Here is a 72,089-nt window from a genome sequence, read left to right as displayed (position 1 = left end):
TTTTAAGGATGTTAACAGTCCTAAAGTTCATGTAGTAGAGCGCATTGGCCCACACTCCAAGCATTTTTCGACATTGTGTTTGGATGATAATATAGAAATAGAGTCATCCGAGCCAATTGAGGAGTCAAGGAATGAGGAACAAGTACACTCTAGAATTCTTTTTGCCGGAAAGTCAGGATTACACGTCTCATCTAAAGGCCAAGAAGTGCAGAATACTACATTGTTTCCTTAGGCCAACTTGATTAGCTCGAGGTGGACGCAAAAAGTGATTCGCGTCGTGCCGTGACGTGCTTGTTGGGAGGCAACCCAACTTAATTGCTTTCTTTTATTTTTTTTATTTTTTATTATTATTATTATTATTATATTATTCTTTAAGTGTCATTTTTTATTTCTCTAGGAGCATAGGAAGCGAGGCTATTGGAAGGAAGCAAAAGCAAGTGAGATGGTTAGAGTTAAGTGCGGGGTGCCCGCACAAAGAACCAAGTTTGGGAGAACTCTGAGTACCCCATGAGCTGCTAATGCTTAGGCCATTGGCCTACCAGGGAGTTTCTTTTACCCTCTTGTATTTATGGGTGTGTATTGGGGATAATGCATAATTTTAAGTGTGGGGTGAAGAGACTGTTTGGGTGTTCCTGTGCTATTTTAGTTGTGTTATTGTATGTGTGTTGAAAAAAAATAAAAAAATAATTAGGTAGTAATAATCCCTCTTGGTTTTTCTTATGGCCACGGTTCTTTTCCAAGGGATGACTCTTTGAACCGGATAGTAATTTTTTTTTTGTAGGTAAAATATTCATAAAAGTTTTGTACTTTTCCCGACGATGGATTTCTTAGACAGTTTTCTTGAGGGAGTAAAGTCTAAAGAAAAAAAATGCAAAAAGATTTTTCTTTTTATTTCTTTTGTAGAACTAATAATGGAATGGAAGAACTAGAGTATCTACACTTTTTGACATGTTTTGTGCCGGGACTTAGAGTTGTAATATTTGAATTAATTATCTTCTTCGTGTTCTATGTGCCCACATGCCTTGAGAATATATGTGACTTTCCTTTGACGCTTAAGTTCATTTATTGACTCCTGTGATTACTTCCCATGTGTTGAGTTAATATGATGACTATGCTTAGTTGTTTAACTTGAGTGTCGGGTCTGAACCGTCCGGAGTGAATCATGTGCATTGTATGATGTGAGATCTTGATTACATTCTGTGTTATCCTGTGTTAGTTTAGAACTTACTTCGTGTGTTAGTCGAAGCGAAATAAGTAAGCTTTGTGAGTCTAGGAGATGATGTAGGCGTTTCTTTGATTGTCCATTGAGCTACTGTGCCACCATAAATAAAATTATCCTTAGATAGCCTATTTGAGCCTATAAACCTTTTCTTTGGCACCCACTTTATAGCATGTTCCCTTTTTGTTCTTAACTAGATCTTTTTGAACCTTTATCTCCGAAAACACTTAAGTCGCTAGAAGAGTAAGGTCAGAGTTGGGGTAGCATGGCCGAGCAACCCAAGTTTCGAGAGAGTTAGAAGGAAAAAAAACAAAAAAAGATCAAAGAAAATACAAAAAGAAAAATGAAAAAAATAGAAAATACACTTCCTATTCCTCTTATCCGAGCTTGTGAATGCATAGTTGTGCTTACAGAAGAAGGGCAAAATTTTATATAATTTTATGGCATTGCTTAAATTGGTCATGAAGAGTATGTATGTGAAAGTACGTGTAGTATATTCAAGTACTTAAGAGGGTTAGTCACTATACCCAAAAATATCCTACCCACCCCTTAGCCTACATTACAACCTGGAAAGACCTAATTGATCCTAGACTTCGCAAGCTTAAATTAGTAGAGACATACACTACGGGCAATCCTATGGTATGACCTCACGATGAACATGAATTTCTTTGTGAGAGTGAGTGAATTCTTTCGATGTGTAAGTCTTTAAATTGTACTTGAATGCATATTTGAGTGTGTGGACTAATTTCTCTCTTTAATTGTGGTGAGAGCACATGATTTACAAAGGATTGGTAAAGTCCAAGCATTTTGAGTTGACACAAGAAGTGAGTCATAGTAAGGAATGTATTGGAGTCATCTTTTGAGGTTAGGATGTTAGAAGAATTCGCACAAATATTTTAAATAGTCTTGGCATGGGTCTACTTTTGAAGAAGATGTCAATAGTTCTTATATTGAGTTCTAAGTGTTGGCATAAGCCATTGTCATTGGTACGATGCTTGAGTATATTTGAAAATGCGTTTCTTTCCATTGTGCTTAATTTTGAAAGTTGCTCGAGGACGAGCAAGAGTTTAAGTGTGGGGTGTTGATAAACGGTAACTTGTGTAGTTACGGTAGGTTACATGAGTTTTTGTAGTGAATTATGCTCATCACGTGCATTCTTATGTGTAGGAGCAAGTTGGACGAAAAATGAGCAAAAGAAGTTGATTCGGGACCAAAAGACAAAAGAATGACTTTGCTCGTTCACTCTCGCGTGCACACGAGAGAGTGAATGAGCTAGCTGAGGAAAAGCTTGAGAAAAAAACAGCAGATTATGACAAAAAGGCATGGAAGTGCACGAGAGACCTAGAAGGAAAAAAAGAGAGAAGAACTTCGCTCGTTCACTCTCGCGTGCGCACGGGAGTGTGAACGAGCTAACCTAACAAGGCTGTTTCGAAGTGGGCTTGTATTATTTCGCCCTATGCTAACCCTATCCCATATAAATAGTCTTTAAACTCACTTTTGATGAGGGAGTGGAGATTGGACAGGGATTTGACCTAAGGAGGCAAGAACACACTAGGAGCAAGGCGGAAAATTTTTCTACGGGTTTTTCACTTCCTTCTTCCTATTTTCATTATTGGTTATGAATTCTAGTATTGTAGTTTTGCATACTATTATGAATAGCTAATTTGTTATCTAGAGTTTTGATGGAAACTTTTGTAGGATGAATTCTTATTATATTTTTATATAATTGAGCCGTTGGACTTCTCTACTTGTTAAACTACGTGTTTATTGTCGTTGATTGAATGACCATCAATTAACTGTGCCTATTTATTGTGTATATTGCTCGAGAGAGAGTACGCATTTAGGTAGTTATTGAACAACATCACTCCTAATATATGTGAGAGGTCAATACAGAGGGTTTAAAGGCAGGATTAGAGATAACGAAACCTTGGTGTGGTTGTAGTGAGTGGTGAATTAGTGTCAGCTAGCGTAGTTCGAGAGAATATGTCTAGTAAATTGTGGTAGTTGCTCGAGAGAGAGCTACGACACCCAAAGTACTCATGATCAGTAGAGAATACTTAGGTGAAATTATAGAAGACGTAGCGGGAAGGATTCTGACAATTGGGGAAATCATAACTCTAGATCTCCTTAATCTTGTCTCCACCCCTTAGTATCTTTAGTTATTAGTTCACTCCTTTAATTTGTTAGTTAATTAGTTTAACATAAGAATCTTTATATTTATAACTTAGGAATTGTTTGAGCTTGTCTTCTTAGTGATAGTTAATAGTTGTAGTTAAACCTTAGTTCTTTATGGGATTCGACTCTGGACTTTTAGACCGGATTATATTTGCAGCGACCGCTTATCCTTTTTAGGACTAGAGTTGGGCATGATCATTCACCATTGGCTTGCTTATCGACGACGTTGGGCACCATCACGTTCTATAGTGGATTTTGGATCGTGACAGCTTGGTATCAGAGCACTAGGTTCACTTAGGTCTCACGAGACATGAGCAAGTCTAGTAGAGTCTTGCGGATCGATACAAAGACGTCTGTACTTATTTTCAAGAGGCTAAAGGGCTGTTAGGAGCACTTCCTTTCTTGATTCCTCATCGTGCGATTTGATTCTATTGAAGCTTATACCTTTATTTCCTTCCTACTTATTCTTGTACGATGAGCGCTTGTTATCAATTGGGCATCGAGGAGTTGTAATGGTACTACAAATGTAGTGCAGGATGTTTATCCCTACACGTTCTAGTGGGCTATTAACGTCGCCTTATGGAGGGGTGTTTTGTAATTTCAGCTTAGTGTTGGTATTGCCTACGTCCGAGATTTGATATTTTTGAATTTGGTGGAATTCTTGTTAATATTATGGTGTCGCCATCCTTGATTGAACACTGAGGCTCATTGGCATGTTGGTCTTCATTTCTTTGCCTCTGGGCACAGTGTTTTGAGATGGAGTCTAAGAGGAAGTTGTCAGAGATGGTTGTGTGTTGTGACTACAAGATCGAATCAACGTTTCCAGTGTTGATGGTTCGAGGGAGATGATCTCTGAGGTGGTTTCTATGCTTAGGAATTTCAAATATGATTAGGAGGGCTTGATGGGAAGGTAGGAAAAAGTGAAGTATTGGATCATTGTCTTAAATGCAATACGACTTCGAGCTTCAAACACATTGTTGGACCTTCGGGTGATGTTAATGAATAAAGGGATTCTTACAGCTGTCGGATTAGTGTGGACCCAAGGAGGTTAGTTGATTTCATGATAGAGGTAACTATAGCAATGACGTTGGAGGAGGTCGATATGAGGTTACACAAGTGGGCTATCTCCCGTGAGCAGGTTAGCGGTTGCGTGGTTTTGATGAGGTTCCCACGAATAGTTCTACTTTCTGCCCAGTATGGTATGCATGTACTGCGATGTGAGCTCGAATCGCTTGAAGAAGATGGTACGACTGTTAGGAGGTCGAGTGTGCGATTGTGGCTGGTAATTCGGGATGTGTTATGATTAGTTCAACAAGAACTGGTGAGAAATTTATTTGAGCAACAGTGTGGGATCATGGTAACCGGGAATAAAAGGTCGTTATGGGGTCTGGATCTATATGGTTGTGGCGTAAAGCTAAGTGGGGGAGCCCACCGTCTATGATTGAGTCATGTGGTTGGGTTCCTGTGTAATTTCTGGTTATCGATGCATTGGTGGATTAGTTATGACCAAGAGTAGAAAAACATCAAGGGTATTTTGGGCAAGGAATTTGACGTATATGTGCTACATTTTCACCTTATCGACTCATGTACGGATGTTGGGGATGACTCAGAATTTACGCTTCTTGTGGATATGATGTGCAAGGAAAAGAATTCATCCGGTTGCTTATTTGGAAGTGTTCATGTGATAGCAGAGTACTAGAGTTTGGTTACATATGCGGGACCAGGTCAGAGTGGGTGACTCTCAACAATGGTTCTAGTGGGTTCAAGGACTGGGTTCGTTAAAGTGCGTTAAAGTGCGGTGTTTAAAGATTTTGGGTTCATTATGCGGCTGGGGACTAGGTTTTGCAGCAGAGTATGGATAATACTTAGGGAATTTCTATGTTATCATCGGGTTTACGATGCAGTGTTAGAGAAATTGGAGAAACAACTTCGGATTCGCATGTCTTTCAGAACGGGTGTATCAGTTGGAGATACTATTGAGTGCATAAGGAGGGTATGAGATGACTGATGGGTATTGAGACATGTGGCCTCGTGATTTGGGTCAATCAGGATGAGTGTTGCTTGAGGTCCATTATGTGTTTGAATAGAACTATTATTTCAGAGGCCAATCAAGAGTAAGTTGGAAGAAGTTGAGTCAGTTCGTAATGGTTTGAATCAGCATAGTTATGGAAATGATCAGTTCCTCCGGTGTCTTAAGGCTATACATGTGATTCGTGGTTGTGCGCGCGGGCATGACAACCACCGTAATTTGATTGATTTGGATGTATTTGATTATGATGGATTGTTATATATAAATGGATTCCAGAAGAGTTATGGTGGTTTAGACCACAACTTGAGGTTTGATTTTCCGCGGTTATGGGAATTTGGTTGCGTGTTGCAATTGTTCTTCTGAAATAAGTTGAGTGAAAGGGGTTATAGTTGATGAAGTGTTTATTCTACTTGTGGTTTAGGGGTTATGATGAAATTCTTGGACTCTCGCATAGCGGCATGATAGGTGCAGTGAGCAGTGTGGAAATTGGAAGTTGAGGATCAAGGTTGCGGTTCGGTTTTGATAAGAATGTCACGAGCTCGGAGTAGCAGGGGGAAGATTTCAGATGTTCAGAGTATGCTGGCATTATCTTCGAGAAGCCTGAGGATGGTCTATTTTGTAGAAGAAGTGTTGAGTATTGAAATGCGGATGCTTGACTAGCACTAAGATAATAGCATGGTCGATGGCCATCAATGTTCAGATTTTACTACATGGTACGGAAGGTTGTGGGAGTATACCCCACGGTAAGATCGTATAAGTGTGACGTGTTAGTTATTTAATTGCTAGAGATTGAAATCAGGTATGGGGTTTTTGGTACTGTCGCCAATTGGAGATGTTATGACTAAGAGGCGCTCTATTCCTTTGGTTATGGGCTGTGGGAGTTTATTCTGGATTTGACGACTGCTCTCATGTGTCATGAATAGGGTCATTGTGGATCCTTGAAAGGTTATTAGCCCAGTATGGGATGATCGGAATCGTCTTGAGGTCCGTTAGTAGATCTAATGTGATTGTATGCTCTACATCAGGTCGAATGTGTTCATTTAGCATAGCATTACATATGGAGGAGTCTTCGGGCGTTGGATGTTATTCATGTCATCAGTTATTCTATGTAATACTCTATTATGCCACGTGGGTTGTGAGACAACTTGATTTATTCGCACTGTGTTGTAATCCCATGTAGCTTGTGGTGTTATATGAGCAAGATGGCTCTCTAGATGCAGGTTGTTTATTACACCTTAGTCGTGCTTGAGTTTTGTTGCGCATGGCGCTATCTGTCTCCCCAAGGATGTATTTATGCACTTAATGTGCTTGTGGTCGCTATTCGTGCATTTCGTGGGTATGAGCATTATGACTCGATGGGTATTTTCCTTATTGATTGTTATGTGTGGATCGGGTGGCACGCTGCCATGTGTATCATGTATGGATCAGTTTGCACGCCGCAACAATGAGATGTTGAGTACAGTTCCCTATGCTTATTTTTTGTGTGTCTTGTTTCTCATCTTTGAGAAAGGTTCATAGCATCTGATGGCCGTTTTATTCGTTACGTAGGCCGGGTAGTTCTTTGCCAGAGTTTGTTCTTACTTATGTGTCATATTCGAGTTGTAGCTTGTTGGTACACTAATGACATCATATGAGATTTTAGTCAGTGCTTGAGGTGGCTTATTGCCTGAGCCACTTGTACTGGGTGAGACGAGATTATTAGACCTGAGATTAGTGCGATCGGATTCATGTAAGGTATATTAAATAGAAAATGTCACTATTTAGTTTTGAATGAGGTAATAGTTCTTGTCAAGCAGGGAACTCCATGAGTTATTGATTGATGGGTGGTTATGAGTTCCTGCACATCTCTTTCATCATTATAGTATTGTGAGGGTTGAGACCGGGCTTATATGTGTTATGAGGTATACTACGGGCATCTGGTTCGTGAATTTACAGCTATTGTAGTCAGAGGATGAAATTATGGACGTACAAATTGTGCGGTGCATTGTGTGATCTCAGCATGGGTGCATGATCGTATTTGGTACAATGGGTTGAGATTGTTACGGTGTTCGTATGTTGGAATCAGGTCTCGTGGAGAATTTTGGATGTTGGAATCTGGTCATAAGGCTTGTTGGCTAAGGTAAAAGGGTGGATCTTCAGTCTGGCTCGAGCTAATGTGCTCACGTGGGTTGTACTGACACGGGTAGGTGCACAAAGTGATAAATAGTGATTTGGTCAGCTCCCGAATGGTTCTTGGCACATTCGAGGACAGACGTATATTTTAAGTGGGGGAGAATGTAATGACCCGACCGGTCATCTTAAGCTCTAGCGCGTCATTCGGTGGATTGAGTCCTTGAGTAGCTTCACTTCATGTATTATGACTTGCACGTGTAGTCAGATTATATTTTTGGGAAGATCGGAGTTGGTTTGGAAGAATAATACTCAATTCAGAAGCTTTAAGTTTGAGGAGTTGACCATGGTTTGACTTTTGGGTAAACGACCTCAGATCGGAATTTGATGGTTCTGTTAGGTCCGGATGATGATTTTGGACTTAGGTGTATTTCCGGATTTGGATTTGGAAGTCTGTAGGCTGGTTTTATGCTTTTTGGCAAAAGTTGCAAGATTGAAGGTTTAGAAGGTTGATAGGTTTGACCGAGAGTTGACTTCCTTGATATCAGATTCGGAGTATGGTTTCAGGAATTGGTATAGGTCCTTTGTGTCCTTTGGGACTTGCATGCAAAATTTGAGGTCATTCTAGGTTGATTTGGTATGGTTCGACATGAGTTTTAGAAGTTTAAAACTTTATTAGTTCATTAGGCTTGAATTGATGTGCGAATCATGGTTTTGATGTTGTTTGACGTGATTTAAGGCTTCAACTAAGTTCATACTATGTTTTAGGACGTGTTGGTATGTTTGGATGGGGTCTCGGGGGCATCGGGGTTGATTCGGATTGAAATCGGAGGGAGAATTGGACTTATGCAATTTCTGGTGGCTATAGATCTGGTGTAACCGCACCTGCGAGGATTTGGCCGCAAGTGCGGAGTCGCAGAAGCGGCCAAGGGATTCGCAGAAGCGGTTCTAGAAGAGCTGGGCAACGGTCGTAGGTGCGAGATTCTTTTTCGTATCTGCGGGCTCGCATATGCGTATTTTGTTCCGCGGAAGCGGGAATGAACTGGATGGGCGGGAGTCGCAAAAGCGGAAGCGCTCCGCCGGTGCGCAGGCGCGAGGTTTTGACCGCATAAGCGATTCGCATGAGGGAGCTGTGAGTCGTAGGTGTGCTTGGTCGAAGTTTTATGAACTTCCGCACCTGCAATGGTTTGTCCGCAGGTACGACACTTTGGTTCGTAGATGCGATGAATGCTGGGCATACCCTATTTATTCGAGGGTTGAGTATTTCAATCATATTTTTGAGCTGTGGAGCTCGGATTTGGGGCGACTTTGGAGTGCCATTTTCGTCATCTCACACGAGGTAAGTGATTCCCACTTATTACATGTTAAATACATAGTTTATATATGGAATTAAACATGAAAATTTATGAAAATTGTGATTTTATGTCACGACCCCAATTTCACTCCATAGGATGTCGTGATGGCACCTAGTATCTAAGACTAGGTAATCCTAACAATTTGCGGAATAACTGAATATAAACTGAACTCAAACCTCAACACATGAAATATAAATGAGAATTGTGATTCAAATAATTACAACTCCCCAAACCCGGTAGAAATAAGTCACAAGATCTAAAGATAAAATGTTAAGTGTCTATGTACATCAAAGTATAGTAAAATAAAGAAAGCAACATAAAAAGGATAGAGGGAGACTCCAAGGTCTGCGGACGCTGAAAGATATACCTTGAAGTCTCCACGTACGGTCTAGCTCACGGGTATCTGGCCTGGTAGGAAGAACCTGGATATGCACAAAACAATGTGCAGAAGTGTAGTATGAGTATACCACAACGGTACCCAGTAAGTGCCAAGCCTAACCTCGGTAGAGTAGTGATAAGGTCAAGTCAGGGCCCTACTGGAATAAAAAGAAACAAGGCAGAAGATATAATAATTATAATATAATGAAATGACTGAGAATTTAACAATGAGAAATTTTAAAAAGGTAACAACACAACAAATAGAGGTAAACAGCAAGGGCACTCCCGAGGTACCGCCTCGTAGTCCCGAATGTAAATACACAACAGGGGGAGCTCCCGAGGTACCGCCCCGTAGTCCCAAAAGTAAATATGCAACAGGTACCGCATCATAGTCCCAAAAGTAAATATGCAATAGGGGGATCTCCCGAGGTACCGCCTTGTAGTCCCAAAATAAATATGCAATATGGGGATCTCCCGAGGTACCGCCTCGTAGTCCTAAAAGTAAATACACAACTCATAACCTATGGAATAATGAATTTACAGCAAGGAATCATACAACGTAGTCCTAAAAGTAAATACACAACTCATAACCTATGGAATAATGTTAAGACACGTAGGCATGCGACATTAGGCTAAACATGATGACTACACAGGCCAGAGCAACTCAGTTAAGGAATTTAAAAGAAAACTACTAAGCAAGAACTGAATCTTTCAACATATAACCCGAGTATGCACTCATTATCTTGCGTACACGGCCTTCACATATTGCAAATATCATAATAATATCAAAACCTAAGGGGAGGTTCCCCTCCCCCCTCCACAAGGTTAGACAAGTCACTTACCTCAAATCTCATTCAATCAATTGATAAGAATGCCTTTCCCTCGATTTTCCGACTCTGAACGGCCCAAATCTAGCCAAAAGCAATTACATACTATAAATACAACTACAAGAAACTAATTTAAATAATAAATTTATGACTTTATCAAAGAATCAAAAAATTGCCCCAAAAGTCGACCCAGGCCCACGTCTCAGAATCGGGTAAATATCACAAAATACGAATGTCACGACCCAACTGGAGGGTCATGACTAGCACCCGGGCCATACTTGCCGAGCACCAACGTACATTTTATCTAACCTTCCTTATTATCTTTAAGGGCCGACAAGATCAATATAAATGGTAGACATGGATCATGAACATCCAACAATGAAAGATAATGTCATGAACATACATAACATGGGACGACAAGACTGTCAAGAAACTATATATAAGGTACGAGCTACCATGAGTCGACACCTGTCTATGAGCCTCTAAAAGAACATAAGTGCTACAACATTGCCGGAACAGGGCCCCGACATACCCATAAGGTCTATAACAAAAATGCATACCAAGACCACGGCAAGTCCGGAGAAAGGATCTTGCCAATAACGCTGAACCGGATAGCCTACTGTGATGGGGGAGCTGCGTCTACCCGTCTATCAGGACCTGCAGCACGACATGCAGCGTCCACAAATAAAAAGGACGTCAGTACGAATAAAGTACTGAGTATGTAAGGCAGAATAGCATAAGTAAGAACAATAATGTAAACAGTGATAGGGAATATACAACCTGTGACATCTGGGTACCTCTGAGGGCTACTGACATGAAATACATGATACATACATATATATATATATATATACATAAACGTTTAAAACATATGCCTTTGTGGGCATCATCATCATCATATCGTACCCGGCCATAATAGGCTCGGTAAAACGTACCCGGCCATCATAGGGCTCGGTAGAATCGTACCCGGCCACGTGGAGCTCGGTAAAACCCAACTGATCAGTGGTTGCACAATAGGTGCCATACCCGGCCGACTATAGCGCGGCTCGGTAGAGTAAAATAGATACATATATATGATGCATGCTGGACTCGTTGGAATCATAATTTGAACCTTTCGGAGTGACGTAAGGTCGGTATCCTTCGTACACGTTATTAGGATTAACTCTTCATCAAGAAACTTATAAGAATCAGGAACTACCAACAACATTGATAATATAAGAATAAGAGAAGTAACATCAATATCAATCGTTTCATAAGAAGGGCAGCAATGTAAGTACTGCTAGCTTCTAAGAGTAGAGTAACTTTGGGAGCTCGTTCATTACATTATGTACAATCGGAGTCGTGCAAAAGAATAAAGGGGATAGCCTCACATACCTTGTATATACTGCCCAACCTCAAGCTATGCAAATATCACGACTCCTTAGTCTACAATAAGACAAATGACACTATCATTATCGTTTAAGCGTCGTAACTATTATGTATCGACCACAACCTATTTTACGATGAAACGGACAGCACCTCCCCTATTTATATGACTTCCCACAAGTCAATACAATCACCAAACAGCCCAAACAACATCATTAATAATCATATTGAGCCTCCAAAACAGTCCACCAACCAACAACATTACTACCAAGCTTTTCGATATATATTTCACAAGTTCTAGCTTCAACGACTTAGCTGCAACTTGGATAATCTTAAATATATATAGAGTAAGAGGTTCCTTACCTTTAAACAGAAAGAACAACTCCAATTTGACCTTAATTTTCCACGAAATATCCCTTCAATTCTGCCACAAGAACAAGGAAGCGAAACTAGCAATTAATTCGGGTTTTTCGGCACTAGAATTACTTTAGAAGACTTGAAATCACCTAGGGTTGATATTAAAAACTTGAAGGTGTATTTACAGGACATAAAACACTTAAAACAACCTCCCACACGAGCTGGAACAACACAAAAATCAGCAACAACAAGAAGAACAAGAAACTTACTAGCGCCACGGGATTCCCGACATTTGATTTGTGTTGTTTGCCCTTTGTTTGGGTCTTGGATCATGAGAGAACCTTGAGAGAATGTTTTTAGGGTTATAAGGTCTGAATATACTGAAAAATAATGACTTAAAACGGGGTTGAGTTATCTTATATATGTCCAAATGTCTTAAACCGCCTTTGTGGGCCCCATAGAGAGCAGCTTGGCGCATTCTCGCGAAAACGCGAATATCTCTCTATTCCGAGATCGTATCAACGAACGGTTTAATGCGTTGGAAACTAGACTCATAGATCTTCAATTTGATAGGTAGATCACCCCATAATTCCAAGCACATTGGGAGAAAAATGCAGTAACATTTGACCTAAAGTTTAAGTAAAATTATAAACCTAAGTTGCGACAACTTTTATTGACTTTTGTTTCATAACTCGCTTGACTTCAAGACTTATGATGCGGATATTATATGATTCAAATACATTAAAACAAGACCTCTTGGGACAGTTAATCACCTCTAGTGTTATCCGAAAATACAGGTTACAACATCCTTGATTAGCTTAACTTCAAATACTTGTTAACCACTCTTATACACCCTTGTATCGTTTAACACCAATAGGATTAACTTATTATCATCTCAAAGATAATCTCTTCTTGGATTTACGTCGACTACCTTACGGCGTGATCTATGATATGCGAATTTGGGTTGTAACATCCTCTCCCCCTTAGGAACATTCGTCCTCGAATGTAAGGGTTTATGGGGTGTCTAACTCATCGTGGATTCCGACGGAGATTTCCGGCTGAGTTTCCCTTATAAAATGGACACTAGCCAAACTTGCAAGCAGTTAAACCCAACCTATGGCCATACAAGACTATACAAAGCATTATGGATATGTACATTATCTGCATATCACCATTTTGTATTAAAAAAAGAGTATTCACAAGCTATTGCTTATCTCATAGAGCCGTTTCACCTTATAATGCGTCCTTCTTTCCCCCGGCATCCTCGTTATCTTCACTCTGGAATAGGTAAGGGTATTTAGACTTCATCTCCTCTTCTGCTTCCCATGTCATTTCTTCTATATTCTTGTTCCTCCATAATACTTTCACGAAAGCTACATCCTTTGTTCTCAGCTTGCGGACTTGTCGATCTAATATAGCCACTGGCACTTCATCATATGATAGATCCTTTGTAACTTGTACATCTTTGATAGGGATGACCCGAGAAGGGTCTCCAATACATTTCCTCAACATAGATACATGGAATACCGGGTGGACAAATTCCAATTCAGATGGCAATTCTAACTCGTAAGCAACCTGTCCAATTCGTCGAAGAATTTTGTACGGCCCAATATACCGCGGACTCAACTTACCCTTCTTCCCAAAACGTATAACACCCTTCATCGGCGAGATCTTCAGGAAAACCCAATCACCAACCTTAAATTCCAGATCACGACGTCGGACGTCGGAATAAGACTTTTGCCTGCTTTGTGCCGTCCTCAGTCGCTCTTGTATCACTTTCACCTTCTCAATGGCTTGGTGAATCAAATCTGGCCCATATAATTCTGTCTCACCGACTTCGAACCATCCAACTGGTGATCTACATCTCCTCCCATACAGTGCCTCATACGGGGCCATTTTAATACTGAAATGGTAGCTATTATTGTAGGCAAATTCTATAAGTGCCAGATGGTCATCCCAATTCCCCTTGAAATCTAGAACACATGCTCATAGCATATCTTCAAGCGTCTGGATGGTACGTTCAGCCTGTCCGTCAGTCTGCGGATGGAATGTAGTGTTGAGATTTACTTGTATGCCTAAACCTTTTTGAAAAGACCTCCAAAAGTTAGACGTAAATTGAGCTCCTCGGTCTGATATAATAGATACCGGCACACCATGAAGCCTAACAATCTCCTTGATATACAACTTCGCATAATCTTCAGCCGTGTAAGTTGTCTTAACTGGTAGAAAATGGGCAGATTTTGTAAGTCGATCAACTATCACCCAGATGGAGTCAAACTTATGATAAGAGCGAGGTAATCCAATAATGAAGTCCATATTAATCACCTCCCATTTCCAGGTCGGAATCTCTATATTCTGAATCAATCCACTAGGTTTCTGATGCTCGATCTTTACTTGTTGACAATTAGGACACTGGGCTACAAATTCTGCAATAGACTTCTTCATGTTATCCCACCAATATTGCTCCTTAACGTCATGATACATCTTTGTCGAGCCAGGATGGATAGAATATCGGGACTGGTGAATCTCAATCATAATCTTCTCTCGCAACCCTGCCACACTAGGTACACATAATCGGCCCTGGTATCTCAGTGTCCCATCTCCTCCGATCTTGAAAGCTGTAATCTTACACTGCTGAATTCCCTCTCTCAATCTTACTAAGGTAGGATCTTCATATTGCCGTGCTTTTACCTCGGCTACCAAAGATGATTCTGCTGTATTCTGTACAGTAACACCTCTGTCATCAGAGTCCAACAATCTGATTCTCATATTGGCCAGCTGGTGAAGCTCTTTGGTCAACCCTTGTCTACCTGCCTCAATATGTATTAAGCTTCCCATTGACTTACGGCTGAGAGCGTCTGCCATAACATTGGCTTTACCGGGATGGTACAATATCTCGACGTCGTAGTTTTTCAGTAATTCAAGCCACCTACGCTGCCTCAAATTCAACTCCTTCTGCTTGAAGATGTATTGTAAACTCTTGTGATCTGTGTAGATGTCAACATGGACGCCGTATAAGTAGTGTCATCATATCTTCAAAGCATATATTACTGCAGCCAATTCCAAATCATGAGTCGGGTAATTCTTTTCATGCTTCTTCAATTGTCTTGATGCATAAGCAATCACCTTCCCACGTTGCATCAATACGCACCCCAAACCTATACCTGAGGCATCACAATATACCACATAACCTTCTGTTCCTTCTGGGAGAGTGAGCATTGGCGCGGATGTCAATCGATTCTTTAGCTCCTGAAAACTATGTTCACAAGCATCAGACCACTGGAACTTAGTTTTCTGTGTTAACTTAGTCAATGGTGCTGATATAGAGGAAAACCCTTCTACAAACCGCCTATAATATCCTGCTAGCCCCAGGAAGCTGCGAACTTCTGACGGTGTTGTAGGTCTCGGCCAATTCTTCACTGCATCGATCTTTTGAGTGTTGACACTAATACCCTCATCAGATATCACATGGCCAAGGAATGCTACTGAGTTCAGCAAGAATTCACATTTAGAGAGCTTAGCATATAACTTATGATCCTGAAGGGTCTGGGCATAAGCCTGAATACGGGAAATATCCATGCCCTCTACCAAGGAGGCTGTTGTACACTCATTTATCAGATGTGGTCCCAACCCGTTCACGAACAGGTGCACCCTATCACTCATCTCGGCCACCATATGGGGAGTATACCTTGCTAAAGAATCAAACTGTATACTATACTCTCGTACATTCATATTACCCTGTCGAAGGTTCAAGAACTTATCAGCTCTAGCTCGTCGTATCTCAGCTGGCAAGTAGTGACGAAGAAAGGCCTCAGAAAATTCCTTCCACACGGCTGGAGGAGCATTCAGACCCCTAGATCTCTCCCAACTATCATACCATAAAATCGCTAAATCCTGTAACCGATAAGAAGCCAACTCTACTGCCTCCGTATCACTAGCATGCATAACCCGCAATGTACAATGAACCTGATCAATAAATGTTTGCGGGTCCTCCTTGGGGTCTGATCCGGTAAACACTGGAGGGTCTAGATTAATAAAATCACGAACTCTCGCACTAACCGGTTTATCAGCAGCACTGGTATTCTGCCTCTGAGCCTGAGCAGCTACCAAGCTAGTCAACAACTGCACCGCACTGCATATATCGTGGTCTGTAGTGCGAGACGGAGGAACTGGATGTACTGGGTGCCTCCTAATATCCTCTGGAGGAGACAGAGAGGTATGAGACGGCATCTCACTCTGAGGCTCACTTTGGCCTGCTATAGCTGGAGGCACCTGAATGTTACCCTCTCCCACAGCTGTATCAAGCCGTTTAATAATCGCTTGCTCCTAGTCGAAGGCATCGCTAAAAGAAAACAAGGTGAATATTAGATATGAACACATACGACTCAACTCTACGCACGATCTAGATTCAGGAAAAAGGTAACAACCCTAGATGTCACGTAGCCTCCTGATTATAAATGTGGCGCGCTACACATCCATAATCAAAACTCTACTAGACACGGCTCATAGACAACCCCTAGGACAGACTTGCTCTGATACCAAGTTTGTCACGACCCAACTGGAGGGTCATGACTAGCACCCGGGCCATACTTGCCGAGCACCAACGTACATTTTATCTAACCTTCCTTATTATCTTTAAGGGCCGACAAGATCAATATAAATGGTAGACATGGATCATGAACATCCAACAATGAAAGATAATGTCATGAACATACATAACATGGGACGACAAGACTGTCAAGAAACTATATATAAGGTACGAGCTACCATGAGTCGACACCTGTCTATGAGCCTCTAAAAGAACATAAGTGCTACAACATTGCCGGAACAGGGCCCCGACATACCCATAAGGTCTATAACAAAAATGCATACCAAGACCACGGCAAGTCCGGAGAAAGGATCTTGCCAATAACGCTGAACCGGATAGCCTACTGTGATGGGGGAGCTGCGTCTACCCGTCTATCAGGACCTGCAGCACGACATGCAGCGTCCACAAATAAAAAGGATGTCAGTACGAATAAAGTACTGAGTATGTAAGGCAGAATAGCATAAGTAAGAACAATAATGTAAACAGTGATAGGGAATATACAACCTGTGACATCTGGGTACCTCTGAGGGCTACTGACATGAAATACATGATACATACATATATATATACATAAACATTTAAAACATATGCCTTTGTGGGCATCATCATCATCATATCGTACCCGGCCATAATAGGCTCGGTAAAACGTACCCGGCCATCATAGGGCTCGGTAGAATCGTACCCGGCCACGTGGAGCTCGGTAAAACCCAACTGATCAGTGGTTGCACAATAGGTGCCATACCCGGCCGACTATAGCGCGGCTCGGTAGAGTAAAATAGATACATATATATGATGCATGCTGGACTCGTTGGAATCATAATTTGAACCTTTCGGAGTGACGTAAGGTCGGTATCCTTCATACACGTTATTAGGATTAACTCTTCATCAAGAAACTTATAAGAATCAGGAACTACCAACAACATTGATAATATAAGAATAAGAGAAGTAACATCAATATCAATCGTTTCATAAGAAGGGCAGCAATGTAAGTACTGCTAGCTTCTAAGAGTAGAGTAACTTTGGGAGCTCGTTCATTACATTATGTACAATCGGAGTCGTGCAAAAGAATGAAGGGGATAGCCTCACATACCTTATATATACTGCCCAACCTCAAGCTATGCAAATATCACGACTCCTTAGTCTACAATAAGACAAATGACACTATCATTATCGTTTAAGCGTCGTAACTATTATGTATCGACCACAACCTATTTTACGATGAAACGGACAGCACCTCCCCTATTTATATGACTTCCCACAAGTCAATACAATCACCAAACAGCCCAAACAACATCATTAATAATCATATTGAGCCTCCAAAACAGTCCACCAACCAACAACATTACTACCAAGCTTTTCGATATATATTTCACAAGTTCTAGCTTCAACGACTTAGCTGCAACTTGGATAATCTTAAATATATATAGAGTAAGAGGTTCTTTACCTTTAAACAGAAAGAACAACTCCAATTTGACCTTAATTTTCCACGAAATATCCCTTCAATTCTGCCACAAGAACAAGGAAGCGAAACTAGCAATTAATTCGGGTTTTTCGGCACTAGAATTACTTTAGAAGACTTGAAATCACCTAGGGTTGATATTAAAAACTTGAAGGTGTATTTACAGGACATAAAACACTTAAAACAACCTCCCACACGAGCTGGAACAACACAAAAATCAGCAACAACAAGAAGAACAAGAAACTTACTAGCGCCACGGGATTCCCGACATTTGATTTGTGTTGTTTGCCCTTTGTTTGGGTCTTGGATCATGAGAGAACCTTGAGAGAATGTTTTTAGGGTTATAAGGTCTGAATATACTGAAAAATAATGACTTAAAACGGGGTTGAGTTGTCTTATATATGTCCAAATGTCTTAAACCGCCTTTGTGGGCCCCATAGAGAGCAGCTTGGCGCATTCTCGCGAAAATGCGAATATCTCTCTATTCCGAGATCGTATTAACGAACGGTTTAATGCGTTGGAAACTAGACTTATAGATCTTCAATTTGATAGGTAGATCACCCCATAATTCCAAGCACATTGGGAGAAAAATGCAGTAACATTTGACCTAAAGTTTAAGTAAAATTATAAACCTAAGTTGCGACAACTTTTATTGACTTTTGTTTCATAACTCGCTTGACTTCAAGACTTATGATGCGGATATTATATGATTCAAATACATTAAAACAAGACCTCTTGGGACAGTTAATCACCTCTAGTGTTATCCGAAAATACAGGTTACAACATCCTTGATTAGCTTAACTTCAAATACTTGTTAACCACTCTTATACACCCTTGTATCGTTTAAGACCAATAGGATTAACTTATTATCATCTCAAAGATAATCTCTTCTTGGATTTACGTCGACTACCTTACGGCGTGATCTATGATATGCGAATTTGGGTTGTAACAACGAACACCCATTTTGTATCGATTCCAACCATACCAAATTTACCAAAATCCGAAACCAAATCGCCACTCAGATCCCCAAATTAAACTCTCCAAATCCCTAGCCTCAAACTCCCAAATTCCAACTTAAATACACACAAACTAGGTGGGAAATTCAATGAGAAAACAAGATTATTGAATAAAAATGTCCACAAGAGACTTACCTCAAGAAACACCTCAAAAATCCTCTCAAGAATCGCCAAAACCCGAGCTCAAAATGTTTAAAATGAAGCATAATCACGAACCCTTGTATTTAAGTGTTCTGTCGAGCACTTCCGCTTCTGCGGAAACTTAGCCGCATCTGCAGCGTCGCAGAAGCGATAACATACCCACTTCTGTGGCTTCCCTTGCTCATGCGGTCCCTTCATCCACTCCTACGGACTAGCTTCTGCGAGCCTCCAAGTCGATTCTGCGGAACCCAGCCCCTACCCAATTCCACTTATGCGGTTATTCCTCCGGAGAAGCGACCATAGGACATTTCCTCCAGCCCCGCTTCTGCGCCTAAATGCCCGCTTATGCGCCCAAATGCTCGCTTCTGCGAGCTCGCACCTGCAGTCAATCTTGCGCAGTGCGATTGCACCAGAACCTGTGCACTTTAGCCATTCTTACAAGTCTAATTTAATCCGTTAACCATCAGAAATCAACCCGAGGCCCACGGGACCTCAACCAAACATACCAACTAGTCCTAAAACATTATACCAACTTAGTCGAGCCTTTAAATCACATCAAACAACGCTAAAACACGAATCACGCATCGATTCAAGCCTAATGAACTTTAAAACTTTACACTTCTACATCTGACGCCGAAACCTACCAAATCGAGTCCGATTGACCTCAAATTTTGCACACAAGTCATAATTGACATTATAGACCTACTCCAACTTCCAGAATTAAAATCGGTATCCGACCCCGATATCAAAAAGTCCACTCCCAAAAATTATCCAATTTTTTAACTTTTGCCAATTGACGCTAAAATGACCTACGAGCCTCCAATTCAACATCCAAACACGCTCCTAAGACCAAAATTGTCCTACGGAGCTATTGGAACCGTCAAAACTCCATTCTAGAGTCGTCTTCACACAAATCAAACTACTGTCAATTCCTAGAACTTAAACTCCCAATTTAGGGACTATGTGTAACATTTCACTCTGAAACCAAAAACCAATTCTCCCGGCAAGTCGCGTAACCACAAAATAAGATTGAGGGAGCAAAAATTAGGGGTTCGGGGCTATTAATCTCAAAAAGACCGTTATATTTTAAGAGAAAACCAAGAAATTGGTATTTTTGGATTTTGACCACGAATTTGGACATGGAATTAGTAATAAATTATATATTTGAATTCGTTGTGTTATGGGTAATGTTTATATTCAAAAGTTTTTGGAATCCGGGCACATGAGCTTGGGGGTTGACTTTGTTGACTTTTCGAGCGGAGTTGGGAGTTATTATAAATTGATTAATTACGAGTGTTGGAGTATATTTTTATTGGTTTTCATGATTGTTTGTCTAGTTCTGGATCGCTAGGCATTGGTTTGAGGTACTAGAGAGGCGTTGGAGCCGGTTATGGGACTTCGGAGCAAGGTAAGTCTCTTGTCTAACTTTGTGAGGGAGAATTTACCCCATTGGTATTATATCTATTATGTGATACATGTTGTGGGAGCTATGCACGTATGAGGTGACGAGTGTCCGTGCATATTCTAGAATTCCTGATTATGTTCCGATAGACTTAGACTCACGCCATGCCTTAGTTATACTATTTGAGTTCTTCTTGTTTGTTTAATGCTTTAATTCGCATTATGACCTGAGACTAGACTCGCGTAGAGCAATGGACTTACTATATTAGAAATTTGACGATCTACTTGATTAAACGTGGAAATTGTGCTTCCCTTGTGAATTTCTTTCGCGTTGTGCGTATTTATCAAAAAAAGATTCCTTAAATTTCATAACTCACACGTATATTCGTGAGTGGGGTCAAGGACTCGTTAAAGCTTTTTATTCTAATGGGATCGGGTCGTTCGCCTCGGCAGAATTATTGTAACACACTCTTATGGGATCAGGTCGTTCGCCTCGACAAGATTATTGTAACACACTCTTATGGGCTCGGGTCATTCGCCTCGGCAGTACCATGTATCATATTCTTATGGGATCGGGCTGTTCACCTCAGTATTTCTATAAACCACTCTTATGGTATCGGGCCGCTTGCTTCGGCAGAATCGTGCGAAACACTTGATATGAAGTCTGCGTACTCTTGAATTTTCCAATGTTGAGATTTGACCGTTGATTTGGTGTTGACGATTACGTACTCCATACGAGAGGTATCCAGTATTGGAGTACCTTGTGTTCACTGTTTAGCTGTAAACCGTATTATTTGCCTATATTTGTACTCACTGTTTACTTACAATGTTTCATATTTGTCTACTTATTTATATTTAATTTTATGGACCACTAGTAAGTATCAATGTCGACCCCTCGTCACTACCTCTTCGGGGGTTAGGCTAGATACTTATTGGATACGCGTTGATTTACGTACTCATGCTGTAATTTTACACTAAATGTGCAGGATCTGACAGGTTCATTGGTGGTCATTTGGGCGTGTAGGTGTAGTTGCCGAGGGAATTTTATGGTGAGCTGCATTCCATGCTACAATTCATAGCACACAGAGTCTCTATCATAATTATTTAGTTTATCCTGTCTATCTTGTATTCCATACAGATGTATTATTATTGTACTTTCTTGTAGATGCTCATGCACTCGTGACACCGGGTTTTGGGGGTCCCTAGAGGAGGATCATTATTGTAGTCCACGTATTATTATCATTTCACGTTACAATTTATTTACATTCGGAATTTGGTAACGAAAAGCACGGGGGCCTATGAATGCCATGTTTTATTCTATTTATTTAATGTAATTCCTGATAATAAAAAATAATTATTTTATATCATGTGCAATTAGATTTTCTTTCTCTTTTAGTTTCAGGATACAAATTTAACTTTTATTTTCATTACTAAATTACCTACATGAGACATTTATTTTGTATTTTTGAAATTTTAATTTGTTATATAATTGTTACTTTTATTTATCTAGTAAAACTTTAATTTTGTATTCCTATCCATAGTTTGAGCATTTTTACCATACTTTTAATATAATCTCAAGTTCAAATCATCTTTCCCTTCTATTTCTAATATTAAATGTCTTTTAATTTTTAATTATTGCTATTATGTTACCTAATATATATATATATATATATATATATATATATATATATATATATATATATATATATATTTCATTAAACCTATATTGAAAAATTAACTTTCCTCTTTATTTAATATTATTCTCTAATTATATACTTTAATATAATATAGATCAATGTGTGATTTTTTAATCTTGATATAAATATTTATATTATTTTAAATTAACACTCAAAATTGTTAAATTGTTTACATTTATTAAAAAAACTGAAGTATTATATAGTAAAATTTCTAATATTTTAATTTAGTTATTTATTATTAATTAATTGAAAAATAAGTTATATGTGGATTATTTTGGTTATTCCATATGGCTGAATTAGTTAATAGGTAATAGTTAATTAGTTAACTTTGAATTAGTCTAAAATATTAATGCAAAAGCGTAACGACCCGACCGATCGTTTTAAGGATTAGCGTCCCGTTCGGTGGCTTCACGTCTTGAGCAGCTTGTATTTTGTTCTAAGATGTGCGTGCGTGGCCAAGTTCGATTTTCGGATGATTAAGGATCAATTTGGAAGAAGGATTCTTGTTTTAGAAGCTTAAGCGGTAAGAGTTGACCGGAGTTTTGAATTTTATGTAGATGACTCTGAAATGGCATTTTGATGATTTCAATAACTTCGTATGGTGATTTTGGACTTAGGCGTGCATCCAGATTTGGATTTAGAGGTCCATAGATTAATTTGAAGCATTTCGGCGAAAATTAGAAAGTAAATTAGAAAGTTGAAGTTTTTGGAAGGTTGAGAGGTTTGGCCGAGAGTTGACTTTGGTGATAACGGGGTCATATTTCGATTTCGAGAGTTGGATTAGCTCTGTTATGTCATTTGGGACTTGCATGCAAAATTTGACGGTTTTTCGGGTTGATTTGATATGTTTCGGCGCGAGTTTTAGAAGTTGGAAGATTTGAAAGTTCATAAGTTCGATTTGTGGTGCGTTTCGTAGTTTCAATATTTTTTTATATGATTTGAGACCTCGAACGGGTCCGTGGTATGTTATAAAACTTATTGGTATGTTTCGAGGGGGTCCCGGGGACCCCGGGCATATTTCGGATGGGCCACATGCCATTTTCTTATGTTTTGGAATGCTGTATTTCTGGTGTCTAGCGTCCTTCTCTGCGATCGCGTAGGTAAAGCCACGATTGTGAAGGTTGTTTGGTGGGCTGGTCCTTTTTCCTCTTCATGTTCGTATGATGTGGCCCGCGCTCGCGTACGTGTGTATCTTCCTTCTTCACGTTCGTGCTCGTAGTTTTGCGTTCGCGTAGCACACCCTTAGCAGCTCGTATTTTTCTTCTCCTTAGCGATCGCATGTACTCGTTCACGATCGCATAGTACACTTCTTGGGGCAGCAGTTATTCCCTTCTTCGCGATCGCATGCATTTGTTCGCGATCGCATAGTGCATTTTTGTGGCAGTCATTATTTCTTCTTCGCGATCGCATGTGTTTCTCCGTGATTGCGATGTGCAAATACCTGGGCAGCAGAATATATTTTCCAAAATCGAGGGTTTTGCCATTTTTATCTTATCTTGAGTATTAGACCTCAGATTTGAGCAATATTTCGTGGGTTTTTCAAGCAAATCATTGGGGTAAATGTTCTTCACCCGAAATTTATTATATTTCGTGATTCAATCTTTATTTTTATCTTTTAATTAGTGGTTTGAGTTGGGAAAAATGAGGATTTTGAGAAAAACTTTCAAAAATGTAAAATGACGATTTGAACGATGAAATAATATCGAAAGTTTGTAATTCTTGTATGGTTGAACTCGTATCGGAATGTGTATTCGGGTTTTGTAAATTTAATCGAGTTTCGAGGCGCGAGCCCGAGGGTTGACTTTTTAGTTCTTGTTAAAGATGGAAGCTTTATTATCCAGAATTGTTTCCTATGAGTTTTATTTATGATTTGAATTTATTTTGGCTAGATTTGATCCGTCCGGAGGTTGTTTCACTCTAGAAGGTCATTTTAGTGTAACGGTTTAGCTTCCTTGAGGTATGTATCTTGCCTAACTTTGTGGGGAGATGGGGGGAGGGGAGGAACTACCCCTTAGGATTTGAGTCGTTGGTGCTAATTGTGTCAGGTAAAGGCCGTGTACGCGAGGTGACGAGTACATGCTCGAGATTATTTGTGAAAATTTAACCGTTTAGAGCTCTTAGGTACTTATGTCCATTAAATATGAAGTTGTTTTGTGATGTTAAATTCCTTATTTACTAAATTCACCCTTACGTGTCTTATTTGAAATTAATTGCTTCATGTTTTACCCTTATTGCCTATTAAACTCTTGTGTGCCTTAACTGAAGTTGTTGCCTCTCTTATTGCCATGCTATCCTTTCCGTAATTATTTATCCTTGATTAAAGTTATTATTATCTTTTTTGTAATTGCCTATCATCAGTTGAAGTTGTTATTATAGTTTCCATAATCTGCCATCCTTAGTTGAATTTGTCACATCTCTTCCGTAATTGCTCAACACTAAATGAAGTTTTGTCATCCCTTATCATTGTTGACTTGTCCTTATTTGGAATCATTGATTCATGTTATCTCTCTTATCGTTGAATTGTACTCTTGTGGAATCATTGCTACACATTACCTCTTCTTTGTTGAGCTATTCTTGTTGAGACCATTATTCCCTATTGTGTCTTTTTTTTGTGAGCTCATTCTTCCGTTTCTTTGTGTTTTGAAGTTCCTGAGTTGATTTACTTGTTGTATTCTCGTATTATTGTCGTTGTTGTTGTTGTTATTGTTGTTGTTATTGTTGTTGTTGTTGTTGTTGTATTCAGTGTTGTTGAGCCGATGGCTATGCGTGGTTGTGGTATTGAAACTGTTTTGAGAAAATGTTGTGGCATGTGGGCACATATTGTGAAAGACATTTATTTGAGTTGTTATGTTTTGACATACGTGTTATTGTTGAGACAATTGTTATGTTATTTGCACGAGGTTTCTGTCGTGCCATTGTTATTGTGTTGCACGAGGTTTCTGCCGTGACGTTGTTATTATTGATACGCATGCGGTGATATAAGGTCTGAGTGTTGGAACGTAGGCGTTGAGATAAGGTGAGCTTGAAACACGTGGCTAGTAGAGGAACTACTAGAATTCATGCGGTGTGATAAGGTGGGCTAAAACGCGGGATGTTATTTCGAGAAGAATGATTTTCAAAAACTAAATATTAAAGATCCCGCAATGATATAAGGAAAGTTTGTGATTCATTTTATGATTTGAGACTACGAGGCGGTACCTCGATGTCACGATCCAAAATCCAACTAGTCGCGATGGCACCTAACCTAACCCGCTAGGTAAGCCAATTGACAATAAACAAATTCCAATGAAATTTAATGAGGCAAATAAATACAAGAAGATATCAGAATCTTATACATTTTCCAATGACTGATAGTACAAATCATGAGTTTCTAAGATTAGAATTTACAAAGCTGGCATGAAATAAATAAATACATCATCTGTTCGAAATGTACATAAACATATTTTATAAATCTAAGGCTACCATAAACAAGAGGCAGCTACCACCGAAATGCGGTACATCTTCAAATCCATCTCCCGCCGATAACAACAACATCAACATCCAACATCTATGACTGGAACGCAGGTACATCTTCAGATCCAGCTCCCGTCGTACGCAACAATATCAACATCAGAAATCTGCACGCAAGGTACAGAAGTGTAGTATGAGTACAATCGACCCCACGTACTCAATAAGTGACAAATCTAACCTTAGGTTAAAAGTAGTGACGAGCTAGGATAAGGGTCAGGGTCCAATTTCAATAACCAGCAACAGTTCATAGCAATATGATAAAGATGGTACATGAAATAATTCAGCTAGTTTAGAGTTACAGAAAAATAGGCATACTTTTCAAGTATATCAATGAAAACCCAAATCTTTTACCGAAATCACCAAAATATGAGTACATTTGTAAAATTGAGATTTTCCCCAAAACTTTCAACAGGTAAATGTTTTATTTTCAATTAGCATGAGGAAAGTACATCTTTATGCCTACATGTCAATGTGCATGTGAAGTCATGAATGACGCAATGTCGTACATCATGAGAAAAATGCATCTCTATGCATGTATGTCAAGTGTGCATGTCGAATGCAATGCAACTCAGTGATAAAACCATATGCATACTCTCAGAGTATCAATTCACTCAGTCCTCCCAGTCACTCAGTCCTCACAGTCACTCAATCCTCCCAACCGCTCGGCATTCACACTTGGCACTCGCACTCAGTAGGTACATATGCTCACTGGAGGTGTGTACAGTCTCCGGAGGGCTCCTTCAGCTCAAGCGCTATAACAAGCCAATCATGGCATAAATCAATACAATATGCTGCGAAGTGCAGCCCGATCCCATCATAAATCCTCACCATCAGGCTCTCGGCCTCACTTAGTTATCAATCTCTCCAGTCTCTCAAGCTTACAATGTCATGAAAATCAATCCAACATGATGATGTGATGTATCAATAAATGATAACAGAGACTGAGATATGATATGCAAATGAATGCGTATGACTGAGTATGTAATTGCAATGTAAGCAAATAACTCAACAACATAAATGACCTCAATGGGTCCCAACAGGATAAGCATATAGCCTAGACATTGTTTCTAACATGGATCACAGCTCAATTTCTCTAGCATGTAGATATTTCATAAATACAAACAAGATTAGGTAACTACACAGTATCACAGATTTAACCGAGTCACAATTCACACGGTGCACGCCCACACGCCCGTCACCTAGCATGTGTGTCACCTCGACACTAAACACATAACACGTATAATCATGGTTCATACCCTCAGTTCCAAGTTTAGAAGTGTTACTTAACTCGAACAAGCCAAATCCAATACCGAGAAAGCCAAACGATGCTCCAAAATTCCATCCCGTGCGTACTGACCTCCGAACAGCTCGAAACTAGCCAAAAACAACTCAAATACATCAAATAATGCCAAAGGGAACAAACCCAATCAATAAAGGTTGAATCTTTAATCAAAATCCCGAAATCGAACAAAAAGTCAAAGCAGGGCCCGTGCCTTGGAACCCGATGAAACTTACAAAATCCGACAACCCATTCAAGTACGAGTCCAATCATACTAGTTTCACTCAAATCTGACTCCGAACCGATGTTCAAAACTTAAAAACTCACTCTATGAAACTTTAGGCTAAAATCCCCAATTTTCTCTTTATAATTCATAATCCAATTACCAAAAACGAAGATAGAAATACGAAATATAATCAAAACCGAGTAGAGAACACTTACTCCAATTCATATGATGAAAATCACCTCAAATATTGCCCAAATCTAAGCTCCCCAACTAAAAATATGACCAAATGAACAAACCCTCGATATTAAATATTTTTTGTCCAGATATTCTACCTCGTTTCATATGACAAATGACCCCAAAACTCACTTTTGATACCTCCAATGGATTCCTTGTGAAATTTCAATCAACTTAAGCTTTTGAATCACCTAATTTAGCCTTAAAATGAGGGAGATATGATATTTTGAAGTTTTAAATAAAGTCTGAAAATTTAAAGGATAAAAAATGATATTTTCGTAATTATTTTACACCAGAAAATCAGCAACGAAAGAAGTTTCGTTTTAGCACCCAAAACTCATTCGGAGCCTCTCGGACACAAACCATATATGAGTTTCAATCATAAAATATGCTACGAACATGCTCACGCACTCAAAACACTGAAAAGAGGTCATCTTGACCCGATATTGACCATAGTCAAACTCTAAATCATTAACTTAACTAATTTCTCAATCAATGATCCAAAACACACCTGAGCCCCTCGGGACCCCATTCAATCATACCAAAAAGTCTTAAATCACGATACGAACTTATTCGAAACTTTAAATCATATCAAACAACATAAAACCAAGAATCTTACCTCAAATCAAACTTAATAAACTTTTGAACTTTCAACTTACAAAACTCGTGCCGAACTATATCAAATCAACTCGGAAGGACCTCAAATTTTGCACACAAGTTTCAAATGACATAACGAACCTATACTAATTTCCGGAACCACAATCTGAACCAGATATTATCAAAGTCAACTCCCGGTCAAACTTATGAATATCCCAAACCTTCAAATTTCCAACTTTCGTGAATTAGTTCCGAAACCTTCTAAAAATATCCAAATGCAAATCCGGGCATATGCCCAAGTCCATATTCACCAACCGGACCTAACAGAACCATCAAAGCTCCGATCCGAGGTCAAATACTCAAAAGTCAAACGTGGTCAACTCTTACACCTTAAAGCTTTCTAGTTGAGAATCTTTCTCTCAAATCAATTTCGATTAACTTGAAAATCAAAACCGACGATTCACACAAGTCATAATATATCATACGAAGCTACTCAATACTTCAAATAGCTGAACGGAGTGCAATTGCTCAAAACGACCGTTCAAGTCGTTACATTCTCCTCCTCTTAAACATACGTTCGTCCTCGGACGTGCCAAGAGTTATTCCTAAGCCGTCAATTCACTGTGTAACCTTACCATCACATGCCCGGGGGTGATCCCACATCACCCCAATCCATGTAAGCTTGACAACACAACGTAACTAAAGATCATTACTTAAACCTTAGTCCGTAAACCTTATAACCCAATTTCCAACATTTGGAATTTCTTACAAGACCCGAATCTCGCATCTACACGCTATATAAGTCTGAACAAGTTTTATCAAGCCATAACCATAACCCAAGATGTAATCACATGATATACCATATAATTCACATACTCGTAGCAATAATTTTCGATCACAGTAGCTGCTAAAAAACAAACTCGGTACAGGTAATAGACCTCATATCAAGTAAAATCTCGTTCAAAACTTCGTATGCCGCCGATGATGATGAAAGAAACACACACAAAATCATAACTACCCATCAGAACAACAAGTCATGTAGCTCTCTCACTCGTCCGACAGAACCAAAGTCAAATTCTAAGCCGACTTCCGATATTATTCTTCCAAACATACGTAATCAAATTTGATAGCACCCATACTAGGTCCAATGACCTCATCTCATCAACCACAGTTATTCTACTAACATGTCACACCAATACAACCTAAAGTCATAGACCGTGCAATCAATGCACCAATAAGCAATGATTCAAATGTGCTCAAACTTGGAAAATGACTCAAATGAGAGAACTGTCCTGCAAGCTCAACAAGTACCACTACAACTTAATTGCTACGAACCTATCACACATAGTAGAACCAAAACACATGAATCTATCACAAAGGATCATATCATAACGTAACTCCGCTACAATGCGTGACCCATCCAAGCACCGGTCCATATGAAATACCTCAAGTCACAATGCTCAAAATCAACAACCATACGCAATTCGACAACAAGTACTGGACGTGCATGACCATAACCATGAAGGAGAGAATAACACAATATATAACAACCCGGAAAGACCATAACCAAGGCGCAATCAACCATTCAACAGCCCAATAACCATTTCGCTCGAATTCCGCTACAAGGCCCAAACAAAACCGCATCGGGTGTGAATATAACCAACCCATCACAGTCCCTCGTAGCATAGAAGAGTAACACATAGAACACATCATAACACAAACAAGCTCAACTCTAACCGAATGGCACACCTTTCAGCAATAACAGTGTTGATTCAACAAATCCGACCCGGTATAGAATACACATCCTTATTGGGCCTACTAATGGGCCCCCAAATCAAATTCGGTCATCCCTAAATGGATAAATGGCCCTCCAAAAGTCCAGAATAACATAACCATAGCACGTACTACCATCTAGCTAACTTTGACTATATATCCACAGTCCGCAACCCCGAAACAATCTGCTTCTGAGAACTCCAAGTCTCCAAATCCATAGAACACATTAATCACCATAGTCGATCCCAACTCTACCACTCGAATGACTAACACATCTCTCATACATAATCATCCCCACAATAAATACTTCTATAATTCTTCCATGCCACATAGCAAAATCTGAACATCAATAGTCTATCAACCAGACGAGTACCGCAATAACAATGAAGCATCTATAAGTCAAAACATGATGCGTCTTCTGAAATACGCACCCTTCTCAGGCAACACCAAGTAGCAACAACATTCATCTAGTCATCTGAAACAGTCCATGTTATCTAAGAATTCACGATCTTCCCTCTATAACTGAACCGCCTCCTTGTACATGCAAATCTCAATCCCACAGGACGCAGTGCATTTATCATGCCATCATGTGAAAAGCACGAGAATCTCATTATCAACTCCGAGTCACAAGCAGAATACATACACGATCAGTCAAAAACCTTCCACTTGATCCCATCCAGGAGAAAATTACATCACGCAACATACCCCTCATACTTGTAGATAATATATATCTCAAATTGTGGCTGAAATCATCGAGAACACTTTGAAACCCATTTTCACATAACTAAGCCATTAGAACCAAATCCATCTAACTCAACCAAGCCACATAGATCACCAAACCCAAGAGTATTGCCACAAAACACCTGTAGAGAATCATCATATCATAAGTACCCAAAAGAACTGATTATATCTATTACCGTGCTGATCCAACCTACTACCAAGCTGTCATATTTCTCCGAGTTCCTTCCGAATTACCCTCAAGTAGATACTTCTCCTTGCCAGTAGACTACGATCCTTACCCAAAGTTCAACACAAGAAATCCTAGCATAAAACCACACCGCCCTAAGGACCATAAGATGTTGTATTCCTCTTAAGCACCACAAAAGTACCACAACCGAGACACCCATTCTAAAGAGACCTTCTGTGAATCTAAAGCTATTTCCTTCACCTTCCTGAAACTGAAATGTAGAATCCATAATGAGATAGAAATACTGCGAGTCTTGACACCATCCAATGTAAATCTTAGATTCTAACTTTATACAAATCCGAAATATTATCAATTTCTACATATAAATCTTGAATCCATTAGAACCTTCTCGAGAGTCATCCACTCTGCTCAAATTTCAATTGCACTGCGCAAATGGGCCAAACGACCTATGCCCCATTAGCATGACAACACCCAAAGAAGTAATCAACACCTCTAAGCAATTGAGTGAATCCTTTTCTTGGTACATTACATCCATCACGAACAGCAACCCTAAACCATTCCCAAGACTTCCATATATCCATAAGGGGTAATACATCATGCATCCAGAAATTCCTTACTCCAGTCATCCTCAAAACCAACCTCTATGAGTCATAACCGACCCACAAGTATGCCTCAGACCGAAATCAATATAACACATAACCATGCAATCAAATTGTCGATAGCAAACTCCCCCACTTGGATCAAAGCCATAGAATAAAATATTCAATAACTCCCAATACCCACACTCTATTACTGCCATAATCCCGCAGTGAAATTCAACTAAATTCTTCACAAGCTCCTACAACACAACCCATCAAATACTTAAAACCATCCGCTAAGCCAGCATGCATCCTCGTGGTAGTCAGGTCAACTTTTTCAACAAATCCAAACTCAAATCACAACACATAGAACCACTGGTAGAAAAGAAACCCTCCACACAACATCACAAGGACCACACATCCGTAGATTACCCCGCAGGTGACAATCCACCTGCTTAGCCTCAAACTGACATTTCTCTATACCCTTTCACAGTCACAACTACTATGAAATCACTTAATCTTCCTGAGTCCGAACTCATCAACAAGACATGAAAATCTACTTCGTTACACAAGTGAAATAACATGAAAGAATCTCTTAAAAACCTTCATAACTCAAGACTGTATCACACATCCATAGAAATCGAGCATCTAATAGTCCTTTTCAAATCTCAAGCAAACTTTTCCCATCACATTCAAACCATATGAACACATCCCACAATCACATCCTACTCATCATATAGCTATCCAACCAATCACTAAGCCATCAGTCCCACTCATAGGGACACCGGTGGACATAGAAGTCTAAAAGCACATGCTCACACAACTGAAACTACCGAGCTTGAGCTGTGGTTAAAACCGGGCCTTAACTCCTACAGACTGGCCCATCACCAAAACGCAAAACATATCTCATACCTCATCCATAGAACCACAAGTCGTTGATGCATAACTGATACCGAGCGCTCGTATGCACATATGAGTGAGTGGAAGTAAATTCAAAGTGATATGCTTCAAGCTGAATCAATGTTGCACGATAAGGAAAGAAAGATGGGAAGTTTATCCTAAATGCCATGTAGCCTCTCGAAGATAGGTGTAGACGTCATCATACCGATATGCAAGACTCTACTAGACACTTGCTCATGACTCGTAGAACCTATGAACCTAGAGCTCTGATACTAACATGTCACGACCCCAAGATCCAATTAGTCGTGATGGCACCTAACCCAACCCGCTAGGTAAGCCAATTAGCAACAATCCTACTCAAATGAGATCTACTGAGAGAAATAATGATAATATAACTGAACTTTTATACAAGGAATCTCCAAGGACTGGTAATACAAATCATGAGCTTCTAAGATTTAGAGTTTACAAAGCTAGTATGAAATAAATACATCATCTGTTTGAAATGTACATAAACATATTTTTATAAATCTAAAGCTACCATGAACGAAAGGCAGCTACAACCGGAACACAGGTTCATCTTCAAAGATAGCTCCCGCCATACACAACAATATCAGCTCCAAAATCTACACGCAAGGTGGAGAAGCGTAGTATGATTGCAATCGACCATATGTACTCAATAAGTAACAAATATAACTTTAGGTTGAAAGCAGTGACGAGCTTGGACAACGGTTAGAGTCCAACACCAATAGCCAAGAACAACTTGTAACAATATAATAAAAGCAGCACAAGAAACAACTCAATGATATGATGCTCAGCTCGTTCACAGTTACGAAAAAATAGGCATGTTTTTCAAATATAACAGCAAAATCCAAATCTTTCACCGAAATCACCAAAATATGAGTAAGTCAGAAATTTGTGATTTCCCCCCAAAACTTTCAACAACAGATAAGGTGTTTCAATCTTAGATAGCATGAGGAAAGTACATCTCTATGCCTACATGTCAATGTGCATGTGAAGTCATAAATGTTGCAAAATAGTGTAACATGAGGAAATGCATTTATATGCATGTATGTCAAGTATGCATGTCAAATGCAATGCATCACAGTGATGAACTCATGTACTCACACTCTCAGAGTACTCAATATCAATGTCTCACACTCCCACTCATCACGCTCAATCACTCAGCTCACTCAGTCACTCAGTATTGTACGGTTCCTGCTGCGGCGTGCAGCCCTATCCCATCATGAATCAATAAATACTGTGCTTACTGCTGGTATGTCAGACTCCGGAGGGGAGAATCCTGCACAAGCGCCAATATAAGTCATCATGGCCTGCTGCGGCTTGCAGCCCGTTCCCATCAATAATATATATAAAGCCCATAGGGCCTGCTGCGACGTGCAGCCCGATCATATAATAATAATAATACATATAAGGCCAATGTGGCATGTTGTGGTATGCAGCCCGATCCCATCAAATAATATATATAAAGCCCATAGGGCCTGTTGCGGCGTGCATCCCGATCCCCTCAATATCACTCACAATCCGGCACTCAACCCCAACTTAGTCATCAATCTCTCCAGTCTCTCGGGCTCACAAATCTCATGCCAATCAGCCCAACAATGATAACATGATGTGACAACAAATGATAACAGAGACTGAAGTATGATATGTAAATGAATGAATATGAATGGGTATGTAAATGTGATTTAAGCAAAGAACTCAACAACATAAATGACCTCAATGGGTCCCAACATGATAAGCATATAGCCTAAACATAGTTTCTAAGATGGATCACAGCTCAATTACGCTAGCACGTAGAAATTTCATGGATACAAATAAGATTAAGTCACTACACGGTACCACAGAGTCAACCGAGTCATAATTTACACAGTGCACGCCTACACGCCTGTCATCTAGCATTAAGGGTGGGCATAGTTTGGCAAACCCGAAATCCAAAAGGAAAACTGATTTTTTGGGATTTTTGGTTTGGATTTTCGGATTACAGATTGGATTTTAGATTTAATTTTTAAAATTTATGGATTTCGAATTGGATATTGGATTTGGTACTTCGAATTTTTAGATATTCAAAAATACGAAATTCTTATACCTTATATTTAGTCCATTATCTATGTGTCAATAGTAATAGGTTCAATACCCTACCCATTAGATATTATCTTATATATTCAATATTAATTACTAAGTTACTATGAGAATACTTTATATTTGAACATGGTTTTACTATTTCTACTTCTTATCGGCCGTATTAATGTCTCTATTGTATTTTTTTTATAATAATTTCATTTCTTGAATGCTTCATTTGGATAATTGCGGTGAGAATGAGGAACCTTTCAGGTAATTTAACATGAGTACTCATTTGGATTTTCATTTTTGTAAAAAGAATAAACTTCTTAACTTATAAGCTCAAAACAGAAAATCCAAAATATCCAAACCGATTAATCCGAATCCGAACTTAAAAAATCCGATCCAATCCGAACTTATTTGGATTGGATTTGGATTGTGATTTCTTCAATCCGAAAACCGAAATCTTCATATGCAATCTGAACTGCCCGAATGCCCACCCCTACCTAGCAGGTGCGTCATCTCAACACCAAATACATAACACGTATATTCAGGACTTCATACCCTTAGCACTAAGTTAAGAAGTATTACTTACCTCGAACAAGCCGAATCCAATACCGAGCAAGCCAAACATTACTCCAAAAATGCCACCCCACGCGTATCGACACCTGAACGACTACAAACTACCCAAAAGAACCTCAAAAAATCAAATAATGGCAAAGGAAATAAACCCAATCGATAAAGGTAGAATCTTTAATCAAAAGCCCAAAGTCAACCAAAAAGTCAAATCTGGGCTCGCACCTCAAAATCTTACGAAACTCACTAAATCCGATAACCCATTCAATTACGAGTCCAAACATACTAGTTTCACTCAAATATGACTCCGAATCGATATTCAAAACTTAAAAACTCACTTTATGAAATTTTAGACAAAACCCCCCAAATTTCACTTTGAAATCATCAATCAAATGCCAAAAACGAAGATGGGTTCATGAAATAACCAAAACCGAGAATAGAACACTTACCCCAATCCATATGGTGAAAATCGCCTCCGAAATTGCCCAAATCCGAGCTTGCCCAATCCATATGGTGAAAATCGCCTCCAAAATCGCCCAAATATGACCAAATGAACAAACTCTCGATATTATATATTTCTGCCAAGTTTGATTGCCTCATTACTCATGCCAAACAATCCCGATAGTTGCTTTTGATACCTCCAATGGATTCCTGGTAAAATTTTAGTTATGTTAGGCTTTTGAATCACTCCATTTGACCTTATAATGAAGGATATATGTTGGTTTCAATATTTGAAAATAGTGCAGATTTTTAAATACGAATCCAGTGGCAATGCCGTAATTAACCTGGGAAAAAAATCTAGCAACCCAATTCTTAGTAAAATGACCACAAATTCCTCATACAATGCCGAAACTTGATGATTTCAGTTGCTATGGTTCCAAAATTACGATATGGATATAATGCTTCAATCAAAACAGAAATTGGAGCTCATTTGCTTAATGTGGTACCATTTATACTTGAAGTAACGACGTCAAAACATAAAAAACGAGCGCAACACAATTCAAATCGATCCGAAACTCACCCGAGCCCCTCGGGACCCCATCTGAACATACCAAAAAGTATCATAACATAACACGGACTTACTCGAAGCCTCAAATCATGCATAACAACATCAAAACCACGAATTGCACCTCAAATAGAACTTAATGAACTTTTGAACTTTAAACTTACAAAACTCGTGCCGAACCATATCAAATCAACTCGGAATGACCTCAAATTTTGCACACAAGTCTTAAATGACATAACAAACTTATCCTAATTTCTGGAAATATAATCTGAATCCAATGATATCAAAGTTAACTCCCGATCAAACTCATGAACATCCCAAACCTTAAAAATTCTAACTTTCGCCAATTAGTGTCGAAATGTAATGACTCGGCCGGTCATTTTGAGTATTTTAGCCCTGATCCCCTAAATTATTCTTCCTCTATGCTATATTGTGGTTATGTAACTTGCCGGGGTGGTTGGTTTTGGTTTCGGGTGAGTTTCAGAGTGAAAGGGGATACATAGTCCCTAAGTTGGAAATTTTTATCGTAGGAGTTGACCGTAGTTTGACCTGTGTGAAGATGACTCCATAATGGAGTTTCGTCAATTCCAATAACTCTGTAGGGTGATTTTGGTCGTAGGAGCATGTCAGGATGTCGATTTGAAGGTCCGTAGGACGTCTCTGCGTGAATTGGCAAAAGTTGGAAGATTTTGGAAAGTTTGACCGGGAGTGAAATTTATTGATATCAAGATCAGATCCCAATTTCGGAAGTTTTAATAAGTATGTAATGTCATTTATGACTTATTTGCAAAATTTAAAATTCAATCGGAGTTGTTGGTATGAATCGACATCAGTTTCGGAATTTGGAAGTTCATAATTTCTTAGGCTTGAATTTGGGTTGTGATTCATAGAATTTGTGTTGTTTGATATAATTTTTAGCCTCTAGTAGGTACGTTATGTGTTTTGTGACTAGTTGGTATATTAGGACGGAGTCCCGGGGGCCCCGGGTGGGATTCGGATCGAATCCGGAACAATTTAGACTTGATGCATTTTTGCTGAAGGTTGGCAGTTCTGGTGTCTTTGCACCTGTGGAGGGATTGGCCGCAGGTGCGGGTTGGTCATAGATGCGGAGCTGGGCATGTCCAGCTGGGGGTGCAAAAGTGGCTTCACTTCTGCGATGGGGAGAATCACAAGGGTGACAGTGGTCGCATGTGCGACACTTTTCGTCGCAGGCACGCAAGCGGAGGTGCGACTCTTTTCTCGCAGAAGTGGAGAGTGAGGAACAAGTTATGACCGCACCTGCGGTAGAAATTCCGCAGGTTTGGAGCCGTAGATGCGGCAGTAAGGTCGCAGGTGCGATTTAACTAGCAGAAAAAGGGGAAATTCAAGGATTTGATCCATAATTCATTTTGGGACTTAGGGAGCTAGGTTTGAGGCAAAATTTTGAGAGATTTTCAGAGAGAACCTTGGGGTAAGGAATTCTAACTCATTTTTGATTAATTCACATGTATCTATTGATAATTTCATCATTTAATTGGTGCTTTGGAGTTAGAAATTGGAAAAAATTGGTAGAAACTCCTTAGGCTAATTTCTTGAGTTTTGAAAGGCGAAATGAGGTCGGATTTGAATAATTATTTTATGATTGGACTCGATATCGAATGGGTATTTGATTTTTTTAATTTTGGTCGGGTTTCGAGGTGCGGGCCCGGGGTGACTTCTTGGGTCAATTTTTCAATTCTTTGCAAAGATTGTAATTTCATTGTTTAAATTTGTTTCCTATAGTTATATTTATAGTATAAACTTATTTTGGCTAGATTCGAGCTGTTTGGAGTTGAAAAATCGAGAGAAAGCTTTCTAGTTTATTAATTTAGCATGGTTTGAGGTAAGTGACTTGTATAACCTTGTGTGGGGAAAATTCCCCTTAAGATTTTGTAACGACCCGACTTGTCATTTTAAGAATTAACACCACGTTCATTGACTTAAGGTCTCGAGAAGCTTCTCAATATGTATTATGACCGGCGGGTGTGGTCGAGTTTGATTTTCGGAAGATTCGGAATTAAATTAAAAGAACAATTCTTATTTAGAAATTTAGATGGAAAGAGTTGACCGAAGAGTTGACTTTTGAGCAAACGACCCCGGAATGGAATTTCGATGATGTCAATGGATTCGTATGATAATTTCAGACTTTGGCATATGTTCGGATTTGAATTTGGAAGTCCGTAGGACAATTCGGCGCATTTTGGCGAAAGTTGGAAAATAGAAGATTTTTTGGAAAAGTCCGACCGAAGGTTGAAATTTTGATAACGAGGTCGGATTTCGATTCCAGAAATTGGGATAGCTCCATTACGTCATTTATGACTTGTGTGCAAAATTTGAAGTCATTCCGTATTAATTTGATACGTTTCGGCGCAAAGATATAAAAGTTGAAAGATTTGAAAACTCATAATTCGATTCGATGCGCGATTCATAATTTCGGCATTGTTTGACGTGGTTTGAAGCCTCGACTATGTTCGTATTATATTTTGGGACGTGTTGGTATAATTGGTTAAGGTCCCCAGGGCCTCAGATGGATTTTGGAAGGTTAACAGAGCAATCTGGACTTGAAGAAATCTGCTGGAAAATGGCAGGAATTGTTGGAATCACACCTGCGGAACTATGGGAGCATGTGCGACCATCGCAGAAGCAAGATAAAGCTCGCAGAAGCGAGATTGGGAAGGCTGGCAACTCATCGCAAAAGTGGACATGTTTGCGCACCTGCGATGTCGCAGGTACGATCACTGGAATGCAGAAGTGGCAAGGTCCGCAAATGCGCCTTAGGCCATTGCTTCTGCGATTGCGCAGATGCGAAATTCTTTCCACATAAGCGGTTCTGGGTAGAAACTTTAAGGACCAAAATTGGTCATTTTGCCATTTTCGATTGGGATTTTGGAGCTCGGTTTTTGGGCGATTTTGGAGGAGTTCTTCACGACTTTGACTTGGGTAAGTGTTCTCTATCCTAAAGTGTTTATATTTCATGAATCTATGGTTATATTCATCATTTATTTCGGATTTAAATGGAAGAAATCAAGATTTTTGCAAAATCTTCCAAAAACGAAAATTTAAGATTTGGAGGTCGAGTTGTTATCGAAATTTGATAAAATTGGTATGGTTGAACTCGTATCGGAATGGGTATTCGGATTTCATGAAAATTATTTTGGGTTCTGAGAGGCGAGTCCCACATTGACTTTTGTTGACGTTTTTGAAATAAATTTTTAAGTCGACGTATTATTATCCGGAATGATTTCCGATGAATTTTAATGAAGTTATACAATTAATTTGGGTAGATTTGAGTGGTCCGGAGGTCAATTCAAGCACGAAGGCGATTTTGGAATATCGGCATAACTTCAAAAAGGTAAGTGTCTTGCCTAACCTCGAGTGGGGGAATTACCACTTAGGCATCGAGTCTTATGTGCCATTTGTGAAATGTAAAAAGCCGTGTACGTGAGGTGACGAGTACGTACTCGGGGATATATGTGCAAATTTTATTGGGTTAAAGTCTTAGGTATTATTGTGTAGTAAATTGGATAATCATTGGCATTTGTTAAATCATCTATTTGTCATGCCTAAATCCTTGTTTGTTGAATTTATTTTTATATGACAATTTGATGTGATTGTTATTTGAATATTTATATAGTTCCGTAAGTTTGTTGGTTTGATATTTCTTGGAATTTAATCTCATTATGGATTTTTCTCTGCAAATAATTAATTAAATGAGCTTAACAAGAGGTGTTTATATAATTATTGAGAATGTGGATTAATGAAGGCGTTGCCCTATACTGAGTAATTTCTATCTATGTTGATTGTTTTTGAGGTCTTATACACATTTTGTGGAGCCTTCGGCTATTTATTTTGAAATTAATTGATTTGTTGTATCTTTGGAATTGGTTGTGGCCATTGGGCAAATTGTGATATGAATTGATTTTGTTATGTTGTCGTGATAATTTTTCGAGTAAATGGTTGTGTTGTGTGAGTTATTATTTTGAGGATATAAGGGTGGCATTCCACTGTTGATATTATGTGGGTATAAGGTTGGCATTTTACTGTTGTTATGTGTGTTGGGATATTGTCTGAGCGGAGTTATAAGGGTGGATATAGGAGCGATAAGGGTGGCTATAGGAGCGATAAGGGTGGCTATTGATATTGTTAGGGCAGAGGGATAATGGAGGCTATTATAGGAGTGATAAGGGTGGCTATTGTCAGGGATGATATGTGATGATGTGGAATTATTGTGTTGGTGATTTTCATGTGATGTTATGATTTTCCTTGTGTTTGTTTTATACCTTGTGCAATTTGTCTTATTGTTGGTAAATTGATAACAATCTGATTTATGTTGAAATTGGGAGCTCGTGGCTATTGCCAGGCGGATTGTAAAATAAAATGTGGGCACGAGGTGCCGTGAGTAAATAATGAGGATAGTGACACGTGAATTGTCCGTGCAGTTGTGATATGAAATGTGGGCACGAGGTGCTGTGGTTAAATGATAATGATATTTGGCACGTGAGTTGTCCGTGCGGTTGTGATAGAGAAATTGGCACGAGGTGCCGTGGAATATGAAATTGGGCTGAGACCCGTACTTTATAATTTTTGAAATAAGGTGTCACAAGGTGACTTTTATTCGAAAGATATTTATTTGAAAGAATTTTATTCGAAAGATATATATATATATATCTTTGAAGAAATTTTATTTGAAAGATATTTATTGAAGGAATTATATTTGAAAAAGATTTATTTGCAAGAATTATATTTGAAAGGTATTTATTTGAAGGGAGTATATTCGAGATATATTTATTAAATGATATTATATTCTGAAAGGTATTATTTGAGAAGCATATAGGCGAAAGATTTATATTTGAAAGACTTGAATTAATTGGGTATACTTGTATTTATTATTTATTGAGCAATATTAATGGTGTTCTTGTTGCCCTATTGTGCAGATTACTGGTTGATTAGTGTTGTCATTATTGTTATTTATTTCTTATTATTTTGTATACTATATTGCACAGGTTAATAGACTAGTGAGTGTCTTGACTGTACCCCATCACTACTCCACTGAGGTTAGTCTTGATACTTACTGGGTACCAACTGTGGTGTACCCATACTACACTTCTGCATATTTTTGTGCAGAGCCAGGTATTGGAGATATCGGACTTGGACAGAGTTAAAGCGGGATCATAAGGATTCAAGGTAGAGTTGCTTGGTCGTCGCAGTCACTTGGAGTCTTTTTATTTTATTGTACTGTTAATTTTTAATCAAACAGTATTGAGTATTCGATCCTTGAGATCATTCCATGTATTCAGTTAGTGTTCGTGACTCAGTATTACCAGTCTTAGGAGATTTTCATATTTGTTTTCGCTGTTAGTTTTGATTACTTAAAAACAAATGGCTTGAAATATAATTGAAATTGGCTTACCTAGTCTTAAAGATTAGGTGCCATCACGACGCATATTTTGGATCGTGACAGATTTGGTATTGTTGTGATAATTGTGATATGTGAAAGCCGTGTACGCAAGGTGATGAGTGCGTAGATGGGCTAAACGTGAAATTTCTAGTTTTTAGCTATGTAGTTTCCTTTCATGCTTTAATTGAGTTACTTTAACATGTCGTAGTCCTCATAATTAGTCTAATTTCACATGTCTACTTGTTTTACCTCTTATTTGCAAATTGTATTAACTGTCTTGATTCCGTGCTGTTAACTTTTCATAAATTTCTTATTATTTCATTTTCATTATCATTATCATTTTATCGTTATATCTTTCGTCTTGTTTCATATTATCTCCAGTAAGGCCTTGACCTGACCTCGTCACTACTCTACCGAGGTTAGGATTGGCACTTACTAAGTACCGTTGTGGTGTACTCATACCATATTTCTGCACATCTTTTTGTATAGATCCAGGTACTTCCTATCAGTCCCAGCATTAGTGAGCTGAGGTTGCTTTGGAGATTTTAAAGTATACATGCCCGCGTCCGCAGACCTCGGAGTCCCCTGTTATCCTGTTTTTCCTTATTTTATTACACTATCTTAGACAATGATGTATATGATTGTTCAGTATTGTTACTAAAGTTTGTGACTTATACTTCACCAGGTTTTGGGAGTTGTACATTTTGAGTTACAAATTTTATTTATGCAGTTGTCGAAGTTTTGAGATTTTAACTTGTTATTTCATATTATTCTGTATGTTGATAGGCTCACCTAGTTTTAGAGACTAGGTGTCGTCATGACTTCCTACGGAGGGAATTTGGGGCCGTGACACGAAACCTTCTAAAAATATTCAAATGCAAATTCGGGCATATGCCCAAGTCCAAAATCACTATCTGGACCTAACAGAACCATCAAAACTCCGATCCGAGGTCAAATACTCAAAAGTCAAATTTGATTAACTCTTCCAACTTAAAGCTTTCCTAGTTGAGAATCTTTCTCCCAAATCAATTCCGATTAACCTGAAAGCCAAAACCGATGATTCACACAAGTCATAATATATCATACGAAGCTACTCAAGATTTCAAATAGTTGTACGGAGTGCAACTGCTCAAAATGATCGGTCGGGTCGTTACATATTTATTATAGAATTGAGTGGGTGTTACTTATTTATGCTCAAATTAATTACCAAATACTATTTGAAATGAGATAAGGTGTCACCGTCCACATCTCGAGGGCCGACTAGCACTTAACGACCTTCCATTCTTAAAGTGAATCAAAATTCATCTTGACTGAGCATAATTTAAACTTGTTGAGATACTAATTAAATACAATGATGCAAAAAAATTAAAAAATAAACTAGCATATCTTACCCTATACTAGGAATATTTCAATAATCCATCAGCCAATCATATCCAACCACAAGTAATACCCACAAATTCCTTAACAACAAAGTAAAATGCAAAACAACAAAACTTCAAAGCAACAAAATCTCATAAGTCTAGCTACGAAGCATCTAAGTGAATATCTAAAAACATAAGATAGTCGGGTCTAAGCTATACTACAAGTATAACTGAAAAATAAAGGATAGCATATAGCCTCCAGGCAGGGTAGGTATCGGTCGGTTCAGTTTTTTCGATTTTTGATTTGAGATTTTAATAACCAAATTCGAACCAAAGTATTTTTTGTGCGGTTAGATTTTTTTTGCGGTCTGATGCGGTTATTTTCGATTTGATTTTTTGATTTTAGGCTTGTCAAATTGGACAATAGTATTGGCACGCAGTTTCGCTTTCTGTTGGTATTAGGATTTTATGACTAACCGTTGTTTATTTCATTGTTGATCACTTTACTATCTGGTTGTTTTTATTCTGTTTTCATATGACTTCTTAGTACTGTCCCTTCTTGTCTATATTTTTATTAATGTGGTGCTTATACTTTCCTAAGCCGAGAGTCTATTGGAAACAACCTCTCTATCCTCACAAGGTAGGGGTAAGGTCTGCGTACACACTACCCTCCTCAATCCCCATGATGTGGGATATTACTGGGTATGTTATTATTGTTGTTGTAGGCTTGTCAAATTGGACTTCTTTTTAAGCAATAAGTGAGCCTCAGAATTAAATTCATGCCAAGTTTTTGAGGCTCATGTGCTTAGCAAATTGTCCTACTGTAATATGCTATAACATGAAATTTAACTAGAAAATAATAAAATATGCACTAAGAATAGATGCTTATTGTATTTGCTAAGAGTCCGTAGTAATGAGTAATTTTTTATTGTTGAATTTGCAACTCAATATATTCTTAGTAATATCAGTTATAATTAGCACATTAACTGAAAGTAACATAAGAGATTTGTGTTATCATTGGGAAACCAACGAATATAATAATTTATTGAATAATGATCATGTTGGTTATTAATTTTTGGGTAACGTGACTATGGTGTTGGATGAGTTTCTTAAAAGTGTGGCATTTTGGAGTTTGTGCTTCAACATTCATTAACAATTAATAAATGACCATATTTAACATATTACACTTAAGAGTTAATAAGTCCAGAGGCTATAGGAGCCATACTTAAAAAAAAATCGATTTTCCGGTTAACAAAAAAACTAAAATAATAAAACCGAACACCGAACCAAACACCAAACTTTTAACAAATATAAACTGCAAACCGATCAAAAAATCGAACAAATCAAACCGAATAAATCAAAATTATCAGATCAATCGATTTTTTCGATTCGGTCAATATTATTCCCACCCCTACCTCCGGGTATATAGAGAATGGCCCACATCAACTAAACTGTGAGAGGCAATGTATGGTCAAGTGTCAACTAGAACGTCAGTTAAAGTATCTTCAGGAAAAATAGTAAGGTGTGAGTCATAAATGACTCAGCAAGATCACTGTTTCACCTATTATAATACCTGTTGACAAAATTTTTAGAAATGCATAAATGCACATTTTATGCATGCTCACACAATGACAAACAATATCAGATGAACCCACCATATAAAAATAACCTAATTTTCGAAGACATCTTTTTTAAAAATAATCACTCAAAGGTTAAAGTCTCCCTTACATGGATCCAATATCAAAATAAGTTGCTCATATCTGATACCACGCTCCTAAGGCATCAGACAAGTTCAATCTACAGAAAAATCATAATCAACAAGGAGAAGGCCATGTAGGATCCACTATCAAATTTTAGATTTAGGTCAAATTCAAAAAAAAAATCTTGATCAATGGGATTGAATGATGACAACCAACACTAGAAAGCTCAAGAAAATTGAGTATGAATTACTAGGTCTTGCAAGGATACCATGAAATTAAAATTTAAAAATAATAAATAATATAAGGATTAGAAATTAGAGTTGGAAAATGACAGTAACATAACTATGAACTAGTTAAACCCCTGAAATCACAACAATAATTAATAATCAAGAAAAAAAATCAAAATAAGTAAAAGAATACAACTAATAAACCTCAAGCAAGCAATTAAACTAATATAAATCAAATCACGCTCAATTATAAAATAATTAAAGGGATGAACTCATTCCCTAAAGCAATCCATAAAAGGCCATATATTAGAGAACTGGTAAATCTTTAAGCTCACAAGGGCATTGATCAACTCATCATTCAAAGACTAAGGAAATGATCCTAAAAATTGCTATTTACAGTAGTTAACACTAACTATAAATATGACCACAATAGCTAATATCAGTTACAAATGTGGCCAATCAGTCTATAGTTAATTTCGCAAAATATAGTCTTCAGTTGACTAACTTCTACACTTGATCTTTGATCTTTTAAAGCACTCTGAATATTTAATTATTCATTAGAAAGATCTCCATATTATACGTTAGTCTGGTCGTTATTATCCAATTATTTTTTAAAGAAATTTATCATCGCATTTGAACTTTACAAATCTAAGAAAGGGGCAAACATAGAGCCCGTTCAGATTAGCCGAATCCCGGCCCCGACCTCCTAACCCCACAAAACTTCTATCCGATCCCGACCCCCGATCCGGCCCTCCTACCATGAATCTTGGGCCCCCCACTACTCGATCCCCCACCATCCATCATGAACTCTAAACCTTACCCCAACCCTCGAGTCCTTGACCCCCCACTATCCACCTTGAACCCTAAAACTGGCCCACAATCTAATCTCCTCGACCCCGAACATGAGTATCGACCCTCGACCCTTGAACCCTAAACCCCGTCCCTCAACCCAATGCATCCCCCTAAGGTTTGCATAGATTATATAAATGCTTTTGAGATAATATTTTCTGCTTAGTAACCAAGTACTAAAATTGAAGTAAGAAAATCACTTAATATTTTTAAGAAAAATATTTTCATTCACACGAAACAGACCCATTGTGTCTATTGGTATTGAGCTCTCTTAAAAATCTTAATTACTCATATCTCTAACCGCTCTATATGTTAACAACTATGTATCATGAGTTCAAAATTTGTGACATTATCTCATTCTAATATATCTAGTGTATTTTTCACCCTATATGATATCTATCGTGCTCCCATTCATAATGAATGAGGATCCAACCCCTTTCTCATCCTTCTTTGTTATTTTCTCTATATTTTGTGCATTATGTGTGTGTTGATTTCATGTTATCTGACCTCACTCGAGCTCATCTTGAGCGATAATAGAGGTCAAAGAGAGATAAAGCATATGAGAGTGAATTAGGAAAAATGAACAGTGATCTATTATTGATGCCCGTAGAGTGTATATATACAAATTCCTAACTAACTAACTAACTTCATTAACTGAATATACAAAATGGACACTTTATAATCGACTATCCACTTTACAATTATCTAGCCATGTTACATAATTAAGTAATCTCAACACACACACACACACACACACCCCTCAAGTTGGTGGTGTGGAAAATACTGCCAACTAGTACAGGACTACTAAGTGTTTGTCTCCTGCCAAGGCATTTTTTAGAACATCTTCAAGTTGATATGTGGTTGCCACATTATGTAGTGAAATCATCCCTTCATGTAGTTTGTTCTTCACAAAGCGGTAGTCAACCTCTATATATTTGGTTCTTTCATGGAATACAGACCGTAATATGCTTGGGGAAAGGGACTGTGATTTCTTCAAACAACCTACTTAGCCATACTAGCTCTCCTACTACCTTTCTCAAATCTCTGTATTCTGCTTCTGCAGACGATAGTGGAATGGTATCTTACTTCTTAGACTTCCAGCTAATAGGACTGGTGCCCAACAACACTAGATAGCCATTGACAGATTTTCTGAAATCTGGGCATGCTGCCCAATCAGAGTCACAGTTGGCTTTAATTGTGCAGTCTGTGTCATGGGATATGAATAATCCCAAAGTAGGATCACCTTTTAAATACCTGAGCAGATGGAAAACTGCTCTCAAATGGGCTTCTCCGAGATCATCCATGAATTGGCTTAGGTGTTGCATATTGTAGGCTATATCTAACCTAGTGTTAGTGAGGAAGTTGAGCTTTCCAACCAGGTTTCTATAGTAAATGGGTTCTTTCAATGCTTCTCCTTCTTTAGCTTTGAGCTTCACTGTTGGATCTAGTGGATATGTAAGACTGCTATAATCCATGCATTGATAATCCTTTAACAAGTCAAGTGCAAACTTCCTTTGAGATATTATGACACCATCATCTTTATTGAGAACTTCTAACCCTAGGAAGTAGTGTAGCCTTCCCAAGTCTTTTATCTTGAAACTACTATTTAGAAATGCCTTCAACTCTTCAATTTCCATGGTGTCAGTCCTTGTGACCACTATATCATCCACATATACTGCTACATACCCAAATGAGGTTTCAATTTTCTTGTAAAATAGAGAATAGTCATATATGGAGTATGCATAGCCCCTTGAGCATAGGGCCTTATTCAGTTTGGCATACCGCTGCCTACTGGCATGCTTCAGCCCATAAAGAGATTTGTTAAGTTTACAAACCAAGCCTGAATTCTCCACTGCTAGATCCTGTGGGACTTATCCCATGTAGGAATGCATTATTTAAATCCAACTGGGATATGTGCCACCCCTTCTTTACAACAACAACTATCAAAGATCTCACATTTTTCATCTTGATTACATGGGAGAATGTCTCTGTATAATCAATGCCTGGCTGTTGTGTGCACCCTTTGAAAACTAATCTAGCTTTGAGCCTTTTTATACTACCATCTGATTTATATTTTATTTTGTACACCCACTTACACCTTATAGGTTTCTTTTCAATAGGTAAGGATACCAAGTCCCAGGTTTGGTTGGCATGTAAGGTTTCAAATTCTTGATTCATTGTTGCTTGCCAAGCAGGGTTCATAGTTGCCTCCTTATATGATGAGAATCCATCATCATTGCAAATGTCTCTCCCAAGACTTTGGCTCACATGACTTAGAACATCGGGGGAGACATGATAGTTTTTAGAATTGTTGTGAGCAATAGGTGGTGGTGATTTTATCCTTGGAAGTGAATGTAAATAATCTTGGACATATAGAGGTGGTTTGTAAGGTCTTTGTGATTTTTTTGGTTCAGTGGGTGTGTGAACTGGTTGATGGACAATTAGTGATATAGTTTTACTTGAGGAATGTGGCGTGCTAGATTGTGATGATGATGCACTAATAGGAGATTGTGTGAGACTGGAGGATCTCACATTGGGTGAGTGAGCATTGTGAATAGTGTGCAAGGGGCTGATTCTGGGTAATATTTGCTCCATTCTCACTATCATAGCGTTGTTCGGTACCTTCAAGTGTGTGATAAATAAAAAGGGACAAAATTAAGGACAGAGAGAAAGGAAACATTTTCAGGTGAAATAGCAAAACGGAACACACTTTCAATGAAGATAACATCCGTGGAGATATGTATCCTTTTAGTGGAAAGACATAAGACCTTGTACCCCTTGACATCATAGGGATAACCAATGAATATATGTGGAGATGTTCTGGGCTCAAATTTGTCTCTATGGACTTTTGGTATAGTGGCATAGCAAATGCATCCAAAACTTATCATGTGGGAATATGTTGGGTTTTTTTTTTGTAGAGCAATTCAAATGGAGACTTAGGTTAATAGTGGGAGGAAGATAATCTATTTATGATGTAAGTGGCACACAAAATGCACTCACCCTAATATTTTACAGGTAGTTTAGATTGAAATAAAAGTGCTCTAGTAGTCTCTAATAGGTATCTGTGCTTTCTTTTTACCACACTGTTTTGTTGTAATGTGTAAGGGCAAGTCTTTTGGTAAATGATGCCTTTGTATTGGAAGAATATACTTGCCTCTGTACTGGTGAATTCTAATTCATTGTTTGATCTGATGGTTTTGACTTTAGTGTTGAATTGGGTTTCAATCATGGAGACAAATGTTTTGATAACTTGTAGGACATTACATTTGCGGGTCAAGAGATTAGTCCTAGTGTACCTACTGTAATCATCTACCACTATGAGAAAATACTTGTAGTTGTCATGTGTTGCCACATGATAAGGTACCCATATGTCTATGTGTAATATTTGAAAGATTTAGTAGAGGAATTGGTTTTTGGGGGGAAAAGGTAGTCTCAATTGTCTTGCCATTGGGCAGATGGAACAAAGTAAATGTTGTTTAGATCGGAAAGGAATAAGTATAGAGGAAATCCCTCTCATTTTGACAAAGGGCACATGTCTAAGTCTATTATTCCATAAAATATTCACAACATTTCCAGGAGACAAATAAGAATTCAGACTAAGACTCTGATTTTTATTACTTTAATTTTAAGTATTTACAGATGGAGGAAACACATACTTATTTGTAGACAGTAAAGTATATATAGTTGAATGATCATCACAGAGTGAGTTGTGTGTGCAGTAAGTGTTATTAACAAGACATGAAGTTGAATCATTAACTACAGAACCTAAGTGTTTGCTCCTCAAACACTTTGGACAAAAAGGTACAAGTCATCATAGGCCTTACTAATCTCCAGAAGCCTCTTCATTGAAGGGGCCAGTAGAATACAAAGGTTATCAGTAAAGGAAAACTATGCTTTTAGGATTGGAACTGGCCAGACAGTAAATGGAAACTAGGTTATACTTGAAAGAAATTACAAACATCACTTTGTGCAAAGTAACCTCAGGTACAAGTGTTACACTACCAATATCTGTTACTTTTACTTTGTATCCATTTAGAAGGACAACTAGGAGGGGATAAGGTAATGTCACAATGTTGGTCAGCAAGGATTTATCAAAAGTCATATGAATGGAAGATACATTCATATACATGCAAAGTTCACAACTCCATTGATGGGGTTGATAGAACTTGCACTCTCTCCTTCATTCCCAGCTTGGAAATCTTGTTGTAGACTCATGATCTGTTCATATTGCTCTTTGGAGAGGCTGACATTTTGATCCTCATTCGGGTCACTCGACTCTTCTCCTTTATTGGATAACATGACAGAGTGAGGACCATGTACATTGGACACAACTCTCTTCCCCCTGTGGAAACTCTTATGCCGATTGAAGCCTTGATTCTGGTTGCTTCATTGATTAGGATTTTGGTTTTGGTTGCGAGGATATCTAGAACTCTCAAGGTACACATGCAATTTATAGCACATGTCTTTAGTGTGCCCTGGTTTCTTGCAGTAGTAACACATAGGCCATCCCTTCTCATTTCCACTGTAATTGTTATTGTTGGGCGAATAGTTGGTTCTATAGGTGTTAGACCTAGAGCTAGTGACATTTAGTGAGGTGGATTCAACAAATAGTTGGTTATGTGGTTTAATTTCCATTTGTTTTTCATCTTGGACTAGCAAAGAGAAAGCTTGACCGAAGGTTGGCAATGGATTCATCATCTCCCTCGAACCACAGTGTAGAATTCGTTTAACCCCATGAGAAATTGTATCAACCACCTATCCTGCTCAGCTTTATAGATGCTTTCCTTCGCACCACAGGTACAGTGACAGTTGCACTGAGATTTTTTGCTCAAAGTGCTCAACCCTTCGAGAGCTTCTTGAGCTTAGTATAGTAACTGGTGATATCAAGAGTTCCCTACGATATATCGTTTATTTTCTTTTAGATTTGATAAAATCTGGCCCTATTTGTTTGTTCATATTGATCTTCCAACTCAGTCCATAGTTCCATAACATCAGTTGTTATTCAAAATTGCATGTGATGTCCTTTGAAAGGGAATTAAGGATCTATGAGGTCACCATATCATCGCATCGCTCCCACTGACGGAATGTGTGTGAATGAGCGTCTGGTCGCTTGCATTCATTATTTATAAACCCTAATTCATTCTTAACTGATAAACCTCGCAATACACCGCATCTCCATGATCGATAACCAACTCCATTAAAGGGAACAGAGACAAGCATAGCACTAGGATTATCCGACAGGTGAAAATAGAGGGGATAGCTTGGATCGATTTCGGAATTTCCGGGAACCCTAATATTCACCTTTGTACTAGCTACCTCGCTCAAATCATCCACAACCATGAATGATATCAACTTGTTACAAGAATAACAATGCACAAGCAGGAATTGGAAGAAAACCCCCACTATATACAATCGAATTAGGGCAAAACGAGATCAAATAGAAAAATCAATCGAACTAGGGCCAAGGTAAAAAAACGATAGACAAAACCAAGGAAATAGCTGATTAGGAGATGATGAATAGGAGCAACCGAGCTCTGATGCGATGTTGATTTCATATAGTCTGACCTCACTCGGGCTCAGCTTGAGCGACAATAGAGGTCGAAGAGAGATAGAGCATATGAGACTGAATTGGGAAAAATGAACATTGATCTATTATTGATGCCTGTATAGTGTATATATACAAATTCCTAACTAACTAACTCATTAGCTGAATAGAAAAAATAGCCACTTTATAACCGACTAACCACTTTACAATTATCTAGCCATGTTACATAATTAAGTAATCTCAACATTGTGTATATATTATATACCAAAAGTCATCTCATCTAAGTATATGATATTGTTTTGTCTCTTTCTTTATCTCAATTTCTATTAAAATCTCATGTTTACAGTTTCTCTTTATACCTTTGCATGTTTGCTAAGAAGAGTCCCCTTCGTGCGAGAAATATAGCTTTTTAAACAGTTTAGCTTTTTAAACAGTTTAAATTGTCTTCTCTACGGCGAATTTTGGCAGTCCTCCTACAATTATGCTATTATGTATATATCCTCTCTCTCTCTCTCTCTCTCTCTCTCTCTCTCTCTCTCTCTCTCTCTCTCTCTCTCTCTCTCTCTCTCTCTCTCTCTCTCAAGGTAATTAGCATTTATACTCTAATTTATCTTGTGATGATAGATTGCTGATTGACATTTATAAGAAAGAAGAAAATAAACACAATATCATCAAATGGAATCCATGTAGTTATGGTGATTAGTATGTGTTCCCATTGTTGTATTGATGAATTCTAATTGCAAAATAATGCTCTTTATTGACAATATGGGGATCACTCCTTAATTTCTATTGGACTTTTTACTCTAGTCCAGTTAATTCCTAATCGAATGCCCTTTGACTATATTCTGCTAGCATCTAATGGATCTATATGTATGAAATGATAATCAAATGTTATATTAACAGTGTAATTTTGATATGTTGCAGACCAAATATTGTAATAATTAAAGTTCAAAATAATATTAGTTTGCTTATGGGGAAAACCAAAGGCTTCATAATCAAATATGTATACATGTTCTACCATAAGGCTCCACCCAAATTAAGTTTAGGCAAAATGCCTTAATACCCCCTAAACTTATCGCGAATTATTAGTTTTCTCCCTAAACTATCTCGAGTTCGAATTACCCCCTCCCCCCTACACTAGGAGGGGGTAATTTAAAAAAACCTAGAGTGTCACATGGCACAAGAAGTGATCCCAAATGGTCTTTGGCGCGTGAGGGTGGATAAAAAAGGCCATCTAATCAGCTATAACGGTAAAAAAAAAAACCTAATCAACATTTTCCTTTTATTTTTCCATATTCCTAACGGCTATTCTTTCATTTCTTCCTCTTTATAAGTTCCTCCATTGAAGCATAACTATTGCTCTTTCTTTTTGTATAATTCTAGATTTTCTTCTTTAATTGTTAAAGTTATTAGTGATATTCTTGGTTTCCTTTCCGGTTTTCTCCAAAACATGAAAGATGACCCACTTTGTAAATGTGGGTATCCATCTCATTTGAAAATTTTATGGTCAAATGACAATTCGGGAAAAAGATTTTTTGGTTGTAAGAACTATAAGGTATGATAAAGTAATGTTTAGAAGGTTTAAATTGATTATAATTTATGTTGGGTTTGTTCTAGAATTTTTTCATAAAAAAATTGATAGTTGTGTTTTTTGTATAGGTTAAAGGTCGTAAGGCTTGTAATTGTTTTGAGTGGTATGAACCGAAATTTTTAAAACAAGCTAATGTTGTTATTTTGGGTTTGTTGAAGAAGAGAAATAAGCAAGAGCAAGAGCTGAAGTGAGAAGAACATTGAAGATCAGATTATGTATTAGTGTAGTATGAAATGTGATATTGTATTTTGGTGTGTGTCCAATTTAATCTAATTTTGATTGGTATCTATGTATTTGATAAATAGTAGAATGAATTGTAATATTTAGAGCATAGGATGGGATGAGATTATCATTCCTAATTTTCATGATAATCACAACACTACTGCCAAATGCTTTCTTTCCTTAGTTTGTAGTTGTTACTTAGACTGTCTCGATCGACCTTTCTTCAAGAATTCTTCTAGTAACAATTAGAAATTTATTTTTTTTTCTTTTTTTATTGCTTAGAATTCATGGTATTAGTAAACAAAGGATAAATTAAGCTAATGTGGTTAATTAAAATTGGCAGTACTCCTTGGTTTTCATTAATTCATCACTTGAAATATAGACACTGCCACAATAAAAAACTGAAAATTGCTAGTTTGCGTAACAAAACTGGATAGCAACAAAAATCTGGATAGTATCACAACAGAGTTGTTTACATAAAAATCGGACATCTACACAAAATACTACCAAAAAGAAAGTTGTAATTATCTGATTACATCCCAAGCATACACCAAAAAGCTAACTTAATCAGAGAACAAACCTATGTTGTTTCTTTGGATGGAGATTTTCCAGTTTGAGATGTTGTTTGAATCTTAATAGCCTTTGATTTTTTTTGGACTCTATGCATAGTACTTTTCATTTGGAGTTCTCTTTGACTAATAGATGGCTTTCCTTTCCACTTCAAAGACTTGCTAGGCTTATACCCAATATCACCTGTAACTTCAACGGAATTCATCACTGTGGGTGTGGTAACTAATCTGCTGCTATGCAAATCTTGCTGAAATTATGAGAAAAAATTTAAATATAACTCAAAAAGATAATAGAAGTAATAAAGTGATAGTAAACTGGGAAACCACTTACATTAACACAACTATAACCGGTCTTAGATATAAATACACCATGTCCTACAACTCTTTGACTCTTGTACTTACTTCTGCTCGCTCTAGCTTCACCTCCCTTACTTGTAGATTCTTGTTGACTGTCAACAATACTTCTCTTTCTTGTACTTCCAATTGATGACTATTAGGAAGTATTATACTGACATAAAACAAGTTAAATTACAAATATGTCAATAATTTAAAGGTAAGCGGGGGTATATAAAATTTACCTCTGTTGTGGGTATTGTGTTCCTGTAGTTGTTATTGCTCTTGTGGAAGATGTTGCATCAGGCTTTGAAGGACAACTTCTTTTATTATGTTTACTGGACTTGCAAATCGAGCATGTCATAGATATTCCCATTTTTTATAACTTTCCAACTCTTTTAATTTCTCCTTTCTCCTTTCTTCTATTCTTCTTTGGCCTGACATGCCTTTTCTAACTGCAAGTGGCTCAATATTTGGATTTGATGTAGCTTGCCACATTATCATATTGGGGACAGCTTGTATGAAATTGGAATAAGCTCGCAACTATGTCTCATTTTTTGTACCATGATGCAATTGACTTGGATGCATCAATCCTCCTAAACTGCATTGTTGTTATGGTATGTGCACAAGGAATACTTTTCAGTTGCCATGACCTGCAACTACAATATTCTCTTTCCAGGTGAACAATAAACTTAATTATACCTTCCATAATTTCATATCCATGTTCTCCATTCCAATAAATCTTACACTTCATTGAATTCTCCACATTAGTGTTGAAGTTCTTCAGTGCCATTGGAGATATCTCATCCACCCAAGTTTCAGCAAAATTCGTGTAATAACCCGGTCAGTCATTTTGAGTGTTGCAGCCATATTCCCCCATTTATTGCTTATTATATGCTTAATTGTTGTTAAGTGGCTTGGCGGGGTAGTTGGTTTGATCTCGGGGATATTTCAGAATGAATTGGGACACTTAGTCCCAAGGTTAGAAGTCTAAGTTGTTAGTGTGGACTGTATGTTGACTTATATGTAAATGGCACCAGAATGGAGTTTTGACGGTTCTAATAGCTCCGTAGGGTGATTTTGGATTTAGCAGTATGTATGGATAGTGATTTGGAGGTTCGTAGTTGATTTTGACTTGAATTGGCGAAAGTCAGAAAATTTAAAGTTTGGAGAGTTGAGAAGTTTGACCGAGAGCTGAGTTTGTGATTTTCGGGCTTGGATTTCGGTTCCGAAAGTTGTAGTAGGTCCATATGTCATTTATGACTTGTGTGAAAAAATTGAGGTTAATCGGATTTGATTTGATAGGTTTCGGTATCGATTGTAGAAGTTGGAATTCACTAATTTTCATTAGGCCTGAATTGGGATGCGATTCGTATTTTTTTATATTGTTTGATGTGATTTGAGGCCTCGACTAAGTTCGTATCATATTTTAGGACTTGTTTGTATATTCGGTTGAGGTCCCTGAGCCTAAGGTGGATTTGGGATGGTTATCGGAGTGGAATTTGACTTGGATGATTGTTGAGGTCTGCTGAAGTTCTCTGATATAGTTTCCTTCTATGCGATCGCAAGGTTAGGTCCGCGATCACGAAGGGTCTTTGTGGGTTGTGGGGTTTATCCCCTTTGCGTTCGCATAGAGAGGGTTGCGATCGCGAAGGTAGTGAAGCTTGTGCTTCGCAAACTTGTATAGTGGATCGCGTTCGCATACGAGGATGTGAGGCATATGGGATCACGTGAAGTTGTTCTACGTGATCGCGTGAGCATGTTTGCAATCGCGTAGGTCTGTGTATCAATGAACCGCGTTCGCGTGGAGTCAACCGCGTTCGTGAAGGCCATTTTTGGGGGCAGCTTTATTTTGTTTTTCGCGATCGTGATCGCTAGGGACTTTCCGCGATCGCGAAGAGTAATCACTTGGCAGCAGTGTTAAATTTCCAAAACAAGTGTTTGAACCTATTTTTCATATTTTGAGCTAGAGACCTCGGATTTGGGTGATTCTTGAAAGGCTTTTCAAGGAGTTGATTGGAGTAAGTGATTCTAACTCGATTTTAGTTGTATTTCATGAATCCATTGTTATTTTTGTCATTTAATTAGTGATTGGAGTTGGAAACATTTGGGAAAATGGTGAAACCTTTTAGGGCAAATTTTGGGGATTTGAGTGGCGTTTTGGTATCGGATTTGAGTAATTTTGGCATGGTTGGACTCGTGGTTGAATTAGTATTTGGATTTTTTAACCTTTGTCGGATTCCGAGATGTGGGCCCAAGGTTGACTTTTTGAGTTGACTTTTGATTAAGAACTTAGCATTTTCATGTGGAGTTGATTCCGATAGCTTGTGTTGATTGTATCGAGTTGTTTATGGTCAGATTCGAGGTGTTCAGAGGCCGGTTCGCGAGGCAAAGGCTTGCTAGCAGAGTGATTCAATTTGCTTGAGGTAAGTATCGTATTTAAACTCGGTTGAGGCGCTAGTTGCCTGAATTGTTGTGATGGCCACGTGCTATTAGGTGCGCATATGCGTGGGCATGTGCCGGCACCAGGGTCATATATTCATGCTCGGGTTGTTCTCGGGGTCTTATAAGCCTAGAATTGACTGTTATACTTTAAGCTATGATATCTCACATGTTGTAACAGTTTATGTGATCTATTTGAGCCATGCTGAGGCTACTTAGAAGTTTAACCCCTTAACGAACTTGATAAATGCTTTTACTGATGAAATTGTTGATTCGAGCTAAGATAGAATACTTTGCACATGCCTACACTTTAGCATGTCATTTATACCATTCCAGGAGCATGAGAATCTTATTTCATTCATCATATACATGTATACTTATTTAATTACTTTTGTATGATATGTTTGGACTAGAGGCATGTGACTATACTGTGCAGATTATGTTATAGGCACGAGAGTTATCCGTGCAGCACGTGAGTTGTCCGTACGGATTCATATATTGATATTATTGGCAAGTGAGTTGTCTATGCGGATCCATATATTGATATTATTGGCACGTGAGTTGTCCGTGCGGATCCATATATTGATATTATTGACACGTGAGTTGTCCGTATCGCATGTGAGTTGTCTGTGAGGATCCATATATTGATATTATTAGCACGTGAGTTATCCGTGCAGATCCATATATTGATATTATTGACACGTGAGTTGCTCGTGTCACACATGAGTTGTCAGTGCAGGTTTTATTGTTAATACGTGAGTCGTCCGTGCATCACGTGAGTTGTCCGTGCAGCGTGTGATTTTTTTATTTTTTTTATCATTAATCTGATTTCATTGTTTCCTTCCTCTACATGCCATGATATTATCTGAGCAGGGTATTTGAGAAATTATGCACATGCACACACGGATATTCTTCTCACAAAATTTGATGAGTTGGTTTTATATATTGTTCTGTGCTGGTTTAAGAAGGTAGAACCACATCGGAATAGCTAGTATCATCAATAATTTAAGCTTCTCTTACCTTGCCTTATTTATTTACGATACTTATTGAGTTGGTTGTACTCACGCTAACTCTGCACCTCGTGTGTCGAGGTACTTTCGGGCACAGTAGTTGTTGATCTTGGAGTTTTACCTGTTCGGAGATTATCGAGGTAGTTGCTTTGGCATCCGCATACCTTGACTCTCCTCCTCTATATTCCAGTTTACCTGTACTATTCTACCTTCTTAGAAAGTGTTTCAGACTATGTTATTGTATAGATGCTCATGTACTCAATGACACCCGAATTTTGGGAAACTTTTATTCAAGTCGCAGTTGTTTATATCGGCTATTTATGAAAATTATTACTGTTAAACTTGCTTCATCTTATTTTTAATTTAAAATACCTAGTTTTATTGTGAATGTCGGCTTGCCTAGTTCTGTGATATGCGCCATCACGACATGTCGAGTTATGAGTCGTGACAAGTTGGTATTAGAACCTAGGTTACATAGGTCACACGAGTCATGAGTAGGTTTAGTAGAGTCTTGCGGATCGGTACGGAGACGTCTGTACTTATCTTCGAGAGGCTGCCAACCCTTAGGAAAACTTCACACTCTTGTATTCTTGTCGTGCAAATTTGTTGATTCTGGGAACTAAACTTTTGTTATTCTATTCTCTCACAGATGGTGAGGACACGTGCTACTGGATCGGGCGGACGGCAACCAGCACCACCAGCTAGGTCCACGAGAGATCGAGGCCGGGGTAGAGGCCGAAGTACAGCTCGTACAACAACTAGAGCAACACTTGTAGACCCACCAATTGTGTTACACCCTATATTTTTGTACGTAAAACTGCGTCGTGAGCAAACTAATGTAGGACCAAAAATGAAATCATAATTGAAAATATATAAAGTAAGTTAATCATGTAATAACCCGAAATACTTTATATATACTTATTAATTATTGGATTGGAAAGGTAATTATTTTTATGGTAAGTGAAAGGGAATTTATTACGTGTATATATATAAGGTACTATATTATATAAATAGTTAGTGGGCCTACTTTATAATTAGACAATATTAGTAAGCAATATAATAAAAATAGAATATGAATAAAATAGTGGGCTCAAAACCCACATCTAATGCACTACTCGTTTTAGGACTTACAATTTTAAATAGGGAAAATTTTAATTCTATTATAAGAAAAATCAAATTATGGTGGATGTCTACTCTTCCTCCATGATCTTCTCAAATGCTTAATGACATATTCAATGACATATTTTTATGCTTAATGACATATTTTTCTTCACTTTTCATGCTTATATAAAGGCCTTGTAATAGATAGAAAAATACATACAATTGAAGAAGAAATACTCTTCCTTCTCTCTATCTTTATTTCTTGTTCATGTTTTACTAAATTATTTTTATTTCATAACTTGTTCTTGTTCATGTTTTACTAAATTGCTTTTATTTCATAACACGTTATCAGCACGACTGTGCTCCCATTTTCGTACACCTCCATATAGGCATAAACTGTGCTTGTGTTTGCTATCCTTATACCAACAATTCTGTGGCTATCAAACAAAATAAAGATAGAAGCCAATGGGCTGGATACTAATACAAGATAAGTTTTCATCTTTCTAGCTTATTTATATTTTTATTTTTATCTTCCACTAATCTCAAAATTTTTCTATTTTGCCATGATAACTCACAATAAGCTTTCAGTATTTTATTTCCATTTTGTTATAGATTGAAAGTGTGCGAGCCCTGCATTGGCAAGTATAGTTTTTGCTTATTCTTTCTTGACGTCTGATATAAATTTTTAGTTATCATTTGGTTATCCTTCAAGGGATCTATTCATGAACCAAATCAAAATGCATGAATATATATTTTGTAATTAAGTTTTGAAACAGGTACCCTCTACTCAATTCTTTAACTTATATTTAACGTGCTGAATAGTGCTTACATATATGTGTGCAGATATCAGACAACCAATGTGCCATTTACCCTTTTCACGCTAAGATGAATGTTACTATGGTAATATTTAATGAATAGAACTAAACTGGTACTATTCCTGCATAGTTGGTTAAATGCATGCATAAATAAACATAATATTGTGGCAGGATAGTTGTAAGCATAATAGATATTCTGATTTACAGTCAATCTTAGCCTTTGACTATCATCTATAATCCATATATTATGATATGAATTGGATCGCATATGTAGATACTGGAAGTACTACATGAATTATATATATGCTTCCAAGTCCTAGTCTTTATTCTTATTTTATTAATTTGGTTTATCGTTTACAAAATTGGTAAGTGTTCTAACAGATTATCTAGTATTTATTTGAATGCACTTCTATTTGAATTCACGTAAATCTAAAAGTGATAACACTTAGAAGGAATAAAATATTTTCGTCCTACAACCTTAAAAAGTGATTATATTTTTAAATCTTGTTATAACTAATTTTATTTATGTTTCTGACCACAAGATTGATAATTTAATCTTGTACTTTGGCCTATTATGAAACTAGTTAAGACATATTTAAGTTCTGGTGCACTATAATGATAAGAGTTATGGTTTGAGTCCCAATACATTTTGCCTAACATGCCTTTATATGGGTAAGGCATTGGATTTGAGTCATAATGCACAGTATTGATGAAAAAATCATGAAGCCCGCCCTACTTGATATGCTCCATTCAGTGAAGCGAATGTGGCAACAATATATGATAAGTTTGAAAGACGACAAAATAATTTTTCATGACTGTATGAATGTACGAAGACATGGCAAGTGACGAAATAATAATTTGTCTTCATTATGGTAACTATAAAAGGAGAACAATAAGGGTTCTCGATGTAATCCTTCAAAAAAATGAAGGAAATATTTACCATCAAAATGGTATGAAAAGTTTATAAAGCATGTCACAATAATTATACTCTATTTTTTTAAGAGAATGTAACTTGTGATAAGCATTGAGAATGTAGACTCATTCCTGAAGGTGAATGTAGCAGTATGTAATAAAAGTAATGAATAAATACGTGCAATGCATGATTGGATACATACCACAACTCCCCTCTAAGGGAGGTTTGAGACAAAGAAAGATAATGAATATTATTGTGTAGTTACATGAATATATCATTGGTCGCATACAAGTGATACGCCAAAAATATTTTGTCATGCCTTATGAAAGTTATTAAAAGCAAAATTAAAGCAAGAAATTATTTTGCTTATGATGATTTTGAACATGGCAATTATTATGATATAATTCTCTTTGTGAAGGAGACATTCATTATATGGATGGTGTGACAAAAGATCTTGTAGTACAAAAGCAGTTAAGAGCTCTGAAAGAACTAATTTGTTACTACCAAGATGAATCAAATTGTTCATGACATTAATATTGTAGTAAGTCTCAAAAGAAACATTTTGATTTATAAATATATTAGCCAAAGTGGTTGGCATATTGAGACTATAAATGAAAAGAAGATTGAATATCTTTATATTACTATAATCATACCGGGTAAATATGAAAGGTTACCTCACTTTTCTTCTATTTGTACTACACAAGTATAAGCATGATGATGCAATCACAAGCCACAAGTAAACTAGAGGTTTACTGAAATAAATATTAGTTGGCATGACAGGTTGACCATCTCGGTTCAATTATGATGCGAAAAATTAATTGAAAATTACATTGGCATATATTGAAGAAATATAAGATTCTCCAACAATTGTGCTGCTTATTCTCATGATATACCAGTTAAGGTTGGGATTGAATCCCTTGATTTCTGGAACGAATAAAAGGTGATAAATATATGGGCCCAGTCACCTTCCATGTGGACCGTTTACTATTATATGATTTTAATAGATGTATCTATTCTATGGTAACATGTGCATTTGCTATCAACTTGCAGTTTGGCTTTTGTAAGATTGATTGGTCAAATTATTAGAGCACAGTTTCAGAATATAAATTATGATGATTTATCTTGATAATAATGGTTTAAATCCAAGTTGGTTTAGCGGTAATTGTATGCCTCCAATTATATCTAACCCATTGGTTATGAGAACAAAACTGCCAAAATACAATTTGGTATGTGATGTATTATTTAATATACAACAGCACTTGTACGCATCTAGCCAAGTTATGATAAGTTCTCCCTATCACAAACGGTCCAGGGTCAGGAACCAAATAATTTCCATCTAGAAATATGAATGTGCTATATGATTTAATTATTCCACCACAATGCACAAAGATGGATCCCCAAATAAGGCTAGGGATATGTGTTGGTGATCCCAAGAATAGCGGAGAAAATAGGCAGCTGAAAAAGTAATGCATGTAATGAATTATTATGAGTACATCTAGATCCTCGTACGAGAAAATGTGAACTCGAAGTTCAAGTGATAATTCATTTGCAAATATTGCCAGGCGTATTTGCTGACCTAAAGCTAAATATCATATTCAGCTGCTAATGCTCCAAAAAAAATAAAGTTCACAATGAATAGAGTCTATGGCATGCATGAAGCATAATAGACTAATCGATTCCAAAGATAAAACTCCTTGAAGAAGATGATGAGCAAATGTTCAAGATGGTCATAATAAAGAGGCAAGTGCTCTAAAAGAGCATCACGACATAACACTTCATAAGACCTCATGGGAGAGGCTCAGGTACCTGAAAATAATAAGATAAAAAGATCTCAATAAGTTATGTCTTTATTGGGTAATAGTAGAACCGATATAAAATGATCGTCGACGATATTGTTAATATAATGTAGCGCTCAATATTATTAATATTGACGAGGATCTTGAGCTCAAATCTGTCATGAAATTTGGACAGTTTGGCCAAATGAAAAATACGCAATGAAAATTGATTTCACCTGAAAAATATGAAGTTGGACGGATAGTCCCAACACCTGAAAGTATAAAGCCAGTGGAGGTATAAATGTGTTCTTGTGCGGGAAAAAAAAAAGGCAAGTCGATAAACATAAAGACGACTTGTGTCACAAGAAAATTTGTAAATATTCTGACATTGATTATATAGAGACATGTTCTCCTGTGGTGGATGTCGCCATTTCAGGTTTTAATCTGGCAATACAAGAAAAACGTGATATGCGTATAATGGAAATTATTGAAGGATTTAATTTGTTCTGAAGCATATTAAGGTTTCCAAGAAATTTATTAAATAAAGCTTAAAAAATCCTTATACGGATTGAAACAATCAGGACGCACGTGGTATAATCCCCTAAGTGAGTACTTGTTGAAAGAAGGGTACAAGAATGATTCAATTTGTCCTTGTGTCTTTATAAAAAGATATGGATCTAAATTTATTATAATCACCGTGTATGTTGATGATTTAAATATCATTGGAACTCCTAGGGAGCTTCCTAAAACAGTAGACTATTTAAAGAAAGAATTTGAAATGAAAGATCTTGGAAAGACAAAATTTTGTCTTGGTCTACAAATTGAGTATATGAAAGATGAAATTTTTGTCCATCAACCAACATACACTAAAATGATTTTAAAGCGATTATATATGGATAAAGCACATCCATTCCGACCTCATGAAAATAATGAAGAGATTCTTGGTCCCGAAGTACCGTATCTTAGTGCAATTGGTGCACTAATGTATCTTTCTAATATTACAAGGTCTGACATAACTTTTTCAGTTAATGTCTTAACAAGATATAGCTCTGCTCTTACAAGAAGATATTGGAATGGAATCAAACACATATTGCGGTATCTAAAAGGGACTACTGATATGAGATTATTTTATGGCAATGATTGCAGTCTCGATCTTGTTGGTTATGCCGATGCTGGGTATTTATATGACCCACACAAGGCTCGATCTCAAACAGGCTATGTGTTTATATATGGAGGCACTGTCATATCTTGGCGATCGACTAAGTAATCAATCGTGGCTACATCATCTAATCATGTTGAGATAATTGCTATTCATGAAGCAAGTCGAGAATGTGTATGGTTGAGGTCTATAATATACCTTATTCGAGACAAATGTGGTTTGAAGTGTGACAAACTACCCACAATTTTATATGAAGACAATGCAACATGTATAGCCTAATTGAAGGGAGGATTCATAAAGGGGGATAGGACAAAGCAAATTTCACCGGAGTTATTTTTCACGCATGATCTTCAAAAGAATGGTGATATCAATGTGCAACAGATCCGTTCAAGCGATAATATGACTGATTTGTTCACCAAATGTCTACCGACGTCAACTTTCAAGAAACTAGTGTACAAGATTGGGATGCGAAGGCTCAAGGATGTGAATTGATGCTCTCATTAGGGGGAGTTAATACGTGTTGTACTCTTTTTTCCTTACAAGGTTTTGTCCCACTGGGTTTTCATTGCAAGTTTTTTAACGAGGCAACCAAAAGACGTATTCCTAGGGAGCTTCCTAAAGCAGTAGAGCTTCCTAAAGCAGTAGACTATTTAAAGAAAGAATTTGAAATGAAAGATCTTGGAAAGAAATTTTTTTATCTTGGTCTACAAATTGAGTATATGAAAGATGAAATTTTTGTTCATCAATCAGCATACACTAAAAAGATTTTAAAGCGATTCTATATGGATAAAGCACATCCATTCCGACCTCATGAAAATAATGAAGAGCTTCTTGGTCCCGAAGTACCATATCTTAGTGCAATTGGTGCACTAATATATCTTTCTAACATTACAAGGTTTGACATAACTTTTTCAGTTAATGTCTTAACAAGATATAGCTCTGCTCCTACAAGGAGACATTGGAATGGAATCAAACACATATTGCGGTATCTAAAAGGGACTACCGATATGGGATTATTTTATGGCATTGATTGCAGTCCCGATCTTGTTGGTTATGCCGATGCTGGGTATTTATCTGACCCACACAAGGCTCGATCTCAAACAGGCTATTTGTTTACATATAGAGGCACTGCCACATCTTGGCGATCGACAAATCAATCAATTATGGCTACTTCATCTAATCATATTAAGATAATTGCTATTCATGAAGCAAGTCGAGGATGTGTATGGTTGAGGTCTACAATACACCTTATTCGAAACAAATATGATTTGAAGTGTGACAAACTACCCACAATTTTGTATGAAGACAATGCAGAATGCATAGCCCAATTGAAGGGATGATTTATAAAGGGGATAGGACAAAGCAAATTTCACCATAGTTATTTTTCATACATGATCTTCAAAAGAATGGTGATATCAATGTGCAACAGATCTGTTCAAGTGATAATATGGCTGATCTGTTCACCAAATCTCTACCGACGTCAACCTTCAAGAAACTAGTGTACAAGATTGGGATGCGAAGGCTCAAGGATGTGAATTGATGCTCTCATCAGGGAGAGTTAATACGTGTTGTACTCTTTTTCCCTTACAAGGTTTTGTCCCACTGGGTTTTCCTTGCAAGGTTTTTAACGAGGCAACCAAAAGGCGTATTTCTAAACATGTGTACTCTTTTTCCTTCACTAAAAATTTTTTTCCACAGAGTTTTTTCCTAATAAGGTTTTAACGAGGCACATTATCTATGGACATCCAAGGGGAGTGTTATAAGAAAAATCAAATTATGGTGGATGTCTACTCTTCCTCCATGATCTTCTCAAATGCTTAATGACATATTCAATGACATATTTTTCTTCACTTTTTATGCTTATATAAAGGCCTTGTAATAGATAAGAAAATACACACAATTGAAGAAGAAAATCTCTTCTTCTCTCTATCTCCCTTTCTTATTCATATTTTACTAAATTGCTTTTATTTCATAACTTGTTCTTGTTCATGTTTTACTAAATTACTTTTATTTCATAACAAATTTCTTATTTAATTAGAAGATACCAGAATATAGGGAAGAACAAGGATGGCACTGTGACGGCACATCTGTGGGAAAATCTAAGCCTAACTCTGTGTGGAATTTTGTGGAAAACTTCAAGCATACAGGTAATATATCTAATCCCTACAATAGTATAGATTATATTGATGTAGAGTGGTGGGGTTATAATTTATATTCTTTTAATGATGGCATAATAATAATGGCATAGTAATGAGATAACGATTAGTAGTATTGAAAGTTACTGCTATAGAATGCAATTCTAGTGTGTATACAGATTCAAATTTCTATTCTTTCTTCAATGTAAGCTAATAATGACGATGCGGCAATGATGAAGTAATGATTGAGTCTCTAAAGATTTGTTATAATATTGAAGGTTTGTAAACAAGGCCTCAGTTATTTCGTTACGTTACACTGCTACAGCACGTGACATATAAGAATCGATTATGGTGTAATGATTGCAAGTAATGATGATGCAATAATAAAGTGAAATAATTATATAGGGTATAGGTCATGGTATAAGTACATCTGAAGCTACGGTACTTTTCGAAGTACTACTATTGACCTTGTTTGTGTACAAATTAGTTATTAATTGGACCGGGGATTGACTTTGATTTTGACTTGTCATGAGATTATGAAAACTATCTATCTAGACTAATTAGGATGTGTTATTCAATACTTTGGATAGATTGAGTCCATTGGAGGCCGTTTGATTTGTGTTCTAGACGTTGCAAGGTTGGGGAACTTTCCGCTAGCGAGGTAAGTGAGATTTTAAGTTTTGATACTTACTTTTCTAAAATCTGTTTTAAAAAATATATTTTCTCTGCCCGGTCCATGTGTTGGGACAAGCGTGCGCTTGGCAGAATCGGTGGTCTTAGACAAGCCGCAAATATATTATTTTATGGAAAAAAATTATTTTATAAGTTATTTTATAGTTGATACGGTTGTGCGCCATGAGGTTGAATTTGATAGTTTGATTCGGGTGTGAGCCATGATGTTGAGTTTGATACGACTGTGCGCCATGATGTTGAGTTTGATACGGTTGTGCGTCATGATGTTGAGTTTGATACGGCTGTGCGCCATGATGTTGGGGCATTGTGTATGCCTTTGTACATTACCCGAGCATTGTGTATGCTTCTTGATATATTTGGGGCATTGTGTATGCTCTATTACATATTTGAGGCATTTGTAGTGCCGTTGTGAACTCGTAAATGTCTTGTTTAAGATATGTGTACTCTTGTTGGTTAATTCTTATTAACTCTGTTGATAAATATGTATTGAGTTATTGTATAATTATCGTATTTATTATATCGTTCTTGTTGTGGTGTATTTGTATTTTCTAACACTTGTTCCAGAGGTATTCAGAGTGGCGGGTCGAGGATCTTACTGGGTTATATTTACATATAACTCACTCCTTACCTGCATGTCTATGAAGATACTATTCATGATGACGGAGCTAGTAGCTGACGAGTTCGCTAGTTGATCTGGTTATTTAGGTGAGCCACCGCATAGTTTATGGAGGTTGCCAAGAGAGTCCTTATCATTTATTTATACGATGTCTTTTATTTTGGGGTTCACACACTCGATCATAAGTCTTTTGTAGTTCTCTTAGATGCTCCATGGTCTAAGTGCTAAATGTATGGTATAAGTTGGTTCGCCTGGCGGGTAGTGTTAGCTGGGTGCCAATCACGTCTAGGGGATAGTTTGGGACGTGACATCATATTACCTCGGAGATTACAAATATTGAAGATCATGAACAACAAGTACAAAGAGGGTTGGAAGGTTCAAAAACTAAAGGAATTGAAGAAAATAATGTTTTGTCGAAAGTCGACAAATTAGGAATGTTATAGCATGTACTTTTGGGGTGAAACCAGGGTGTTTAACATGATAAGGAGGTTATGTTATGAGTTATGTTAGTCGTATGATAGTCATGTGTTATGTTTTGAAGTCAAGTGAGTGGTGGAACAAAAGTCGATAAAAGTCATCACAAGTTACGTTCATAAGTTTTACTGAAACTTTGGGTCAAATATAACTACGGTTTTATCCCAATATACTTAGAGTTACGGGGTGTTCCATCCATCAAATTAAATATCTATGAGTCTATTTTCTAACGCATTAAATTATTTGTCAATACAATATCAGAGTAGAGAGATATGGGCGTTTTTGCGAGACTGCGCAAACTGTCACCAACTTGATTAAACGAGAATCCAAAAATGGGCCAGTTCGGGTAGTCCAACAATGGGCCAGTTCGGGTCGTCCATAGAGGCATTTTTAAAGGTCTATCTCCTTCATAAATTAGACTAATAATAGGGCATAATAACCAGACATAAGCTCTGCAAAAATCCTCCCAAATATTTCTCACAAACCCCAATTGATGTTATCTCCCTTTCAAGTTCTAATTGGAGGTAAAAACTTAGAGTTTGAAGAACCAAGATAAGATCTGAGTTATCCAACAAATAAGGTAAGTTTACTGCTCTCTTTCATCCATTTTTTCTGCTTTAAATGCATAGTAAGTCGTTCAATATTTGTAAGAACTCACGGGACGGTGATCGGAAGCCGTGAGTTCGAGTTATTTACTTGTAGCGGACTGTTTTGTGGACTGCTTTGTGTTGCTATTGGGCTGCATCTTTTATTACTGTTTTGTGGAGTTATGGAGGAGGAAGGGTGTGGATAAACACCACATAAATACATGATGGTGGGCTGGTCATTCGTCGTAATATTTTCGGATTATTTGACACTACTACGGTGGTCGTTTTGTGTATGAAGAGATTGGGGTGTGTTGCGCTATTTTGTTGTATTTTGTGGTATATATAAGATTTGAAAATAATGTATATATGTTGTTATTGTTATTTTTTTGGTGTTGTTGGTGTTATCTTGAATTTGGAAGAAGTAAGGATTATAAGGGAGATGTTCCTCGTTTTAATACAAAATAAGCTTGTCGTTCATTATGTGATAGTTGTACCTTTCGTAACTTAATGATAGTATTATTATCGTTGTTGTAGATTAAGGTGCGAAGAGGCGAGTTAAACTTGGTGATTGGAAAGATTGGGATAAGGTATGTTAAGGCTAAGCCCTTCCTTCATTTTGGCATGATCTCGTAGCTACATGTGTTTGATAATGAGACATAAAAAGAAGTTCGTATTCAAGAATTTATTCACATTATACTAGTCTCAGAAGTTACAGTATTCTCCCTTATCGGGACTTTATGTTCAGTTAAGTATTATTTTTCTTCCAGTCAAGAGAGCAACGGGTTTATATATATATATAGAGAGTATTACAGTATTTTCACCACCATCGAGCTATAATCGATGGGCATGCCCTTATTGGGCAACCTCTGATCAGATGGTAAGTTATATATCGAGCCTAATGTGGCCGAACGCCTATAAGCGAGCCCAGGATGGCCGAGATACAGAGCCTAGTATGGCCGACCGCCTATGAGCAAGCCTACTAAGGCCGATCAGTTTCACGTACCGAGCCTTATATGGCCGAACATTTATTTTACTTACTATATTGAAGGAGTTGAGTCAGTATCAACAGGTAAGTATATCTCAATATCATCTTTGACTCCCAGTTACTTTCAGGTATTATATTATCAGTTCTGTTTCAACTTTCAGTTATGTTATTGCCTTACATACTCGGTATATTATTTCATACTAACGTCCTTTTTTTGGGGATGCTGCATTTCATGCGTGCAAGTTCAGATAGACAAACAGGTAGACCTCTCCAGTAGGTGTTTCCCGAGTTCAGCCTGATCGGTAAGCTCTAGGTCCTTCGGAGTTGCCGGGTCTAGGGTTTTGTGTACATCTTCTATATGTATGTATATATGTTATAGGTAGGTCATGCCCTGTTCCGATAATACATCCATCAGTAGAGGCTTGTAGACATATCCTGTCAGCTAGTGCAGTATGTTGGGCTTGTAGACCTGGTATGTATAATTTGTTGGTTTGTCAGCTATAGTAGTCATGACGGCCTTGTCGGCCTAACTTTATATTGATGTTTAGTCAGCGCTAGTTTTCGTACAATTTTATATTTTGCTTCACAAAGTGTCTTGCAATGCGGCCCCATAGCCAAATTATGACATTATATGTTCATAGTCCCTTAGTCGCAAGTTGGTAGGCTAAGTTAGGTGAGGCACCGGGTGCCGCTCTCGCCCTCAGGTTCGGGGCATGACAAACTGCTCTAGCTCAGGAGCAGTTTCTAGATGTGGTTGAGCCGGTGGGACCAACTCAGGCACCAGTTGTGCCCATCGTGATTCTAGGCCTTCAGGAGGCTCTAGCCTAGATATTAACTGTTTGCACTAGCCTTGCTATGGCGGTTTCAGTTACGGCCGCGCCAGCCACTTTTCAGGCCGGGAGAGGTACTCAGACTCCCGTCGCCCGTACTCCGGAGCAGGTAGTGTAGGGACTCCAGACATCGGGGGTACCACCAGCTCAGCCGGTTGTAGTTGCTCAAGCTCAGGTGGGTCCCGTTATAAGTGATGAGGAGCATAAGAGACTAGAGAGGTTTGGGAGGCTCAAGCCTCCAACATTCAGTGGGGCTGAGTCTAATGATGCTCAGGACTTCTTGGATAGGTGCCAGCGGATTCTTCGCACGACGGGTATTCTGGAGACTAGTGGGGTCTCATTTACTATATGTCACGACCCAAACCGATGGGCCGCGATGGGCACCCGGTACCTTACTCAACCGAGTACCAACATAATGTATCTTTCTTATCATACTATCATTGATAAATGTGCCAAAAGATTGTAATGAAATAACTAGAATGAAACGTGAGGGAACACTCGTCGTAGGACGACCCAACATGTAATACCAACTTATGCATATGACATATGGTATAAGGCCAAAATGATCACTCGTATACTGAACATAGGCCGACAAAGCTATACAATCTTTCACGTACATGATATATATCTACAAGCCTCTAAGAGTATATAAACGTCATAAGGCCGGGGCACGGCCCCGACATACCAATCAATACGTGTCTGATGCATACTGACCAAATAGGCAACTCCGGAGTAAATGGAGCACATCAATATCTTCCGCTGAGCTGATCACCTACTTAGAGGACTCTCGACCTGTCTATCGAGACTTGCGGGCATGAAACGCAACGTCCCCGGGCAAAAGGGACGTCAGTACAAATAATGTACCGAGTGTGTAAGGAATGAAAATCAGTAAATAATAAACATGAGAGAAACATGGAGTAAAAGACTCGATATGTAAGTCTGAATAGCTCTGTGAATCATTCAATACTTATAATGCCATGCATAAGCGTATAAATGTCATACCATGCATGGGTATATACGTTCATAACATCATCAAGCCTCTGAGGGCATCCCATAATATCATTTCGGCCACTGTGGACAAATCATCAACGTATACCAGCTGATCAGGTGGTAGTGCGTATATAACGCTGTAACCTTTTCCCATATCCCATATACATATATACGCGTATATAACGCCATCTGGTCATGGGTCAATATACATGTATAAATGCATGAAATTCATAAGAAATACGTTAATAATATTTTCTCGGAATGAATGCAATGCATGAGAAGTACGTCAATAAAAAAATTCGAAACATCATAAGACCATTATGCCTCTTATTAATATCATGAAATAAACTTTATCAACTTACGTATTTTCTGAGACCCATGAACATATGATAGAATAATAAGACATATGGGGAATCAAGAATATAGACACCCCTAGTATTTCTATGAATAGAATTATTTATGAAAGTTGCGTATTTTGCTCGTTTCATTTGTATCATTTGGATCATGCCAAAAGAAAAGAAGGGATAGCCTTAACATACCTGAGCCGATTCTCTTGACAATCTCTCTAACATACGTTAATTGCGACACCACGTAACGGCAAATCGAAGTAGGAAAAAATCCGTATGATATTCTTGAGAAAGATTACACTGTACTTCCTTATAATCGCAAAATCTCATTGCCATAACATTGTGTAGTCTCGTATGGTTTTTGTAGCAAAATTCACGTTGCTAACATTTTTGAATGAGTTGATATAGTATTAAATAGTATTTGTATGAAATTCTTGAAGCAATAACGTTGTCATTGCAAAATTTATCCTTGCTGAAGCTTTTTCTTAAGAGAAGAACAATTGATAACGTTGTTATTCCAAAGTTTATCCTTGCTGAAGCTTTCCATTATTACCTTGTAGACAAAGTGAATTAGAGAAGTATTAAATCCTTAGATGTGGACCTCACTTTGATAAGATGACTAAGCCAAGAGCTCCTCCAAAATATGCCACCTTGTCTTGTGAGTTAAAGACTCATTATCATGGCCTCTTTGGCCAGCCACGTTTGGGGGAGGGGGGGTTAAATTTATCAAGTTTATCCAAAATAATTCACCCCTTTCCTTAATTAGTTTATTAATCCCCCACTAATTCAATAATTAATTAATTATCCGTATAATTAAGAATTATCTCAAATCACTTATAATATTGCTCATTTTTAGCACATCGTATACACCTCACTATCATGGTCATGTGGTACCTTGTATGGAACTAGTCCATAATTATCGGGTATTATAGCTTATACCGTATTTTGTCCCAAAATGTCAAATTTTGACGAAATTCATTTTCTTTCATTTCCTTTCCCTCTCACCTTCAGGAATTTACGCATCACTTGTTTGACATAGCATAATACTTATAATTCCAAAATAATCTCATTCCCGAACTTACGTCGATTAACTTACGACGAAACTTTAACGTACGAAAATACGGGATGTAACATCTCATTTCCGAGCTTTCATCAATTTATTTATGGCGTATTTTCACGTACGAAAACATGGGGTGTAACACTACATGTAGTTCCTCGGGTTATCAGGAGCAGCAGCTCCGTCATAAGAGGGGCTGTTTCGAGTACTGGGACATGAATCATCTCAAGAGGGATTACCCTAGATTATTGAGTGGGTTCCACATCAGAGTTCTTGGCCGATGGTACCAGCACCATCAGTTACACCACCCGTTCAGCCAGATAGAGGTCGCCCTAGAGGGGGAGGTCGTTCATGTGGTGGTGAGGCTCAATTCTATGTTATTCCTGCCAGGTCAGAGGTCGTTGCTTCAGACGTAGTGACCACATGTATTGTTTTAGTGTGCCACAAAGATGCTTCCACATTATTTGACCCTGATTCTACTTATTCCTATGTATCATTCTATTTTACTCATTATTTGGATATTCCCTGTGAGTCCTTGGTCTCAC

The 72,089-nt window shown here is 37.8% G+C and overlaps 2 long non-coding RNA genes across 2 annotated transcripts; one reads left to right on the top strand and one right to left on the bottom strand.

Moving 5' to 3' along the window:
* The first annotated feature begins 51,868 nt into the window (after positions 1–51,868).
* LOC107787052 (uncharacterized) lies at positions 51,869–52,896 on the top strand. Its single transcript, XR_001648290.2, has 2 exons — positions 51,869–52,455; positions 52,560–52,896. It is a non-coding gene; the product is annotated as an uncharacterized LOC107787052 (long non-coding RNA).
* Positions 52,897–53,137: 241 nt separating this feature from the next.
* Positions 53,138–54,997, bottom strand: LOC107787053 (uncharacterized). The gene is made up of 3 exons (XR_001648291.2): positions 53,861–54,997; positions 53,614–53,790; positions 53,138–53,530 (listed from the first exon to the last, which is right to left on the bottom strand). It is a non-coding gene; the product is annotated as an uncharacterized LOC107787053 (long non-coding RNA).
* Between the last annotated feature and the right edge of the window lie 17,092 nt (positions 54,998–72,089).

This window comes from Nicotiana tabacum, chromosome 2 (genome assembly GCF_000715075.1).
Source record: "Nicotiana tabacum cultivar K326 chromosome 2, ASM71507v2, whole genome shotgun sequence".
Lineage (NCBI taxonomy): Eukaryota > Viridiplantae > Streptophyta > Magnoliopsida > Solanales > Solanaceae > Nicotiana > Nicotiana tabacum.
Note: the sequence above shows the minus strand (reverse complement) of the source record. Positions and strands in the feature narration are given on the sequence as shown.